The following is a 68,907-nucleotide window of genomic DNA, read 5'->3' on the forward strand; positions in this document are numbered from 1 at the left end:
CCCCCTAAACTCCAGACCTCACCCCTGCCCAGCCGCCTTGGCTTCTGTGGTTTTCTCTTCAGGGAGTCTCTGTCTTGCCCCTTCGTTGCGAGTCATTAAGCCCATCTCGTCTCTTCATTTCCCTGCTGTTCCCGTGTCGCAGTGGAATACAGCCAGCAGGCAGGGATGGAAGAGGGCAGCTCTGAACACTTTGGCTTGATGATTGATTGTGACTGGGTGAGTTACGTGAGTTTGCCTCCAAGTGTGGCCTCCAGACTGGCCACCTTACGGTCACCTGGGCTGCTCTGCCCCTCACACCCTGCATCCGGGCCTGGGAGCCCGAGTCAGTGGGAGCCGTTGGGCGGGGCGGGGGGTAGAGTGTCACCGAGAGGCTGTTGTTTGCCGGTCGGCCCACGACCCGTTGACAACAGGTGGGGAGCTCGGGGACACAGCTTATGATGGCAGGACACCCCAGGGTAATGGCGCCCGAGCCGCTGCCTGAGGCCTGGTGCCACCTGCTCCCTGTGCCTCTGAGGAGTGTGTGCCCAGCACTTCCAGGGTTCCTGTGACACCCCAGCATCCCTCCAGGAGCCCCTCTGCCCTACCCCTCACCCCCAGTCTCAGGGCAAGCACCATTGTTCAAGGACGATGCCTGGGGAAGCTCGGGCCTCGGGCCTCCTGCCAGCCCTGCCAAGCCCTGCCTGCCCGGTAGCTGTGTCCTAACCCCGGACTGTGCCTGGAGGAGGGGACGCCCTCGGGAGAAGGCAGCCTGGCCGGTGGAGGACGGGCCACCCCTGCCGGTGGACAGGTCGCCCCTCCAGCGGGCTGTCTGCCTCTCTGGGCCGCACTGTCCTCAGTGGTTGTTCTAAACCATCATCAAGGTAAGTGGGCGATATCCTAACAGAGTCTGTAAAAACAAAATGTAAGCTGAACATAAGAACTATTAGGCAACGCGTACATTTAGATGTAAGTCACTGTTTCTGCCTTCGGGGGGCTGTATGCAGAGACCCTCCAGCACCACCAGGTGGACGTGGCTCTCAGCACTTTAAACCACCTAGAGTCCTAATGGGAAAATGTCGCTACCTGTCCAACGCCCGCCACCACGGGCACTTGTGATGGCGTGACCAGCCGGTGACGCCGGCCTGTGAGCAGTGCAGGGCCCCTGCAGCCCCGCGTGGTCCCGGGCCAGGCCTTCAGAGCAGGGAGGACGGGAGGCGAAGAAACCAGGGCCTGGAGAGGGTTCAGGGTGGCCAAGCTGGTACAGCCCCAGGGCAGGTCCCAGACGCCTCCGGCTGGTCCACGGCCTGGTGGAAACGCAGGCACACATTCCAGAAAGATGAGAGCATGGTCGGCTGTGCAGACTCGTTAGAATCGCATACATGGATAAGCCCACCTATTTTTGCTTTCTAGAATTCCACTTCTATTTTTGGTGGAATAGAAAAGCTTTGACTGTTTCCCAAAGTGGAAAAACACATTTTTTTTCCTTGACTGTCTTACGGATCACAGTTGCTGGTAAGTAGGTGCCTTCGGTCTGGATGGGCTTGGCGGCCCCCCAATCCCCTGAGCCGGAGCCGGCTGTGTGCACCCCGCCTTTACTTTATTTAGCTCCGTTTTTAATGCTTCGGGGTTCTGTTTTTTTGGGTTTTTTTTGCGATACGCGGGCCTCTCACTGATGTGGCCTCTCCCGTTGCGGAGCACAGGCTCCAGACGCGCAGGTTCAGCAGGCATGGCTCACGGGCCCAGACGCTCCGCGGCACGTGGGATCTTCCCGGACCGGGGCACGAACCCGCGTCCCCTGCATCGGCAGGCGGACTCTCAACCACTGCGCCACCGGGGAAGCCCTATGCTTCGGTTTTTAACACGAACCCCAGGAGGTGGGTTTGGATGAGGGCATTAGCCGTGCCCACCATTCTGTAACTGAGGACTGCAGAGAAGCCCCTTCACAGGGATTCCAGGCCTCGGATCCCAGGCCTGCCCCCCACCTGCCCCGGGAAGGGAAGGGAGGAAGAGGAGGGAGAAGGGGGCAGTGAGAGGGCGGCAGTCTGCCCTCTCATTGCCCTGCCCCAAGGATGCGCTCTTGCTATGAACCGGCTACTTCAGGAAACCCGCAGCCCCCGTCGTGCTGGTGTGAAGAGAACGTGCCCAGCTTGGCGCACTCCCGCTCACCGTCAGCCTCCATCACGACCGGCTAATTGGCAGGAGGATTTCAGCGTCATTATCAGACATTTCTAGAAAGTAACAGAAACTTCTTAACACATTCATTAAAACAGCAATCACTCCACTCTCCCCACCCCCACCCCGCCCGAAAAAGAGCCTGTAGTGGGTTTACCGGAAAAAACGAGCCCCTCTGTCCCTCCCAGTGATGCCTGGCAGGGCTCCTGCCCCGGCACCAGCACTGAGCCCCTGAACGGAGACACGGTTCACACGGGAAGGGTCAGCCTCACAGCAGGACGACCTTCGACGGAGCCCCAGTCACATCAGAGCAACTGTCCCCCGGAAAGTCCCTTTCAAGTCAAGCCGTCCTTTCCTCTCTGACCCTGAGCGGGTCTGTTTCTGGACTCTGTCCTATTCCGCCGATCTGAGTGTTGTCACCGCCACCAGCTGCCATGATTCCTGTAGCTTTGCCCCAGATGCAGCTGCATCCGCCGCCCCCCAGACCCCATCAGGACTGTGGGGCCACTCGGGTCCTCGGCACCTCCACTCGCGCTGGTGGGATTCACTAGCTCGTCAGTTTCTACAGAGAAGCCTGCTGGGGTTTGGTGAGGATGGTGTAGACCGGTCCTTCCGGGGAGCGTGGACCTGAGTGCTGCGTCTTCCATCTGTGCTCATGCTCAGTACCCTGTTCATTTAGCTGCTCTCTCTGCGCACTGTTGTGGAGTTTTCAGGGTAAAGGTCCCACACATCTGTTTGTTAAATTCATTACTAAGCTCTTTACGGTTTTTTGCTGCTTCTGTAAAAGGTACAGAAAATCCAACTTTCCTGTTCTCTCTTGCCAGCACATAGAAATGCACCTGATTTGCTGTGCTACTTCGTATCCTTCAGCCTTGCCGTGTTCACTAATTCCAAGGTTTTTAGTAGGTTCTTTAGGATTTTCTACATCGACATCTAAGTAATGTGGCCTAGAAGCAGACACATTTACTCTATTTCTTTTTCTTGCCTTGTTGCACTGGACAGAGCTGAGATGCCGTGATGCTGGCAGCGCTCGCTGGGCCCACAACTGAGCTACTGAGGGACACAGGCGTCTCAGGTCCCAGGAAACCACAAGAGGAGGAAACCCTGGCAGGACGGCTTATATTTTCTGATGCCTGATAGCCAGGCCGACTATGTAACTTGCAGCGCCCAGTGAAGAATGGGAATGTGGGGCCCTTGTTCAAGAAGCAGGGAGAGAGCTTTCCTTTCTTTCAAAGTCTGTGTCTGTGTCTCTTTGTGCCTGTCGCTCTCCCTCTCCTCCCCCTCTCTCTGCTTCTCCTCTGTCTCTCTCTATCTCTGTCTGTCTCTCTGTCTCTGTCTCTCTCTGTCGCTCTCCTGGTCATGGTGTTCATTATTTGCTACTGAATGTCACGCCCCCTCAGGCGTGGGAAGAGTTGCAGGACAAACACAGACCATCACAGGCACCAGGGGCCTCGCCCGACAGCTCGGTACTCTGGGCACATGTGCCCATCTGCACCCCTTCCCACACCAGCGCCCAGGTCCCCAACAGAGCAAAGGTGGCAGTGGCACTGGGTGGGGGCGGGCAGGTGGTGGGAGGGGTGCCTTCAGGTGAACCCAGGCTCCAGCCCTGCACATGCGTCATTTTCAAAACACAAATTCAACAATACAATGATCAAAATTCAAGATGGCAGCAACAAAACATTAAAACTGCAAACAGGGTCCTCCTGGTGGGACACCCCAAGCACGGCCCCCCGGCATGGAGCACCGAGCACGGAGCCCCTGAGCTGGGTGCTGCGCGACGTCAGGCACTGAGAGCCCTTTGAGATTCACCCACTTGATGGTGGGCTCTGGGCATCATGTAAAGGGGTCCTTTTTAAATTTCTAGTGCGTTTCCCTCTTCAGTGGCAGGAATCTAGGGCTGTGAAATTCATTTTGGGGAATATTCATCGAGGGACACCATATGAGGGACTTCCCTGGCAACAGAGATGAATCCAATACCTACCCACCTCCCGCACACGGATGACACAGGCCACCGTGGCCAGGCGTGTGCTCAGGGATATAGACCCCGCCTGCTCTCCAGGGCCTGGCCTCTCACACTGCTGAGCACTTGCTATGGGCCAGCCGTTCTGCTCGTGAGACAGAGCCCCAGGGGGCCCGTGTAACGTGTCCTGATCACACACCTGGCGGGGAGGGGACAGCCCTGCAGTTGGAACACAGCTGTCTGGGCTAGCCCCATCTCCTCCCCCCATGCCCCCACCCTCTCCCTAATCAGCCTCGACGGACTGGCTGCCCCTCTGCCCCCTTCTGCCCTCCCAGTGCCCCCTGCTCCCCACACCGCTACCTTGCCCCCTGCCCTCCCTCTGCCGTCTCACACAGAGAGCAGTGCACCGTACCACTCTTCTGCACTTTGCTCTGGTCCCATCGCCATGCCCTAGAGTCACGCAGACCAGGGACCGTCCATGGTCCTTTTGACGCTCTCCCGTGTGTGTACATTCAGGTTTTCTCCAGGGTTTTGCAGTTACAAACAAGGCTGTGGTAGAACAACCTTGTGCACAGGTATTTTCTTTTTGCTGGAGGCATCTTCAGGGCAGCTCCCTAGAAGTGGAATAGGCGAGTCTGAACACAAGTGGGTGTGCGTAGTTCGGTGTCGCCAAACTTCCCTGGAAGGGCCTGCAAGTTGCACTCCCACCAGCAGTGTATGAGAGGCTGCGTCCCACAGCTGTGCTCACAGAATGTGTTCTCACACTCGTAAGGTTTGCCCGTCTGACACCTGAGAATCGGCATCCCCCTGCTGCTCTAATTCGTGTTCGTTAATCATGGCTGAGGGAGCAGTTTTCAGCTGATGAAGGTCCATCGTCATGAATTGTCTCTTTATGTCTTAACCTATTTTTTCTATCTGGTTTTCGGTCCTTTGTCCCTCGATTTGTAAGAGATCTTTATATATTAGGGTTATTGGTCCTTCATGAGAACTTTATGGTACAAATATTTTCTCTTAGTTTTTTAGTTGTGTTTTGATTTTTGTTCATGGTGGGTTTTCTTGCTCTGCAAAAATATTATATTTTATTCTCGTACTTATCAATCTTTTGTTTGTGTCTTGGTTAGAAAGCCCTTCCCTACATCCAAGTGAGAGAGAACTTCACCACCACGTCGTCGTGCGGTATTCGTGCGGCTTCCTGTTTCACACCAGGTCCCCCTCCACCAGAAGTCCATTCCTGGGTCTGGTGTTTGTGGGGGAGGGTATATTTGCTATATGAGGAATGACGGGGAAAGCCATTGTGTCCTTATAATCACTGGGTTTCTCTATCCTTATTGTTCTTCCTTTGTTTCCCCAAAGGGGTAGGGTTGGCTGCATCTGCGTAAGTGAAACGTGCATGTGCACCGTGCTACCTGCGTTCAGAGGACTCCCCCGTCTCCATCTCCCTGTACTGGAGACCCCCTTGTAGGCCGATCACCTCTTCCTCATAAGCCTCCCCAGACCGAACTCCTCATTTCTTCCCATCCTTCCCTACCTCCCCCAGCCCCTGCCCTTCTCCTGTCCTGCCTGGACCAATGGTAGCTTTGTTCGACCACCCAAGCCAAACACCTGAGAACAGTCCCCAGATCGACCCTTTCCCTCAGCACCCACATTCCGTCAGTAGCCGAGTCATATTCATTCTACTTTTGTAAAACTGCTAAGACCCCTCCCCTTCTCAAGCCCCCATCCCAGTGCTATTGCCTTAGTTCACACTCTCAGCATCTTTCACGGTTCCCTAGAATCTTCACACGGGCTTGTCTTCCCTCCTCCTGCCCTGTCCCCTCCTCACTCCCAGCTGCACCCAACATTTTTTTTCTAAGTACTGTTTTACCTTTTCCCCCCTCTAATATGATTGGTTATTTTCTCCCTATGTATTGTCTCCCTGGGAGTCTGCATACAGAAATGCTATTTTAAATTAATTTTTATATATATACACACACACATATATATATACATATATACACATATATGTATGTGTGTGTGTGTGTGTGTGTGTGTGTGTGTGTATATATATATATATAAGTATATTTAAGGCTCTATTTGATAGTCACTTTACATCAGATGTGGTCCTGGAGCTGGAGTGTGACAAGTGACCCTTAGGTTGTCTCTAAATACCTCTTGTTACACGCTTGTCCTTGTCTTCCCTTACATGGAAGAAAATTGGACCGTACGACTTCCAAAGAAGTTTCCCGAGAAAGACTGTTCTTTCTTCTGGGAAGCTTGGCTGTACTTCTTTCTTTCTTCATTTTTTTTCCATTACCTTTTAACCTCCCTCACCCGTTTCTTCCACCACTCGCGCCCGCCCCGGGGGTGGACTTACTTTACTCTCTCCCAAAGCCCATCCCACGCTCCACACCGTTTATTAAAATCCACTTTGACCCAGGGATGTGAGAGGTCTCCTTTGCCATATACTAACTCGTTGATGTACATGGGCCTTTTTCCGATTTCTCCTCCATCCTAGGTCTGGCTGTCTACTCACACACCTGACAGGGGTGCTGTGTGGTAGGGAAAGCTGGTCCCAACCTGGAGTCTTTTTATTTGGGGCTTTTCTGGTTCTCTTTGGAGGATCTTTCAGAGATAATCTCTTGTGACAAAGATTCATTTACGTGAAGCTTAGCAGTCTTCGATTTCGCTCGATTTCTCTTTCTTCTGTTAAAACCAGCGAAGGTCCTTGCGCTCTATCCCTCTGCCTATCCACCTGTGTAACCCAGCGGCCAGTCTGTCGGTGGTCTGCACGGGACCTGCTTCCCCCGACGAGAACAAGGGGTATTTCTGGCCGTGGGGTTGGCAGTGAATTTTTTGTTTGTTTTTGCTCTCTCTCGTAACCTTTGGAATTGTTTGACTCTTTACAATGTGCATGCATCCCTCCTATAAAAAACAACCAAGTCACTATTCTCAAAAAGAATTTTAAAAGGTCACCCAGATGACCTTGGGTGGAGGAGGGGGAAGAAGGAAGTGGCTGTCTGCAAACGAGTGCTTGGTACACTGATCTTTCCTAAAACTGCCTCTCATTTGCCTCTCTGACAAGCAGATGTTTCATGGGAAACCATTTTTCCTTCAGGATTTCTGGAGCAGCTGCCGTCCCCGCTCTGCCGAGAACGCCTGCCGTCCCGCGTTTCCTTTCATTCTGCTGCAGCTCAGTCCTGGCCTTCCACGAATAGAGGAGGCCAGAAGGTGCAGGAAGAGAGATAACCGTCGACAAGCGGAGCCGTCTCTGCCCCCCAGGTCAGCTCTGGGGTTTTGTCTTCACGTCGACAGTAAAGAAATGGCTTTTTGTTTTGTTCTTCTCATGGCTCATTTGAGATTCAAGGAGCCCAGAGGTGGAAGCGGGTGACTCAAGTCTGGGTTGGAGAGGGCTTTCCGTAGCAGACCTCTCAGTACGTGGGAGCGTGGCACCAGCCTTACTGTTTGCAGGGCGGGCTTCCCGTGCTGGGTGTGCCACCCAGCTCAGGGCACTCGGCAGAAAGGAGTTGAATGTGACTGTTCTTGTCCCAGCAGCTCAGCAGAGCCTTCGGCTCACAGCGTCTGACTGAGGCAGGCTGGGCGCTGCCACCGCCGTGAGGTGCAGGCACTGGGCCCGTGGCACAGGATGCGGGACACGCCTCGCCTGTGCAGCGGGGCAGCGGCTGCTCCTGCCCTGCCCTTGCAGCTTGTGCCTGGAAGTCGCCCTTGCACTGCCCTCTGTCCCTGGGATTCTTCTTCAGTGTCGTCTCAGCTCTGCAGCCACCTCCTTTTCCGGAGCCACAGCACTGCCACCCTGGGCTGTCTCCACGCCGTGCCCCCCTGCATCTCCAGGGGGCTCAGGGCGCCCACAGGGATGAGAAGAACGCTCTGGGCAGTCCCGACAGGTGCACTTTCCTGCCCAACCTGATGGCAGACTTGGGCTCACATGTCTCGCCCTGGCCATGACCCACCGGCAGGGTGGAGGAGGAAGAGAGCAGCGTGGCCCTTCCGTTCCTGCACCGCTGCTCTGGCCTCCCTGGCAACCCCTCCCTTTAGAGCTGGCCCTCCTCCCCGCCCCCACCCCACCCAAGGCCGCCGGCACCATATGCAGGCTCTGCTGGCCGCATTCCCTGGGCTCACCCGGAGCGGTGGTCTGCTCCTGGGAGGGGAGGACCCCTGCACAAAACACAAGGCGGGGGGGGGGGGGGGGGATGGTGGAATGAAAGGGGCTTCCAGCCCCTCCCCTTGGCCCAGCCCCTCCCTGAGGACCACCCTGAGCTCAAACAGTCCAGGGCCCCCACCCTGGGCTCCACATCAGCATAGCTCTCAAGGGCTCTGTTTGAGGATGCCGTAGGTTTTGGTCACAAAGGTTTGCAGAGACGGCTCAGGTCAACCTGTCCTTGGGCCTCTCCCCTCCCCTCACCGCAGCCCGGGGCATCGCAGGGTCTCCCGTCTCTCGGGGATGGCTGTCCTTCCTTGTCTGACCCTTGTCTGACCCCAACCTTGAGAACCATTGTTTCATGTATTTTGTCTCTCCTGGGTTTTTCAGTTGTTCCAAGCAAGGGGGCAAATTTGGTCCCTATTCCTCCATCATGGCTGGAAGTGAATTCCCTTGTTTGAATTGTCGTACCTTCCCATTCTTTATTATGGAGAGATCTCAAACCCAGGAGCTCGCGAGAGCTGGGTCCGTGGGTGTCCGTGGCTCCCCCTGTGTCCACGTGGATCCTGCTGGGATGTCCTTCTCTGACTTAAAGCAGGGGTGGCCTGGCCTGGCCTGCTCCCCGCGGAGCCCAACCTCTCCTGGACCACGTGAGCCCGGCCTGGCCCCGCCCCCTGCCTTTCGGACTCTGTGCCCGTGGAGGCTACGTGCTCTGAAGATTCTGAAGATTTAACGCTCTGATGGGTGTTGCTTTTTTTTTTTAAAGATTTTTTTTGATGTGGACCATTTTTAAAGTCTTTATTGAATTTGTTACAATATTGCTTCTGTTTTATGCTTTGAGTTTTTTGTCCCCAAGGCATGTGGGATCTTAGCTCCCCGACCAGGGATCGAACCCACACCCCCTTCATTGGAAGGTGAAGTCTTAGCCACTGGACCGCCAGGGAAGCCCCTCTGATGGCTTTTGGTTTAGATGGCTTCTTGCTAACAGCTTCCCCCCAGGCCAGGAGGACCCTCCCCTCTGCCCTCCCAAACCACCAGGCAGGGATGCATTACCATCCTACCCAGGAGCTGTTCCTCCCCCGCCCCACTCACCCCCGGCTCCCTGCCTGGCACCGCCTTGGGCCTCCAGGGTGGTCCTGGTCACGATTTGCTGTGCTGAAACTTCTCACCTTGCTTTCTCACCCAGTAATACACTCCCGAGCTCATGGGGGGCGGGGATGGGGGTGGCTGGAGGTTCGGTCCTTTCCTCAAGGAGAGACAGACACAAACACAGAGCCCACACACCGGCTCTCACTGGTGAGGGCGCAGCACAGATGCTTGAAGCAGAGAAGCGAAGCAAGGAGCTGGGGGAGGGCTTCTGAGTTAATGTGTGACCAACGCTGCAGGGAGGACTTCAAGATCAGACTGTGATGCTGATGCGGAGGGTGGGGGGCGGAGGGTGTGGGGACGACTGACGACCTGCTCGCTCAGGTGGCTCCGGCTGCAGTAGACACACTCGGGCTCGGACGGCGAGCACTCCACGCAGCCATTCGGGATCCCAGGCTGCTGGGGTCTGCAGTGCCAGGACTCCCCTGGGTGCCTCCACTGTCCGATGGGGACGGATGGGCCAGGCCAGGAGTGGGCACCCCCCTGCTGCCCACTTCCCATGGGGCCAGCGGGTGCAGGGGCCTGGGAGGAGGGGCTCTGGCGGGGGCAGCTGCAGTGCACTCTAGCAGAGGCTGGGAACGTGGCTCTCAGCGCAGAGCTCACCATCTGTGCCACGAGGCGAGGGGGCGGGGCAGGGGGACGCCAAGAAGAGGCCAGATTCTGGGTGTTTCGGGGGTAGAACCAACATGTGCTGACAGCTTGGACGCTGGGCGAGCAAGAAACAAGCGTGGAGAGTGGGTCCCAGGCTCCCGCATGAGTGAGGGGCCAGTGGGACAGCTGCTCCCTGCGGTGGGCTTGGGGAGCGGGGCAGACGCTCATCGTGGACTTGTTGGCTTGGAGGTGCCTGGTAGCATCTAGATGCAGAGGACTCGATGGTAGTTGGGTGCTGTGACGGTTAATTTTATGTGTCAACTTGACTGGGTCATGGGGTGCCCAGGTCTTTGGTCCGACGTTATTCTGGGTGTTTCTGGATGAGATTAACATTTAAATCTGTGAACTGAGACTGTCCTCCTCGTCCCATCAGACTGACCTCCCCCGAGTTAGAAAGAATTCTCCTGCCGGACGTCCTCTGAAACAGGATATCGACCCTTCTCCACCCTTGGCGTGAACTAAAGCACCCACTCTCGTGAGTCCCAGCCCGCCGACCCACCCCACAGGTCTTGGGACTTCTCGGCCTCCCCGTTCACGTGGACCCATCCTTGTAATACCTCTTTCTCTGTATACACACCCTGTTGTTTCTGAGGAGCCCTGACCAACACAGGTGCGCCTGCAGGAGTCCAGGGAGAGGTGTAGGCAGCAAACCTCGAGTTGCTTAATCACCCCCAACAAGGTGGGTCCCCGGGAGGCACTGCAGGCAAGTGAAGAGAGGAGAGCTCGGCCAAGGCCGGCAGACCAGGGACAGGAGCGCGGCCAGCTGGGCAAGCTGTGCTGGGAGATGCTGGCCTTGCGGCGGCCACCCAGCAGTGCTGTTCCCATCCTGGTCACGGCCCGGCCACTGTTTCCCGTCCTCCTTCTGCAGACAGCACGACAGTTGCCCAGGACCTCATGCCATTTCCTCCGTCTCGGCCCGAAGCAGGTCTGTGGGATGGAAGGACTCGCCTGTTCGTCGTCCGGCGGTGCATGGACTCGCTCCAGCCGGCTCCGTGTGAGAGTTCAGCTCATCGTCTTAAGATGATAAACTGAGCAGAGTCTTATGACCCAGTAGCTCCTAGAACCTCCGGTGTCCACCCCGGTCGATGAGCTGAGGCTGCATTAGAGTTCCTGGACGCCCGCCCGTTTGGTTACTAGGCTTTTGTCTGTTACCATCCAGGCTGCGGAGCCAAGTTGGCGTCGGAAGGATGTTTTTCTGTTTAATGGACAGTCTCTGGAGGGCTCCAATCTTCCTTCGAGGTTTCCCCTCCCTGGGGCACTTTCTTTGCCAGTTGTTTTCCTGCCATGAGGTCCTTGGGGTCCCCAGGCACCTGCAGCTCAGAACATCTTGTCTTTTGTTTTGGTTTGGGGTTTTTTTGCACAGGTGGAAAATGCTTTATACTTCCCCTGAGCTGATGAAATTCCACGTATGGAGGAAATTATTTTGGAATATGAACAAAAAATACCAAAAAACAGGACCGCCACCCAGCAGGACGGCTGCAAAATACATCACTATGTTATTAAGAAGGGTGTCAGAACAGCCAAGTTGGATCATCTGACTGAGTTCACAGAAAAAGTGGGGGATTTCAAAGTTTGTGCAGAAGGACAGTCGTAATGTCGTTAAGCTTTGTAACAAGGAATTCAGGACACTCATGATCCAGGACATCAGTACCAGCGGTCCACAGTACCAGCGGTTCATGACGACTGTGCAGTGCAGGGGGTGGCAGATGGCCACAGAGTGGTCACAGGCCATAGTGTCAGGCGAAAGATGTCCAACACTGCAAAGAATGTGAGAAAATAAATCTGTGTGACGCATCCTTCGTAGCTAATAACTTTGCTCTATGTCTGGATAAAGCATCCTCTCTTAAACGACCCACAGCCGGGGTCCAGGGTCTCGCCCTTGGAGGAATGGAATTAATTTGAGATTGTATGTAATGAAACAGTTCTATATCTACATAAAGTTAAGGCTAAGCTCCGCAACAACATTTCTAATACAATCCCCACTTAAGGGTGGGTGGATTTACCTACCGAGAGGGAGGTGCAGCCCAGGGAGACACGAGCAGGCTCTGGTCCCGTCACCACAGCACCAGCGTGCGCGCCTGCCTTGTGGGCAGGAGGGGTGGGGTCTCCCTGAAGTCTACCAGCTTCTGAGGGTCCCTCATGTATTCCATGGGCAGGGAATTCACCTTGCACCGTGAACCAGAAAAGTGTCCAAGATTTAAAGAGCTGAACGTAAAAATCAAACACAGACGTAAACACAGAGTACCTGACACCGTTATGGTAACTACTGAGGATAAAGGCATAAATCAGGGCGGGAAGAAAGACTGACAGATTGAAACAAACAACGACAAAAACCCAAACAAAGTGAAAAGGCATATGACAAACTGGGAGAAATATTTGCGGCAAGTAGAACAAACAAAGGGTTAACGTCTTGCTGTTTAAAGGACGTCTATATATCAATTTAAAAAAGACTAAGAAAAAACAGATGATAAGGCAACAGGCAATTAACAAGAAGAACAGCAAGTGGTCAATTATGTGAAAATAGCTCAACGCCATAGATAAAACGGTAAATAGACCGCGTTTCAGTGATCAGATTAGCAGGCGTTAAAAAGGATGTCATTCCCGGTGTGGAGGGAACATGGTGGACATCGGAGCTTTTGCCCCTTGTTTCTGTGGGATACATTGATAAAATCCACCAAAAAATCTCTCTGACTTCTTAGAATTAATCCTGAGGATATAATGAGAGACGTGCCCCAAATATACGCCCGACAGTGTTTGCACAGCATTCTTATTAGAGCTAAAATCAGAGCAAATAAGTGCTCAACAATACAGGATCAATCTATAAATTTTATGTATTCAAAACAATGTCATTCTCAACACTATTACAATGACGCAGTAGATCTACATCATTGATCTTGAAAACTGCTAGTGATATAGTTATTCCATGAAAAATTGTATAGGAGAGACCACACATGGCATCCCCGGACTCTACAGGACAGTGTGCATAGTTCTGTGTGTTCGTGCAGATACAGACATGTCAGTCGTTTTTCTGTGTGATGGAGCTGTGTCTTTTTCTACTTTTTGTTTATTAATTGTATGTTTTTATGCAATTAATAGGTAGAGCTTGTATAGCAAAAGTGACAATGTTTCCCGTATTCCACGCCCTAGGTCTCAATTCTCTGGAAGCGTGGTTTGGACAGCCAGCCTCTGCAGTCTGCTGTCCCATCACCTGCTCCGAGTGGAGCCTCCTGGAGGGACAGGCCTGGCAAGCTCCCTGGGCTGGAGGACGTACAGCTGAGTAAAGGCTCCGCCCCGAGCACATCCAAATGGAGTCTGAGCACCTGCTGTGAGCTCAGACGCCCCCGCGACGGAATGTTCTGGAGCGGCCATAGCAGGTCAGAGCGGGAGCTCTGGCAGACACCCACCGTCAGATCCCAGGATGGAGAGGGACGTGGCGAGTGTGACAGAGCCTCCGCGAAGCAGAGTTAATCATCGCTGCCGGGAAACCACCACAAGGACAGGGTGTTCGGAACAAAAGCTCGGTGTCCGGGAAGAACGCTTCTAAACCAGCTCCCATTACGGAACAGAAGCTAACATCAGGAGGTGAACAGAAACCAGGGACGCTGAGCGATATTTCAGGATGAAGGTGTGAGACGAAACCTAACCGCTCGCTGGGTGCACTGGGGTAGGCTGACCGCAGAAACAAACAGACCCCGAACTGTTCAAAGGCACAAACACAGAGAAGCGTATTTACTGCCTGAGTATAAAGTGGAAAGAGGCTCTAGCTGATGGGCGGGCAGGGCGCGGGGTGGATGTCTGAGTAGAGGGACAGAGGATCCCTCCTCCACGCAGGCGTTCAGGGACCAGCTACTAGAGGCTCCTCTGTCTCCCCAGGGCCACCGGGCTGCCGCAGGGAAGCGGGGCGGGAGCAGCCTCTGCAGGTGCTGCGTCCCTGCTGCTCGGCTGTCAGCTGGAACTCAGTCAGAGCCCACCGGCCACAAGGAGGCTGAGTGATGTCCCCAGACGGTGGACCAGGAGAAGGGCGGCTGGGTCTGTGAAGCAGCGCCTGCATGCATTGTTGACAGATGACTATTTATACACTTGAGAAGTTCCAGTGCTTTCTAGAATAAAAATGATTAAGACGAGTTTGGATTTGGCAATGACGCAGGTACAGATTCATACAGACGCAGTGGGTCACTTTAACTCTGCCACTGACAGCAAGAAACCAGGGAATTTCTAGACGCACATTTGGCACTTACGAACTATTTTTTTCCTTTAAATCAGCAAATACAGGTAGTATTGTTATTTTATGAGCATACAGAGAAGCATAATTATTTTAGACTCAAAAATTACTGAAAGTATTATCTATGTGGTTCTTTTCAACCAAAATTAATGTAAATACCATAAAAACGTTGAACTGAAGATGTGGTTTCTAAAAAGAACTTCTGTGGCCAACATTGCATTTCTTTGAACGGCTTTTAGTTTTTTTAAACAAATTTTCCTGTTTTTCTTCCAACGTGCTCTCCTGGTATTTTTATTATTATTATTTTTATTTTGATCCCTGCACAGCTTTGCTCTAATCACACTTATTTTTCTAAATTCTTTTGTAATCGAACACTGCATTTTCAGTTTGTACAAAAACTATGTGAAAATCACCTCAACCAGCGAGTCTAGCTGTTCACCAGATGGGCCGATGTCTGGCGTTCTCTGCAGAGAGCGTCCGAATCCTGCCCAGATGGTCGTGATATTTCCTGACAACAGGCTGCATGGGGGCAAGGTGGGCGGATCGTCTGTCTCATAGTTGCCAACATCGAGAATTGAAGAGAATTTCAAAGCAAGGAGGAGAAACCAGCACTCTTATCTAAGTTGCTCTCAATTTGAAGGACCTTCGGTGGGAAAGCCTGATCAGAAGAAGATAAATTTAGTTTGTAAGCATAATAATTACCTTATTATTAATCGGTGACAATTTCCACTCAACATGCTTTTAATATGGAGAACCCAAAATAAAATTTAAAACTGCAGCCATCGAATATGGAATTTTCCTTGCAAGTTATTTCTTACCAAAGGAATATATCATCTAGTGATGGGAACTTATTTTAGGGGTTTGCTTTCTTTTCACAGTGGAGTGCTTGGGGTCCACAACCAGCTTGAGAAAGCCATCTCGTGGTTTTAGTGTAGCAGACAGCCAGTTCTTCAGTCTTAGGGATTTTTAGATGTTGAGAGGTATTCTGCAGAAAAACCTTGAAAGTTAACCATCCAACCTCATGTTGGCCTAAGAAACGTAATTTTTAGTGAAAAGATAAAACAACTCTGAAATCCTATTTTATCGAGCTCCTCTGATTGTAAAACTATATAATCACAAAATGGAAGTGTCTTTTTTGCTATTGCTTCTGGCTCTCCAGCCTTTACCACCATCGGGTTTGGATACGAAATAAAAAAGATCAGCCTGAAAGGGGTGACACACGCAGACAATATTTCTTACTCTCATCACGTTTTGGGTAAAATAAACACCTAATATTTTGAGAACAATTTTGGAGGTATTAATTTTATTTCTAAATTTGGAGTAATTAGCTTCTGTGTTTGCTGCTAGTGTATTCTCCTATCTCTAAGCAATATGTACCAAGCGCCACCGTGAGCAGAGCACTGAGTGACGCAGCGGTTCCTTGCTCGCCCCGCCCCTCCATAACCCATCGTCTCGCTTAGTGCTTACCACTCGCTGTCAAACACACCTGCGCCTCTATCATTTGCTCTATCAATTGTAAATAATGTCTTTTAGCCCCTGGCTGTAAAGATGAGGAAATCAGCACACTTTTCCGATTTCCCAGCTCCTTGCTCCTTTTCACTCCACACCATTGTTAGCATCACAGTTTCTCTGTGGTCAGAAATTTATGACCTTACATTCTTACAAACTTGTCCTAGCCATATTTGGCAATGTTTTAAAGTTCGTTTCCTAGTTGGCTGCAGTTTACATTCTAGCTTGTAGGAATAACATCTCCTGAGCTTTTGCACCGAGAAGTGGTTAGTTGGCTCTCACTGACGACAATTTAGCTGGATATAAAACTGCGTTCACGCTGGCTTTCCCTGAGGATCTCAGGGGTGTCACTCTGGTACCATTTGGTGTCAGTTACTGTTGTGAAGAAGTCTGAGGGCAGACTGATTTTTTTTCTCTTTATAACTAACTCCATATTCTTACTGGGCTGCTGAGCAAAGATTTGTTTTTTAATTATTTTAAGTCTAGTAAATTCCCAGGTATCTTAGTATTGACAGTGCCGTGGGGTGTTCATTTTTCTTGAGATCTAATGTGACATCTTTAAAAGTCTTCTTTTATTATGAAGAGTATTCTTGAATGATATGCCTCAACATTTGTTCTGTCCCACTGGTGTAATTTTCCTCCTCCGGGGCTCCAATTGTGCACACGTTGAATAGCCTTTGACTGTCTTCACATTGAGCATTTTCTCTTTAATTGCTTTTTTGAAGAATACATTATGTTATGGAATAGTTCCAGCATGTTACACAGAATTATATAAAACACTTCTGTGTAGCCGACACTGCAGTACTCATGAACCTCCTCCCATTCCTGATAATCTATTCTTCCACTTACGTCTCACTCTCACTCAGTTATTATTACTATTTTAGCCTTTTATGTATGTTTATGTGCATTGAAATGCACAAATCTTAGCTGTACAAATTTTAATGGACATCTTTAGAGCAGTTTTAGTTTCACAGCAAAATTGAGTGAAAAATGCAGATAGTTCATATACTCCCTGCCCCCGCACGTGCACAGCCTCCACCATCATCAATATCTCCCACCAGATGGTACATTTGTTGTTACTGATGACCCTACATTGACACGTCATTATCACCCAAAGTCCCTAGTTTACACTAGGGTTCAGTCTTGCTGTCGTCCAGTCTATTGGTTTTGACAGGGGCGTACTGACGTGTAGCCACCACTGCAACGTCATACAGAGTAGTTTCTGTGCTCCACCTATACAGCCCTCCCCACCCCAACCCCTGGCAACCACTGACCTTTTTACTGTCTTCATAGTTTTTCCCTTTCTAGGATGTCATATGGTTGGAATTACACAGTATGCAGCCTTCTCAGATGGGCTTCTTTTACTTAGTAATATGCAGTTAGGGTTCCCTCGTGTCTTTTCATGGTTTGATAGCTCATTTCTTTTTAGTGCTGAATAATATTCCATTGTCTGGATGGACCAGTTTATTTATCCATTAACTTACTGAAGGACATCTTGATTGTTTCCAAGTTTGGGCAATTATGAATAAAGCTGCTATAAACATCCATGTACGTGCAGGTTTTTTAGGGACATAAGTTGCTAATTTCTTTGTGTAAATATCAAGGAGCATGATTGCTGGATTGTATGGTAAGAGTATATTTAGTTTTATAAGAAACCACCAAACTGTCTTCCAAAGTGGCTGCTCCATTCTGCGTTCCCACCAGCAGTGATGAGGGTTCCTGTTGCTCCACAGCCTCGCCAGCATTTGATGCTGTCAGTGTTCTGGATTTTGGCCATTCTGATAGGTGTGTAGTGATATTTCGTTGTTGTTTCCATTTGCATTTCCCTTATGACATAAGATGTGGGACATCTTTAAATATGTTTATTTACCACGTGTATATCTTATATGGTGAAGTGTCAGTTAAGGTCTGTGGCTTATTTTTAAATCAGGTTGTTCATTTTCTTATTTTTAAATCTTAAGGGTTCTTTGTATATTGTAGATAACAGTCCTTTATCAGACATGTGTTTTGCAAATATTCTCTCCCAGTCTTTGGGTTGTCTTTCTATTCTTGACAGTGTCTTTTGCAGAGCAGAAAATTTTAATTTTAATGAAGTCCACCAATTCTTTCTTTTGTGGATCATGTCTTTGGTGTTTATCTAAAAAGTCATTGCCGAACCCAAGGCCATCCAGGTTTTCTCCCATGTTATCTTCTAGGAGTTTTATAGTTTTGCATTTTATATTTAGGTCTGTCCTCCATTGTAAGTTAATTTTTGTGAAGGGTGTAAGGTCTGTGTCTAGATTCATTTTTGTGTGTGTGATATCCATTTGTTCCAGCGTCGTTTGTTGAAAAGACTATCTTTGCCCCATTTCATTGCATTTGCTTCTTTATTAAAGGGGAGTTGACTGTATTTATGTGGGTCTATTTCTGGGCTCTCTATTCTGCTCCATTGATCTGTTTGTCTATTCTTTCGCTGTAGCTTAGGAAGTCTTGAAGTACAGTAAGTCTTGAAGTTGGATAGTGTCAGTCCTCTGAATTTGTCCTTCTACTTCAATATTGTATTGGCTGTTCTGGGTCTTTTTTCCTCTCTTATGTAAACTTTAGAAGCAGTTTGTTGACAGTGCCAAAATAATTGCTGGGATTTTTATTGGGATTGCACTGAGTCTATAGATCAAGTTGGGAAGAACTGATATCTTGACAATATTGAATCTTCCTATCCATGAACATGGACTATATTGGCATTTCTTTAATTCTTTGATTTCTTTCATCAGAACTTTGTAGTTTTCTTCATATAGGTCTTTGTATATATTTTGTTAGATTTATACCTAAATATTTTGTTTGGGGGGGTGTTAATGTAAATGGTGTTTTTAATTTCAAACTTCACTTGTTCATTGCTGGTATATAGGAAAACAGTTGACATTTGTACATTAATCTTGTAAGCTGCAAACTTCCTATAATCACTTATTAGTTCCAGGGTGCTTTTTTTGGTCAATTCTTTTTCATTTTCTACCTAGACACTCAGGTCATCTGGTAATAGCTTTATGTCTTCTTTCCCAATCCCTATACCTTTTATTTCCTTTTCTTATCTTACACATTAGGTGAGACTTCTGGTCTGATGTTGAAAGGAGGTGAGACGTCCACCCTTGCCTGTACCTGATCGTAGTACGAAAGCTTCAAGTTTCCCACCATGCAGTATGATGTTGGCTGTAGGATTTTTGTAGATGTACTTTATCCTGTTGAGGAAGTTCTCCTCTACTGACAGTTTACTGAGTGTTTTTCATGAATAGATGTTGGATTTTGTCAAATATTTTTTCTGCATCTGTTGACATGCTCCTGGGATTTTTCTTCCTGTTGGTGTGACAGATTACATTAATTGATTTTAGAATACTGAACCAGCGCACTCTGGGTCACTACCTAGCACCTTCATGGACTTGCTTTCATGTATCATTCAGAGTTTATAGTTGTCATCTGTGAAAGGACAGTCTGATTAGGAGCTACCTGGCCATGACTGGAAGCAGAACAAGTTATATCTCATTCTTTTGTTCACAAGGAGAGAAATGTTTTAAAATATTAAGGCAAGGGGCTTCCCTGGTGGCACGGTGGTTAAGAATCTTCCTGCCAATGCAGGGGACACGGGTTCGATCCCTGGTCTGGGAAGATCCCACATGCCGCGGAGCAACTAAGCCCGTGCGCCACAACTACTGAGCCTGTTCTCTAGAGCCCGCAAGCCACAACTACCGAGCCCATGTGCTGCAACTACCGAAGCCCACGCTCCTAGAGCCTGAGCTCTGCAACAAGAGAAGCCACCACAATGAGAAGCCCGTGCACCGCAACGAAGAGCAGCCCCCGCTCGCTGCAGCTAGAGAAAGCCCGCGCGCAGCAACGAAGACCCAACACTGCCAAAAATAAAATTAATTAATTAATTTTTTAAAATATATTAAGGCAAAAACAGCAGGGGAATAATCAGACGTACCCTGAAATCCCCGAGAAGAATCATATTCCCTGATCAAATTTTTATAAGTCTACATTAAAATTTCTTCAGACGCAAACAAGCAGCGCACATTTTATTTTTAATGTTGAAAACAGCTCGCTGATTTATATTTAGACTGGCAACTAGATCATCTTCTTGCAAACAACAGGAAAGACCTTCCTGTAGCTGCAGTGCGGGCGTGAGCAATTTCCCTCGGGCTCTGTCACATCCACTCAGGGCTTGGCCTTCCCTGGGAGGCCGCGGCTGTGAGGGGAACGAGCATTTGGTGGTGACCTGACTCTGTGGTCGCTGGTGGGCTGCATGGAGTTAGTCACGTTATTTCCCACTTTCCTTTGGCGGAGCATTAAATCCACTGAAAAAAGAGAAAAGAGTCCGCCGTCGACTGTCTTCCCTTGCAGCATCTCGTGCTTACCCCACAGCCGTGGCTCTGTCGCTCACAACCTGGGCCCTGCCGGCCCCACCACGGCAGCACCCCACTGTCTCTCCTCCGTCCTCTGCTGAGTCTCACCTCCTCTCTAAGCCAAAGAGATGGTACCTCCTTCAGACGACCACAGCCTTACTTCACGTCTGGGCATGCAGAGAAGGATTTCGGACCCGGCTTTGGGTTTCAAGGCGGGGTCCCTGACGTCTAAACCGGGAGAGAAGCATTTAAATAGACGATTTGACATTAACTGCTACGTCAGCTTCACACGCGTTACACAGCTGTGCGGTCACACCAACAAAGGACCTCCCGGCTACTCACGGAGTGGTGAAACGTGAAAGGCCACGAGCCGCTAATGGTTTAGGGCCAGATGGTACCAAGGCACGTTACCCGCCCTCGGGCCACCCATTAAATTGCTCAGACGGGACTTCTGGGGTTGGCAGGAGCGGAGCCTGGAGGAGGAGGTGGTACAGAAGGAGAAGCACAGCCCTGTGGTTGTGAACGAGGTGTCCTGGCCAACCCGGATCCCGCAGTGCCTTAAACTCAACGCACGCGCAGCAGGGGTGGGCGCTGGCGGGGCCAGTGGGGAGAAGTGGGTGGGGCTGCGTATGAGTGGGAGGGGGACATCTGGAGGGGGTGCTGGGCCGCGGCTACTCTGCGGGAATCCTTGCTCTCAGAAGAAGCACTTCGGAGGGGAGCGTCACAAGGTCTGCATCTTACCTTGAAACGGTTTACCAAAAAGTAAAAAGGTGTGTGTGTATGTAGAGAGAGAAAGAGAAAGCAGGATACGCAGAAATGTTTAAAATGGGTGAACCTACAGGCGCAGAGTATACAGTTGTTTATTGTATGTACTACTTTTCAACTTCTCTGTGAGTTTGAAGTTTTTTGAAGTAAAGATTGAATAAAAAGAGAAACAATTCAACTAAATTAAACCATATTTTTACTTAAGTAATTCTAATATTTGCTAATGAAAAAAGAAAGGAAGTTTCCCATCCCTGACTTAGGAATCCCCGTGGCCCACCCATGAGCTTCTCCACGCACGGCCAAGTGTAACCTGCTCTCGGTGGAAGGCCCTTCTCTCACTTGGTGACATCAGAACTGCCCTGCCTCTCGGACCCGGGACACCAAGGCAGCACAGTCCAGTGGCTTTGAGCGTCGTATTTTCCCACAGGTCACCTGCTGACTCTGGGATCGGGGACAAGTGATCCTCCTTCCTGACCACTCATTTTCTCACCTGGTTTTTGAAAGTGGGAACATTATTACTTGCTTTGCCTATGTCACAGGTATTTTGTGGAACCACCAAAATTATATAATATATATAATGTTTTTATATACAGTGCTGAACAAATGTATGGTCAAATTTTATGATTATCATTATCTTATGTAGTTAGCATATGTCTATTATTCTGAAGTGTTGAGCGTTAAAAAAAAAAGATGATTTGTTTTTAAAAGGAAATAGAGTCAATAATAAACACCTACTTTGTGTGTTAATGCCTGAAAATAGACGTAGTTGGCATTTTCACTTTTATTCAGTGTTATTACGATTTGAAAGTGTTTCTGTTCATACCATAGTGGTCTGGAGCAATAAACAAACGGAGTAACCCCCCAGCCCTCCTGGGCCTTCTCCATCACTCATCCCTAGGTGACAAGATGTTCCCAAGACAGTCCCTGGGGTCTGCTCGGGACGGGGGTCCAGAATCCTGGCAGGGCCCAGGGCCTGGCGGAATTCTCCTCATTTCTCTCTCCTGAGTGGATTTGGGGAGAAAGGCAAGAGAAGGGTGTGGGGTGGAGCTGCAGGGTCATCACCCCAGGAGACCCGTCCACATGGGTGGGGGGCCACCCAGAAGGAGAGAGACCAAGCAGCTACCCCAGAACCTCCGGGCACAACCAGCGCTGAACGTTGGTGAGGTTCCGGACTCACCAAGGCCAAGCGATTCTTCACTCACTTAAGTTTGTTAGTTTTTCTTTTTCTTCCCAGAATCGCCCAGACACCAGGGGCTACTCTCAGAGGGCAGACAAAGGAAACACTTCAGCTCCTACATCTCCACTGCTTTTGATTTATCTGTGGGCGACATAACAAAGCCTGGAAGATGCTTTTAAAGCGGCAAGGAAGGAATTCATCACTGTACGTAAATTCAAAAATGAATGAAAGCAATTCAGTTAAACTGTAAGCTGTGAATTTACACAGAAAATTTCAGGCTGAAAAATAAACATCTGTAGAGCCTTAAACTAACAGCCACTGTGGTGAGGGCTGATTTCCACCTTAATCACCACTTTCACATCCGTAAATAGAGAGACTTTTGTGCTGGGCGCAGAGCATGAAGCCCAGCTCCCACTCTCAGTGGCTTCTCCATAAAAACAGAGATCGAGGAACTCTCCAGACTCCACCGCCGGCCACTTGTGCCAACGTCGGCAGCGACCTGAGCACCGGTATGTGCGCCTTGCACATGGGGGTCTTTCACCCTTGTTACATTTAGTGGCAGAAACTTTTTCCCAAATAAAGTCTAACCCCATCATGTAAATCAGATAAAAGGGAGCTTCTTGGGCCAGCCCCCCCCCCACCTGCAGGGCCCCTGGGTCACCTGTTCCCTCTGGGCACCCCCTGGTGAAGGCCGTGGGCCCCCGGTTAAACAGCAGTGTATCTCAGATACTGGTCCTAAACCTCTGTTTTCTGATGAAACTTGATTTCCACTTCATTTAGTTCTCCCCATTTACTCTTTGAAATCACAAACATAAGAGCCAAAATGGCATTTTAAAACAAATGATAAAAGTAATCGTAAATACTCAGACCATGAAATCAAAGCACACAAGCGGGAAAGCCATCCTCTGCCTCGTCCTGCGTCCCCGGCTGCCCTTCCCAGGGAGACGCACGTGGCTGGCTCTGCTCCCTTCCTCGGGGGGTGGCCACCTAACCCAAAACAAGAGCTTTACACTCTGGGTTCTTTGAAAGAAAAATAACAGTAATTCCACTTTAGTGTAGATAATACATGTACAGGGTTCAAAATATAGGAGCATGGGTGTCCCCTCCCCACCCCCAGCCCACGTCCAGCCGGCAATGTCAGGATCAGGGCCATCACACCCTGGTCCCTCTGCCCATGGCCTTGCCCGTGCTCTGCCTGAACCAGGAACCGGGACATCCGGGCGACCCCCTTGGACAGAAAGAGTGTCCCCCGGCTCCATGTCTCTGCACCATCCTCCGTGTGAACCACGCAGGCCCCAGCTGGCTGACAGAGGGTGGTTTCTTTGGGTCTGAGCGATGGTGCACGCACATGCAGTGCATCTGCAAGAAAACTCCTAGGCGTGGACACGTGAGGTCCACGGGTCTGTGTGCGGAACGATGCTCGTGTGACAGGCCCCCTGTCAAGGCCACGGCACAGCGTCAGCAAAGTGGAGCCCTGCCCAGTCCAGTCAGTGAAACAGGGCCCCAGGTAAGGCTAAGGGCACTTTTCTCATGGGTTTAGAACGCTTACTTTCTCTTTATGTGGGCCAATTCTCTGACGTTTTCTTTCTCACTTTTTATATTATTAGTCTTTTTCTTCTTGATTCCTAGGAGCTCTTTATATATTAGAGCCCTTTGTCTGTGGGATGAGACGAGGTGCACAACCCACTGTGTCTTTTGACTTTGGTTACAACAGCTTAGGATGTGCAGAAATTGTTTTATTTTTTTATAGACAAATTTATCAGCTGTTCATAGTTTCTGGGTTTTGTGTCACAATTTAAAAAGCCTTTTCCCTTCTGAATTTTTAAAGAATTCTCCCATTTAAAAAAAAAACACTTTTAAGATTTTATTTTTTAACTATTAAATATTTGAACCAATTGGAATTTATCCTGCTGCACTGGGTAATGTATAAATGCAACTAACTTTTTCTCTAGGTAGCTACCAGGTGTCCCCACCAAGCTACTAATTTCCCCGAGGATGTGAGTTTTTGTCTCAGTGCAGACCACACCCCTGTGTGCATGGGGGTCTACTTCCTCTATTCAATTACACCCACGGGCGCTACCATACACACTGAGGCTTTATAACTTGTGTTTGTTTGTTTTTTTGGCCGCACCGCACAGCATGAGGGATCCTAGTTCCCTAACCGGGGATTGAACCCCTGCAGTGAAAGTGCCAAGTCCTAACCACTGGGCCGCCAGGGAAGTCCCTAGAACTCGCCTTAAATACTCTGCTTTGTAGAAAGCGTCCCGGCTGCTCCGGCACGTTGGTTTCTCCCGATGCGGCAGGAATGCAGCTTCTTTCCTCCTCCCCGCCTTGCTCGGTGCAGGCCGTCTCCTGCACACTGGTCCTCTTTGCAGCCGCCTTCCCCTTCCAGCCTGATGCTTCAGCCTCCAGGTGTGCTGCGAGGCCCCCTCTGTCCCCTCCAGCTCCTCAGTTTTCTCTCCCTCCTGCCCATCACAGGACTCTGGGAGCCCTCACTTCACCTGTCGGAAGGTCTGGGCAATCCCCTGTTCCTTGGTTTCCAGAAAACGGAGCTTGCACCTTTATTTCTCCTCTGTGCTGCTTTTGGGTGATTTCTAGGAAAAGGGACATGCTGGCTTTACCAGCCCTGTGGGACCTGGGTCTCTAGGTCTGGGCCACCTATGGACATCCTCTCGGCTCCTTGGCACACTGCACTGCCTTCCTCCTCCCCTCCCCCTCTCCCCCACCTCTCTTCTCTCCCTCCCTGTCTCTCCCTCTTCCCTCCCCCTCCTCCCTCCTTTTTTCTCTCCCTTCCCCTTTCCCTCCCCCCTCCCCTCCTCTTCTCCCCCCTCCCCCTCATCTCTCCTCTCCCTTCCTCCTCTCCCCCTCCCCCTCCCCTCCCCCTCCCCTCCCCCTCTTCTCTCCCCCTCCCCCTCTTCTCTCCCCCTCCCCTCCTCTTCTCCCCCCTCCCCCTCCTCTCCCCCTCCCTTCCTCCTCTCCCCTCCCCCTCCTCTCCCCTCCCCCTCCCCTCCCTTCCTCTCCCCCCTCCTCTCCCCCTCCCCCCTTCTCTCTCCCTCCCCTCTCCATCAGCTACAGCACTACTTATACATTTTCAAGGTTCACGCTACGTACACTCCCTTTTATGTCAAGGAGCACAAACCTCTGCTTTGCGTTTCAGGCTTTGGCTCCGTCAGCAGCACCCTCGGTGTTCTAAGCTTGGTGCAAACACCTGCGGCACCGAGGAGACACGAAGCAGCCCCGTCCTGGGCCGCAGATGTGCTGGTGCTCGATAGCAAGTGTAGCCTCAAGGCCAGGAGGGAGGGCGGGCGGAAGGAGGTGCAGACGGTCCCTTCCTATCTTTCCCCCTGAGTGGCTCTGTGTGACCCTGTGGCCCCAGTCTCCCGCACACACGGAGGCCTCTGCAGCGGAGCGTGGGCTGGGGTGGGGTCTGACGCTGACCCCAGGGAATGAGAGCAGAGCATGCGTCACATTTATTTCACACCCTGTTTAGAGCCTCACCCAGCCCGACCACCTCCCTGGACCAAAGGTGATACTTAACCTCCAGCTTTGCTCATCAGCATAGAAAAGGGATTTACAACTTAATAATGAAATAAAGTACCATCAGGCCAAATGTCCATTCAAAGTTTTTCTTTAATTTTATTTTTTCTTCAGTTAAAGCGTCTGTCTTCTGCAAGTGGGTTTCTGGCGTCCTGTTTCCCGTGTCAGAGAGATGCCTTGCTCCATGCTTCCTGCCGACCATGGCCAGGAGCAGCACACTCCCTTCGTGCCATGGTTGGGTCTGCAGAGAAGGAATGGGGTCCCGTGGACAAGCAGTGCCACCAGGGCGATGGGACAGGTGGGAGGCCTCCCCCCACACATCCTCTGCTGCCCTCGCCCCTGCCCCGTCGGCTTCCCGCACAGCCAGACGTCCGTTCTCTCGTGCACATTGTGTTGAGCTGGGAGTTTCCAATTGCCTTCCTCCTTCTTGATGATGGAAATATGTGTCTTCACCCCAGCTCATCCGCTCCTTAATGATTCTGTGGCCGAAAGGACTCCACCCCTCGGAGACCTCGCTCCGAGGGGCTCTGACCCTGCCTGACTAGGACGGTACCATCTGGACCTGGGCCAGTTGTCAGACACTCTCTCTGTGCTCCTGGGTGGGGGAAGCAGGGGAGCACTTTCCCTCAGTCACATGTCTTCCTCTTCCTTCCAAGCCTCGTTGCAGGTCAGATGGGAAATGCATGTTTGGAGCTCTTGCAGGCCCTAAGGTGACTCTGCTTCTCCATCAGCCTTGATGGACCGTTTGGCTGGGTATAGAATTCCAGGTTCCAAGCCATCGCTTACTGGAAGTCCCAAGGCCCTACATGGAAATCTAACACCCGCAACGCTGATTGCACATGATTCTGTTCCCCTGCAAGGAGCTCCGTCTTCCTCTTGCTGAGCTCGTAGGACCTTCTCTCTGCGCCAACGTTCCCAGATCTCAGCAGGCACCTCAGGGGCCGATGTTCTGTCCTTCCTCCTGTTCAGGACACTGTGGCCTTTAAGTCTGATTGACTTTCTTCAACCCCGGAAACTTTTCTTCTATTAATTCTTTTAGTATTTCCCCTCACAGTTCTCTGCTTTCTCATTCTGGAAATCCTAACAGGTGGTTTTAGGAGCACCCAGATTAAACCTCCATACTTACTTTGTCCTGAACTCATCCACATCTTTGTCTACATTTCTCTACCTTTTAGAAAATTTTCTAAATTTTCATTCTTCCTCTTTCTCCTCCAGCCCTCCACTGAATTTTTATTTTGAAAATCACATTTCAAATTCTAAGAACTCTGGCTTATTCTCCAGTTGTTTCTTTTTTTGTTTTCTTCAAAGAACCCTGTTCTTGGTATGGGTGTGGTGTCACCATGGACCCTTTCCAATAGTAACTATGGTTTCCAAAGGTTCTTCCAGCTCTGAAACATTAAGTATCTATGAGAACCTGGGCCCCATTCCCAACTGCGGTGCCTGAGGGGCAATTTGGAACAGCTGAGAAGAAAGAGCTTGTTTTAACCCCGACTCTGCCAGTAAGTAGCCTCAAGCACTCTCTGTGCCCAGCTCTGGGTGTCAGTTTATCCTGTAAACCTCAAGGGGCTATAATAGGTTGATTTTTAAAAATTCAGTTCCAAAGATAATGTACTGAGGCCCCTCGTGTGCCCATCTCTGTGCTGGGTGCTGGGGACACAAAAAGATGACACCTCACAGAGGAGAAGGCCCGGGAGCTGTTGTCAGGACAGTTGCTAGAGAAGCTGAGCTCCCTGATCAGTCCATCCTCCCTGAGTCGCTTCTCCCCCGTGTTCCTGGCTCAGCTCTGGGCCGCTCGACCATTCCTGTAACTCAGGCCCCAATCCTTGGGGTCCTTCTCGGCCCCCTCTTCCCCTCACACTGCATCTAATCTCCGCAAACCTTCCCACTTCTACCTTCAAAGCACCTCCAGGACCCACGTCTGTCTCACCACCTGCTCCACGGCCACCTGGGTGGGGTCGTCTCCCACCTGGACCCCTGCCCCACGCCTCTCCCGGGGCCTGTGCTCCTCACAGCAGGAGACACGGGGCCCCATGCATTCCCCTCGGCCCACCCTCTGCAGCTGTTGGACCGCTGTCCCCTGTGTCCCCCGGGCGAGCCCTGTGGTGCTCTCCTGGCCAGGCACACCTACTCACCTCCCTCGGGCTTCTGCCAGGGCCACAGCCCCCTCACGTCTCTCCTGGCTCCATCCCCGGCCAGCCTGCTTCATGTACACAATTGGCTATGTTGTCCCCTGTCCCTGACTCCGGGCCCCATGGTTTCCCTGATGTTTCCCCGGCACCTAGATCTTCACCCCGCCCAGCTGAACTTCTACAGACAGTCATCAGATGGCCCAAAGGCAATGAAGGGTGCAGCCTGAGAAGCAGGGTCTGCTGGGCTGGACCACAAGGCGTGTTCACGGAGAAAATGCAAAAGTTCACCTTTTATAGACGGTGTTGGAGGGCGAGAGAGGCCCAGGGGGCACCAACGAGTGAGTGAACAGACAAAGGGATGGGGTGCTCTTCATCCCCCAAGAATCAGGTCACAAGTTATCAAAGAATCTCCTGAGTTGCCTGGTGTGGAGGCACCCAGCATACCCAGTGGCTGGGAGGAGATCCAGCCTCCATGATACCCCAGTCGAGGTCACGGGCCCACCCAGGCCTGGCTCAGAGGTACCTCTTGGGTGTTCTGTCCAGTTACCAAGGCCAACGCCAGTGACCCTCTGGGTCCCTCTGAGCCAGGGTTGGCACCCGCTTTGCCTTCTGCAGCTCCAGCAGCTGCTTCAGGTCCAAGTTGATCAGACAAATTCCGTTCTCCACAGGGAGACCCTGGCTCACACGTGCGTCTGGACTGGGCAGTCAGCTGAAGGCCACCTTCCCAAATACTGCAGGGGCCTTGGGCCCAGAGCCTGGGCCTCCCTGCCGAGGAGGAGGATTCCTGGTGGGCGTGGAGTGTACATCAAACACTTCAAAATTGGGATAAATTTCAGAGGTCGCATGAAGTTGGGCCTGCAGACATTAGAGCCCCAACCGCTGGGAGGCAAGGTAAGTCGCTGTTCGCAGGGTCTGGGCAGCTGTGGGGCAGACCCAAAGGGCAGCAGCTCTGCAGTCGCAGTGGACAGCAGGAGAGACCCCGGAAACTGTTGGAAAGGAGCATAGGACCTCCCTGTGCCTAGCTGGAAGGGTCCCCAGGATGGGTTTTTATGTGGAAGAATAAGACAGCTACCTTTGGTGTAAGAAAAGGGCAATTCTGAAAGTTTTTTCTGCTTGCATCTTCAAAAAGAAACAATGGAAGGTAAACCAAAAGCCATCAGGTAAACGTTTGCCTGGTGGGTGAGGAAGGGGAGGGATGAAAGTGAAGCTTCTAGAATGTGCTTGGTCATAGAGTTTTGACTGGGGAACCATATGATTGTGTTTTATAACTTTTTAAAGAAAATCAATCCCTAAAGAATATTTTAAAACTAGAAACAAATTTGTGGTTAGTAAATGACTTCAACATATATTATTTCAAGAGATTTTAAAATACAGCATTGTGACTGTGCATCCCCAGTGGGACATATTCTAAGAGCTCAGAGAATCGCACAGAAGCCTTAACGTGCATCTGGTACTCATAAGGTTCGTCTTATCAGTGCTGTTGTTTTGAAACTATTCAGATAGACTGTAGGAGTGAATAAACGAGGAATTAAGTTACTGCGGTAACAACCAAAATTTTTACGTAAGAGAAGAGAGATTCTCAGAGATCCCCGTGTAGAGTCAATGAAGCAAAGTAGAAGCTCGTTAGCAATAAATCTGAACAAATAGTAGTCAGAGCTCCTGCCTTTTCTCCTCTTAAAAATACGTATATTTCCTAAATCTGTCCACTGGAAACAATGGCGCTGTACCAGCACTGAGCACACCTAGCACCAAACTGTGGTTTCTAAAGACCATTTCTCACTCTGAGAAGCCAGGGCTTCTTGGAGAAACAGCCATTTCAGGTTTGGGACAGAAAATGCCCAGATGAGCCTGGCAGAGAGCAGGGGAAGGACTCGGTAGGCTTGAAGGGGAGCACAGGGCCACAGTGGGGCATCCATCCCACGACAGGCAGGTGCGCTGCTGCTTAGACCAAGCGCATCCCACAGTGATCCTGGGAGTGAAGGGATTGCATCGTAGACCCTTCAGGAGCGCGGCTGGAAACGAGGATACATAGAAACGCTGTTTCCAAAATTAGTGCAGACATTGAAAAATTAGCTTTCTAAATTATGAAAATGTTGTGGAAAATGTGGGCAACTCAGGGAAGTAGGAAGAAGAAGGTGGACCCTCCCAAACCCAAACCTGGTCTCACCCCCAAAAGCACCAGCTGGCTTTTGAAGCACCATGAGACTGAGATGGGCTGCTGACCCCGGAGCCGAGGGACAGACACACACACACCGCCCCCCGCAACCAGCGCTGGATCGAACACATTCTGCCAGTGAGGAGAAGCACGTCTGAGGCCCTCAAAACCGTCCTGTCCCGAGGCATCGGGCCCCGCTGCTCCCGCCTCCACAGCAGTCAGCCGAGGAATCCAGAGACTCTGAGGACCCTCCTCAGCGTGTTCAGAGCCCACGGGGCTGCGTCCTGCCTCCCAGAGCGCTCAGGGTCCTTAGCCCGTCGCATACGTGATGTATCAGCACTTATGAGACTGTGCCAGGCGTGGGCACTCGGGGACGAGCGAGTGACATCCTGGCAGGGATGGTGGTCCCTGAACAAGAAGCTGGAGTCACAGAGAGGCCGTTGCCTCTGCAGGCCGGGCGGGCGGTGTCCGTGCTGCGCTCCAGGGGCTGGGCCAGGTCAGCTGCTCTCTGTGAGCCCCGCGTGACACACGTTTCACTTAATATTGGAAAAGCCTTTGCCTCCCGTTAAAAAAATCCCTGCAAAATGGAAAGAATGAAGTTGTTTAGAGAAAAGTGCTCAGCGACTCGGGGAATCGATTCAGGATGTGAAGGAGATGCACCGGCTCCAGCTTCATGGGGGACCATCCCCCCCACCCCACCCCAAGGAGGCACCCAGCCCGGCCCGAGGAAAGACGCCAGCCATCTCCAACCGCCTCTTCATCTGGGAGACAAGAGTATCTGCATGCAGGCCTGGTCGTGTCCAGCTGTCCAGGCAGGCGTGAGGGGCGACATCGGTCGTGGGGGCAGAGCATTTCCACCATCTCATCCTCACGGGGCTATTCCTGTCTCAGAGGGGCTGGGCACCGGGCATGTGCATGGCTCACTCAGGACAGTCGTTGGTGCGGAACCAAGACTCAAACCAAGGTCTTCACATCCAGGCCCGTGTCTCCCCGACAGGCTCTGCTCTGAAGGGCAAAGGCTGAAGTGCAGACCTCGAGGCTGGGGTGAATGGAGACCACCTGGGCCCCTTAGACGGAGGTGTGTGGGCAGCTGAGGACAGGGGTTTGGGCGTGACTCCCTGACACCCCGGTCCCAGCCTAAAGGCCATCACTACAGTGGGACGCCCGGCACAGCTATGGAAGGTACTGAGGCCAAGGCCCCCTCCAGGGCTATAACTCCGTCCTCAGGCACTCTGTACACCTGGGCATCCCGGGGAAGACCCAAGGGCTGCCAGGAGCTCGTGGGCTGCGTGCTCAGCCGGCTCAAGGGAAAGGCAGCTTCCTGGGTCTGCAACGCATCATCCTGGGGGGGGGCGTCATGACTCACAGAGAGGCCCCCCCATGGGGGTATCTGTCCCCTGGCCTGAGAACCCAGCTCCCACACCAGCTTGGAGAACAGTTTGCTTTCTGACCCGCCAGAGCCCAGTTCCTCCCGGCTGGTGGCGTGGACTCGGGGCACACGGGGGGAACTCGGGCAGAAGCCTCCCCAGAAACAGAGCACAGGACAGCTAGCTTTCTCCAGTGCAGAACTGAGACCCTCCCTTTCAGACGGGAAGGTTCCAGGATTGGCGTGGGGTTAAGGGACATAGTTCTCATCTTAAAGTTGGCCCATCTTAAACAACCCAAATAATATCAAGTGTCACATTCCTGAAGCTAAAAATAAAAGTGCAACCCAACATTTCCTAAGACACAAATGTCCTGGCCAAGAACTTTCGTGGCTGCAAATCCCACTGCAAAGCAAGGCTCAGACAGGAAAATAAATCACTGCTCTCCCAAACAGACATGCGCGGATGGCTCTCCGCCACCGGTGACCCCTGGTAAACTCTGCCTCTCCCCTTCACAAACGTTTCTGCCGGCAAACAGAGACCTCTCCGGCTTGGGCCTCAGGCGGCCCAGGTCCAGCCTGGCCTGGTCCCGAGTCCCCCCCGTCATCCACAGGGGCCTCGGCAGCCACCCTGAGCCCTAGAACACAGATGTCCCTACACACGGGGTGATGGCGTCTGCCAGCCTCATGGTGGAGGCATGAAAATAGCCGGGGCCCCCAGCTCACGGCGGGGATGCGAGCACAGCCTCCACCCCGACACCGGCTCTTATTGAAATCACCCGAAGGAGCGGACCGGGTCCCTGGAGGGAGCAGGCAGTGCCTGCCCATGGGAGAAATTACTCGGCATTTCCAGGATATACACAGAGCCCAGAGTGACGGAGGGAGCGTGCCCACCCCATAGTTCTCACACGCGGGGATGCAGAGGGGTTCACCGTCTGGTGAGGGGCTCCCAGGGGGAGGTCACCCCACAGAAGGGCCAGTGTCGACCCTGACCACCGCCTTCAGACACAGAATCTTCTGGGAAGCTCCCACCCTGCCCCTGGGATCGGGTTGACTGGGAGCTGGGTCCCCCCGTGCGGCAGGGCCATCTGACAACCAGGCTGAAGGATCTGATACCCCAACTCCCGAGCCGGGCACGGACTCCGCTCAAGCCAGGCCAGCCCCTCCAGAAAGGGAGGAGGGCAAGGGACACTCCGCCACCCCTTCCCCCCGTGGAAGAGCCTGAGGGGGCAGGACCCGATCCTTTGGCCCAGGGGGACTGAGCTCCGAAAGCCCACCTGTGCGCCCAACTCGTCTCAGAGGGACCTGGTGCCTATGGGCATGAGCGGGAATCGTTCTGGGAAGAGGACAGGGTCTTGAGAGAAATGTGGGCTTGTTGACTCTGAAAGCAAAGGGCAACTCGCGCCCCGCCCCCCCCCCCCCGAAAAACAAGCCCAGGAATCCGAAGGGAAGTTCAGAAATCCTCCCAGGACTGAAAAGACAGAGGTAGAGGCGAACGTGGCCAGAGCGGCTGAGAGACAGAGCTAGGACGGGGACACACACCCGACGTGTGCAAAGGGGACAGAGGAAAAGCAGACACAGAGAAAGACCTTGCCTCTGAGTCAGACAGAGACACGTCTTCAGATACGAAGGGCTTGTGAGACAGAAAACTGATTATTGAAAAACAAGAGAGAGAGAGAGAAGGACAAGGATGAATCCCAAGATGAACTTGTGGGAGGTGGGAGCGGGAGGGACGGCTAAGACCCCCCCAGCGAGACGGAGCGAGGTGCCCCGGGAGAGGAGCCTCCCCAAACCTGCCAGCAGCTCCTTAGTAGGACTGGGGTGAACCCCATCTCCCCAGCCTGACATTACATTCCAGCTGTGTTCGTTAAATCTTGCTCTAGAGAAATTTCAGATTCTTAGAAAATCAGGTCCCACTAGCTTTACAGTTTGGGCCTTGGGTCATGCTAAAATTCCTCACCGCTGCTCGACCCTCAGACCTTTATCCTAGTTTTCTAATGCTTCAGCGGTTTCAGCAGTGCATACAGACATTTAGGTATAAAGTTCACTTGGGTGACCATGAGTTGTTCTAACCTTGTGAGGGGTGCACATGAAACTGCGAGAACGTTTCTCCATAGGTCAGGACCCTTTGCAGCCCCCAGGTGAGAGCTCCACGGAGGGGGCTCTCCTGAAATGCACGTGGGAGGAGGGGGCACCACCAGGACGCAGGACCCACGGGCCAGAGTGAGTCAGCGCTGGAGGGAGACAGTTGGCCCCGGGCAGGGACCCAGAGCCTGCAGCCAGGCCACCCCCAGGACTGCAGGCCGGGCACACTCAGGGGCACTGGAAGCCCCCAACGCACAAAGAGGGGTGGGCACGGGGACCCTGTGGGCGAAGGAAAGTGTCACGAGGGGACGGGCAGTGGGGGCTCTCCCCCAGGTAAGGCCGGGGGGCCGGAGCCATCGCCAGCCTCTTGGTGGGCCCCGGACCTGGACACGTAGCAGGACAGGCTGGCGGGGTGCTGGTGAGGCCAGGCCTGAGATGATGTCCACGCTTCCCCCTCTCAGACCCCTTGGGCCACTGCAGGGGTCCCTGCGCCCCGAGTTCAGGCTTCTGTGGACACGTTCCCACCCAACGACGGCGGGGTGGCCTGTGTGAGTCTAGGGTCGTCTCCTGGCCTCACTAACTGACCCCGACCGTGCCAAGCCACTGTCCTGAGACAGGACTCAGCTCTCTTGAGCCTGGACGCAAATTCCCCAAGAACGGGCACTTTAACCCTTTCTTTCAGACTTTAGGGTTTTTAACTCCCTCCCCATGGGACTTCCAGAGGGGGGTTCAGAGACACGTGAGAGGCATGTGGGCGGGGTCTCAGGCATCATCTCTCACCACAGCACCGCCCCCTCCCAGAGAGGCCGCGCGGAGCCCGCGCAGGACGGAAGGATGATGGTACAAGGCGGCCTTGGAGGAGTGGGCAAGGAGGGGGCCTCAGGGCCATCCCGACTGGAGGCAGGGGCCTGGCTGACCCCAGGCTTAATGGGGTGACGGCCAGCAGCTGGGGGGCCAGCGCCTCTCCGGAAGCTCCTTCTCAGTGGCAGGACATAGGCCGGTGGGCCCTGGCCTCTCTGGAGGGGACACAGAGCCAAGGCCTCTGGGACAGGAAACCCTTCCTGCTCCCACCCCCACTGCCCTGTGCTACGAGGCCGGGCCGTCCTGGGCCTTCCTCTCTTCTGCCGTCTCTTTGCTCCTTGTCTGCAACTGGCCAGAGCCCAGGGGTGGGAGAGAAGCCGGGGCCTCGCTGCCCCGACAGCCTGGGTGACACCTGGCACCCGTGTCACACCTGTGCCTGACCCCTGGGGACACCAGCCATTCCCTCCACTGGCTGTTTCATTGGCAATAACCCTGCACGTTTAGGGCCCAAGCCCAGAAGAACCCTTCCCAGGGGTGCCCAGGCCAGCGCTCCCCAGGACAGGTGCAGCCTCTGTCACCGAGTCCCCCGGGCCCACTGGACACAAGGTGACCGGCACAAGAGGGGCTGCAGCTCCCGCCCCGGGGGCTCTGCGGGGGGAGCGCTGATGCAGACGTGCGGCCTCCCTGGTGTCTCCACCGCGTCCAGGCTGCGGTGTCTGGGCACGGATCTGCCCCTTTGGGGTTGGCATCTTCTCGCTACCGCGATGGGCAAATGTGCCGCGTCCGGGACGGGCGGCGGGAAACCGCAGTAGTTGCCCTTCATCGGTGGCCGCCAGACGCCGCGCGGCCGAGGGCGCAGACGGGTTGAGGCCTGCGCGGAGATTTAATCTCTCCGGACTCCCGTCTCAGGAGCCTGGCCTTGGAGCGTCTCTCTTCTGCTATAAATACTCATGTGAGTCAGAAGAGAAACCGCGTCCAGGCGGGCAGCCGGCCTCCCCCAGCGGTGGCTCCACGCGGCCCGATGAGGGTCCAGGCTCCCCCCATCCCCTGCCCCGCTGGCCCGGCCGCGACCCACTTTCCAGGCCAGCACAGCACGAAGTTTGCCGGAGCGTGATTAACAAAGGGAGACTTTCTGCTTCTCGGCAGCTGCGCCCCCTGGCGGGCAGCCGCGTGTGAACCGGTGCTGCGGGCACCGTCTGGCGGGGGAGGGGCCAGGTGTCCGCCTTCCTCCAGACGCAAGTCCTTCAAGGAAAACCGACGGAGTCCTCATGTGTCTCAGAATAACATGGAAGTGCGGGACGCCCATTTCAGGGCAGGCCTGGGGCCAAGACCCCAACAGGGCCCTGGTGAGCTGGCCCTGGCACCCACCCCCGCCCACCAGGGCGCTTCCTTCCTCCCAGCTCCGGAAAACACGGAGCACCCAGGTGTCCAGGAACAAGGATTGGGTCCAGTGAGACCCTCATGACCGACCTCTGACCCCTGACATCCGAGGCAGCTGATAAATGAGAGGTGGGTGGAGCCTGGTTTTCAGGTCCCACAACCTTCAGGGTGTCAGGGCAGCACGGACCCCAGATTCCATATGAGCTTCTTAGAGCCTGGAGGAGCCCCACCTGTGGGCCCGTGTCGAGCGGGTTCAGAGAAACAGCTGTTTTCCCGTCTACCCCTCTCCCGGGGTCCCCTCAGGGGACGCTCAGCCCCACCCCAGCCCCTGCAGGTGCACCAACCTACGTGGGACCCCGACTCCTAGACAGGGTTTTAAATAAAGTGGGGATGTGTTTGCAACATCATAAGTACACGCTGTGGGCTTGCCATGGGAGAAGCAGCAGACCAAAATAACATAAAGATAAAAAAAGGCTACCGAGGGCACTCGTGACTTCTCCTGCTGAGATTTTCGTGGATTTCCCGTATCTTCTACATCGAGCAGCGTTATTTACAATCTGAAAAGGAGCACACCGTCTCCCACGGTGCCCCGTCACCTCGGCCAGGTCCTCACCTCCAGATGCGGCCACCTGCCCCTCAGGCAGCGTAGGGCTCCCCCAGCACCCCCAGAGCCTGTGGGGGCGGAAGCTGCCCCCAGATCCCTGGACAGGGCCCCCCGCTGCTCCCAGGAAGCTGCTCAGAAATGCAGCCCCCGACCCCCCGGCTCAGACAGGACTCATATGCGAATGCTCACTCGTGCATGAGAACTGTTAGCAAATCAAGTCTCAAGACTCCAGAAACCGTTAACTTTTTTTTTTTTTTTTTTACATCGCCATTGGAGCATAATTGCTCTACAATGGTGTGTTAGTTCCCGCTCCATAACAAAGTGAACCAGCTACACACATACACAAGTCCCCATATCTCCTCCCTCTTGCGTCCCCCGCCCTCCCACCCTCCCCATCCCACCCCTCCAGGCGGCCACAAAGCACCGAGTCGACCTCCCTGTGCTACGCGGCTGCCCCCCACTCGCCATCCACTCCACGTTTGTTAGTGTATATATGTCCATGCCACTCTCTCACTTTGTCACAGCTTACCCTTCCCCCTCCCCATATCCTCAAGTCCATTCTCTAGTAGGTCTGTGTCTTTATTCCCGTCTTACCCCTAGGTTCTTCATGACATTTTTTTTTCTTAAATTCCATATATATGTGTCAGCATACGGTATTTGTCTTTCTCTTTCTGACTTACTTCACTCTGTATGATAGACTCTAGGTCCATCCACCTCACTACAAATAACTCAATTTCGTTTCTTTTTATGGCTGAGTAATATTCCATTGTATATATGTGCCACATCTTCTTTATCCACTCATCCGATGATGGACACTTAGGTTGTTTCCATCTCCTGGCTATTGTAAATAGAGCTGCAATGAACACTTTGGTACATGACTCTTTTTGAATTATGGTTTTCTCAGGGTATATGCCCAGTAGTGGGATTGCTGGGTCGTATGGTAGTTCTATTTTTAGTTTTTTAAGGAACCTCCATACTGTTCTCCATAGTGGCTGTACCAATTCCCATTCCCACCAGCAGTGCAAGAGTGTTCCCTTTTCTCCACACCCTCTCCAGCACTTATTGTTTCTAGATTTTTTGATGATGGCCATTCTGACTGGTGTGAGATGATATCTCATTGTAGTTTTGATTTGCATTTCTCTAATGATTCGTGATGTTGAGCATCCTTTCGTGTGTTTGTTGGCACTCTGTATATCTTCTTTGGAGAAATGTCTATTTAGGTCTTCTGCCCATTTTTGGATTGGGTTGTTTGTTTTTTTGTTATTGAGCTGCATGAGCTGCTTGTAAATTTTGGAGATTAATCCTTTGTCAGTTGCTTCATTTGCAAATATTTTCTCCCATTCTGAGGGTTGTCTTTGAGTCTTGTTTATGGTTTCCTTCGCTGTGCAAAAGCTTTGAAGTTTCATTAGGTCCCATTTGTTTATTTTTGTTTTTATTTCCATTTCTCTAGGAGGTGGGTCAGAAAGGATCTTGTGTGATTTATGTCATAGAGTGTTCTGCCTATGTTTTCCTCTAAGAGTTTGATAGTTTCTGGCCTTACATTTAGGTCTTTAATCCATTTTGAGCTTATTTTTGTGTATGGTGTTAGGGAGTGTTCTAATCTCAAACTTTTACATGTAGCTGTCCAGTTTTCCCAGCACCACTTATTGAAGAGGCTGTCCTTTCTCCACTGTACATTCCTGCCTCCTTTATCAAACATAAGGTGACCATATGTGCGTGGGTTTATCTCTGGGCTGTCTATCCTGTTCCATTGATCTATATTTCTGTTTTTGTGCCAGTACCATACTGCCTTGATTACTGTAGCTTTGTAGTATAGTCTGAAGTCAGGGAGCCTGATTCCTCCAGCTCCTTTTTCGTTCTCAAGATTGCTTTGGCTATTCGAGGTCTTTTGTGTTTCCATACAAATTGTGAAATATTTTGTTCTAGTTCTGTGAAAAATGCCAGTGGTAGTTTGATAGGGATTGCATTGAATCTGTAGATTGCTTTGGGTGGTAGAGTCATTTTCACAATGTTGATTCTTCCTATCCAAGAACATGGTATATCTCTCCATCTATTTGTGTCATCTTTAATTTCTTTCATCAGTGTCTTATAATTTTCTGCATACAGGTCTTCTGTCTCCTTAGGTCAGTTTATTCCTAGATATTTTATTGTTTTTGTTGCAGTGGTAAATGGGAGTGTTTTCTTGATTTCACGTTCAGATTTTTCATCATTAGTGTATAGGAATGCCAGAGATTTCTGTGCATTAATTTTGTATCCTGCTACTTTACCAAATTCATTGATTAGCTCTAGTAGTTTTCTGGTGGCATCTTTAGGATTCTCTATGTATAGTATCATGTCATCTGCAAACAGTGACAGCTTTACTCTTCTTTTCCGATTTGGATTCCTTTTATTTCCTTTTCTTCTCTGATTGCTGTGGCTAAAACTTCCAAAACCATGTTGAATAAGAGTGGTGAGAGTGGGCAACCTTGTCTTGTTCCTGATCTTAGTGGAAATGCTTTCAGTTTTTCACCATTGGGGACGATGTTGGCTGTGGGTTTGTCATATATGGCCTTTATTATGTTGAGGAAAGTTCCCTCTATGCCTACTTTCTGGAGAGTTTTTATCATAAATGGGTGTTGAATTTTGTCAAAAGCTTTCTCTGCATCTATTGAGATGATCATATGGTTTTTCTCCTTCAGTTTGTTAATATGGTGTATCACGTTGATTGATTTGCGTATATTGAAGAATCCTTGCATTCCTGGAATAAACCCCACTTGATCATGGTGTATGATTCTCTTAATGTGCTGTTGGATTCTGTTTGCTAGTATTTTATTAAAGATTTTTGCATCTATGTTCATCAGTGATATTGGCCTGTAGTTTTCTTTCTTTGTGACATCCTTGTCTGGTTTTGGTATCAAGGTGATGGTGGCCTCGTAGAATGAGTTTGGGAGTGTTCCTCTCTCTGCTATATTTTGGAAGAGTTTGAGAAGGATAGGTGTTAGCTCTTCTCTAAATGTTTTATAGAATTCGCCTGTGAAGCCATCTGGTCCTGGGCTTTTGTTTGTTGGAAGATTTTTAATCACAGTTTCAATTTCAGTGCTTGTGATTGGTCTGTTTATATTTTCTATTTCTTCCTGGTTCAGTCTTGGAAGGCTGTGCTTTTCTAAGAATTTGTCCATTTCTTCCAGGTTGTCCATTTTATTGGCATAGAGTTGCTTGTAGTAATCTCTCATGTTCCTTTGTATTTCTGCAGTGTCATTTGTTACTTCTCCTTTTTCATTTCTAATTCTAATGATTTGAGTCTTCTCCCTTTTTTTCTTGATGAGTCTGGCTAATGGTTTATCAATTTTGTTTATCTTCTCAAAGAACCAGCTTTTAGTTTTATTGATCTTTGCTATCGTTTCCTTCATTTCTTTTTCATTTATTTCTGGTCTGATCTTTATGATTTCTTTCTTTCTGCTAACTCTTATAGGAAGTGGGTGAACGTTAGGGAGAAGCAGAGATGCCTTCAGTGTTTCGGGACACCCTGTGTAATTCCAAAGTAGCTTTGCTAGTTTCTGAACCTAAAGTTTTATCACGCACACTCTGGTTTACTCAAGTACTAAACCGGAAAGTGTATTTTATTTGTACACTGATTGCAATTTTACCCCCTTTCGCTCTTTGCTCATTTAAACTGTTTCAAATGGGGCCACAGCTGCCAAACCCGCAGAAACCCACCATTGGTGAGTTTTTGCCAGTTTACAAGGAAGACCGGACGAAGAGGCAGAACTGCTTTCAGACAGGAAGCCCTGTGGGTGAAGTCAGGCTGGGGCTCCGGCAGCCCCACGGGAACAGGGAACTCCAGCCAAGATGGGGTCTGGAGGTGGCCACACAGGGGAGCCGCTCGTTAAACTCAGGCTTGTGGGGTGGGGGGGCGCCCTCAGAAAGCTGGCGATCCAGGACCGCCTGCTGCCAACAGGCCGGGAGGGACCCGCTGTCCCAGGACGCGCTGAATGCCACCTTTGTCCCGCAGCCCCTCTCATTAGAACCATTATCTGAGCTGTCACACGCCACACTTCCTGCCTGTCTGGGCCTCATTACACTTGTGGGGACAGGGGGAGGCTGACGGAGAGCTCCCGTCCCTGGCACACCCTCCATTCAGGGAAGAGGGGGCTGGGACAGGAACCTCATGGCTGGTGACACTTGACAACACCTGTTCTTGGGGGTGAGAACTGTGTCCCCCAGCGGGGACCAGACGCAGGCTGGTGTCAGCCAGGCTGGGGGCAGTCAGGGTGTCGTGATCTTGTGCCGGTCGGTCGTGGACCCTGTTTGCGATATTAAGTCCTGATGCCCCCAGCAACACTCGGCAGTGCCCCCGAGCTGTCCCTGGGTGATGCCAGGGCCACTTTCTCCAGATTCTGCACTGGCCACGGGACCAAGCTCTCTGAGGTCGAAGGTCAGAGACAAGGTCCCCCTTGGTGGGCTCTGATGGAAGGCGGGGGTGGGATGTCCAGGGGCCACAGGGCCTCCCCGAAGGAGGCAGCGTCCCGAGGGCTACAGGGGGGCAGAACGTCCTGTCCCAGGTGGCGGTGGGGCAGCCAGCCGTGGCCCCCCATGGAAGCCCCTGCAGCCCTCCCCTCCCCTCTCCAGGACGCTCCCCACCCCACAAGGCCCCCCAATCCACGGCGGTCTGCAGCCACTGCTCCAGGACATTCGGTGTCCAGGGGTGAACTCCACCTTGCTTAGGGGGTGCACCCGCAGAGAGGGCTGGAGCGGGGCGCCCCGGGGAGAGGGTCCGACCCAGACAGCGTGCGGAGACTGAAGGAGGCTCGACCTAGATCGTGGGAAGGAGAGCACCGGCCTTCCCCTCCCCCTCAGGGAACCCCACAATGCAGACCAAGGCGGGGACTCTGCACCAGGATGACACAATGTATTGGCCTGTCCTCAGGGACACGTTTCTTAAACGATAAGGACTCCAGGAAAGCTTGTAGACTAGGAGCTCTCATCCATGAGTAACTCTTAACCTGGGGCTTGGACAAAGCCCCGCCCCTCCTCCCATACGCCCTGCTGACAGGGGGACCCTCGAGTTGAAGGGGTGCCCAGGGGTGCCCAGCAAACCTGTGGCCCTTGCTGCTGCGCCATCCTGCTGGTGGTACCCAGTGGACTCTGGTCTCGTTGACCAATGTGTTGGGATTGACCCGGGCCCACTGGGAGGCCGAGGGCCGGGGTACCGGGCAGATGCCAGGGACGAGGGTCCTGCTCTGGGCGGGGCCGGCCCAGCCCTCTTGCCTCCCCACAGCCTCACATGAGCCCCGAGTGGCCGGACTGCCTTTCTGCTTATCGTCGCACCCTGGGTTCAGACTTTACGTGTGCACCCTACTCACTGGTCAGGCTGGGGGTGCCCAGGGCCCCTTCCAGAAAGACCAGGAGGGGCAGCGTAGCCCTTGAGGGCTTCACCGCCCAATTCCTCACCACTGGACCTAGGCTAGAGGAGCGTTCACACCCCGCTCAGACCCGACCTGCAGAAAAGATTTAAACCCAGTCGCTTTGAGGCCTTGCTGACGCAGCCCACCTCTCCTCTAGGGCACAGTGCCTGGTTATCACGCCGGCTCCATCTTTGACAAATGCCCTGCCCGTCCTCCCGGCTATTGCGTTCTGAGAATAACCTCGATGGGAATTTGCAAGGCTGCACCTCTGGGCTCCCCCGTCCCCTGTCACAGAAGCCCTTCCTGCTGGCCCTGCGGAGGGGACAGAGGATTCCACGACAAGGTGATGGAAGCTGGGGCCCTGCAGCTCCTAGACCCCACCCCTCCGCATGCACCGTGGGGTCCCCACTGTGCATCCAGGGTCCTCTCTGCTCGGCGGAGGCCCCCACGGCCCCCATGTCCTCACTGCTAAATGCAGCACCGGCACTGCAGCTGGTCCCTTGTCTGGCAGGTGTTTTAAACATTCTGGAGTGTGTGACCCACAAGACCTTTGCTTTGGTCCTCCCGACAGGGCACTGTCTGGACTGGGTGGTGGGGGGGGGACCAGCTGCCTCCGCCTGGCTCTGATGGCAGCTTTAGGCTCTGGGGCTGCATAGTCAGGTCGCGCCGGGGTCTTTAAGCTAAAAATACGCGTTGCTGAAATTATGGCAAAGGTCGCCGCGCCCCGCACATTTGCTGAAAGCCCTCCTGCCAGTACATGGACCCCGGCAGCAAAACAGCTGCTCGACGCGGCTTCCCGCGCATGGCACTGAAACGAGCAAGGTCATGCGGTGTCTCGCAAGCCAGGCCAGAGTCCGGCCCACATGGCTCCAGCTGCCACAGAAGACCAACGGCCATCCCACTGCCTCCTCCCCTCATCCCCCAAAGGGGCTGGAGGCTGGGTGGGCGCAGCTGGGGGATGTCAGTGGCATGTCACCACTCCCAGCAGGGGATGACCTCCGGTCGTGGCTTGGACCTTCGGTCTGCCCACTGCCTGAGCTGTCCTCTCAGTTCTGACTGCTTGTCCCTGCGTCCCTGCCCCATTCTCCATTTGTTCTCCACTTGTGGCCACCCAGAATCAAGGTGACAGCTGAGTCCAATAACGTCCTCCGGCCAGTGGGGTAGAAGTAGAAGAGGTAGATAGGCCTCTCAAGTAACGTCCAAGCAGAGAGCAGTCATACTTCCTTCTCGTTTACTTTCTCCACTTGGCTGGAATACAAACATGATGGCCAGCACTTGGGCAGCCATCTTGGACGCTGAGTTAACAGCCAAATGTTGAGGATGACTGTGCGGCTTTTCTTGTCTTCCCTATGAACCTTTCCTAGGACTTATATACAGCGTTGACTAGAATGGTGACAGTGGTCACCTCTGCCTTGTTCCTGACCTTAAAGGGAACACTTTCAAGAGTTCACCATTAAGATATGATATATGACATAGACTTTTAGAAAAAGTTCCTTTTCATATGCTCTGAAATAACTTTTTTTAGATTAGAATCCTTTCTTTCTTAAATGCTGGTAAAACTTGCCGGTTAAAACTATCTAGGCCTGCTTTGCTTTGAAAGGTTTTATCCACTGGTTCAATTTTACTAATGTTTACAGGACTATTCAGGTCAGTTATTTCTTCTTGGCTTGCTTTTATTAAGTTATATTTTTCCAGAGTTCTATCCACTTCATCCAAGAGGATAGAGTTATTCATAACAACCCCCACGTAATTGGTGGAGCGTCTGTGGTTATGTCTTCTGTTCTCATCCCTAACACTAGTCATCTGTGCCTCCTCCTTCGTGGTCAGGATGGCCAGGGGTTTGTCCGTCTCACCAGCCATCTTCAAAGAATCGACTTTTGGCATTGTTGACGTCTCACCACATGTTTGTCTTAACCTTGATATTTGTCTCCCTTTCCCTATGTTTCTTGTTCTCTCCTTTCTTGCTCTGCTGCCCCTTCCCCTTAAAAGTCAAGAAGCTGTGTGCTCTGCATCCGGCATCTCATCCGTCACGTAAGTTGCCTGCCTGAGCTCCCACAGCCTGAAGTTAGCCCACACTGCTCTTCGTGCCCTTGTCTATTTTATCTAGGTGGGTAGACAACACGTGGTGTCTTAGATCATCTACTTATTACATTTAACTGTGCATACTTGCCATTTTCTTTGCTCTTAACCACGTACTCTTCACGTTTTCCGTGGTTGTGTGTCTGCCGAATTAGAGAAAATTTCTTCAGCTCTATCTTCCATTTCACTAGTTCTTTCTTTAACCTCATTTAACTGCAATTAAATCAATCCCTTGACTACTGAATCTTTATTTTTAATTTTATTTACTTCTTAATCCACTGAGTTTTATCTCCATTTATTATACTTTTCATTTCTAGAAATTCTATTTGGTCATTTTCAGTTTAGCTTGCTACATTTTTGTTGGTCACGTGCCCTTTATTCACATGTGAAGTCCCGTTGTATTGACCCAGGCACACCTAACTCACCGGGTATTCTGCCCTGACAGCCCCCCAGTCGGAGCACCTGTGACCTGTTTTGCTGCCTCTGGTTTCTTAGCTCACTTGTGGCGGCTTCTGGCCTGTGTGCTTTGTGGTTTTTACTATGATTTCCTGTGTCTTGGACTTTTACCTGTGGGAGCTCCTTGAGGTCAGGTTGAGGTTGGGTTCTCCCAGAGGCACTGCCAGACTGAAACCACTTCAGCTGAAATTCTGGGCCTTGGGGTCCTCAGGTGGTGTGAATTTGGTATGCCAGCCTCCTGAGGGTCCGTGAGCAGTCGCACATCCCAACGGAGAGGTTTCCTCCTCCTCTCAATGCCAAAGTTAGGGGCTGGCAGTCCCCTGGGTGGTGGGGTTGAGGAGTTATCCGGGTTCACCCTTGTGAGGAGAGGGCGGGCCCCCGTGTGGGGAGGGCTTCCCCACTGGACTGCACTGGTCTGGCCGGCCCTGAGCCTCCCCGACCTGGGCCTCCCCTGGGCTCCCACACGCCCCAGCTCCAGCCTCTGCGTATTCGCTCCTCCCCTCCAGCTCCCTCGGGTGTCTGAGGACGACTGCTCGTGGTTTATTTGGCACCTTTGCTTCCAGTGGGAGTGACAGGCAGGGAACCAAGTCCCTGGATCTGCCAGAACCAGAAGTCCTGTGTGTGTGTGTGTGAGATCCTGGTGTGAGGGCTCCCCTGCCAGGACCTGGGGTGTGGGTGCAGGAAGGCAGGGGGCGGCCCTGGCTGCCCGCAAGTGACCTCTGCACCGCTGCCCAGGGTGGAGCATCAAGGCTGCTCTGGGAGAAACACTGTTACCTCCGTGACTGCTGCAGGGGTCACATGGCGCGTGCGTGGCACAAAGCCGGCTTTGCTCTAAAAGGTGCACGAACTGTAGCCGTGTCTCTGCTTTTGCCGTGTGGAAAGGTTCTTGCCATTGTGACACTTCACAGCACTGGGGTGGCCTGGATCTGGGCCCCTGCACGCCCGCTGCTAGGATCCCACATGGCCAGGACAGATGCTCACCCGGTCCTGGCCACTCTGTTCCCAAGACAGCCCAGTGAGTAATGAAATGGCTTCGTGTCATCAGCAAGGACACCGAGACCAAGGGGCCGGCCATACTGGGCCGGGGGGGGGTGAGGCCATTGTTAGCTGAGCAGTCAGTGGGTGAGCAGGGGGTCTAGTGATCCAGGGAGGGGCCTCCCTACCTGAGAGGGGTGTGAGAAGTGCAGGCACAGAACGCAGAGGAGTGCGGCCAGCACAGCAGGACGTGCCGCTGGCTGCTCACAGGGCACTTCCACGGGCATCGTTGGCTCACCCTTCATCACCTTCTGCAGTGACAATACACATCCTGCCCCCGTTGCAGTCTCCCCACAGCCCCACTCTCCCAGGGTCATGTACCCCAGGTAGGCAGTCCCAGAGGAGAGCCTCTTTCCTCCTGTGCTCCCAGGGGGGGTGCTCCTTGGCCGGTCTGGACCCAAAGAGGTGGCATGAGTCTGGGCCGTCCTGGAGTTGGGCTGCCTGCCAGGTCCAGTCCGCATTCTCAGTGTCCTGTGTGTCCCGGGTCACCGTGTCCAGGGTGGTGCAGGCTGTTGGCCATGGCTTTGTAATTTTCAGACACTCTTCTGCTGCCCCCAGTGGAGCTGGCTGGGTTCAGGTGGGAGCAGGAGATCCCTGGGCTGGCTGGCCTGGGGAGGGGTGTGGGGAGTGGGGGTTCTGGGGCTCCCCTGGTACCGACCTCCCAATGTCCCCTTGTCTCTTCTCCTGTGTCGGCGGGAAATCCATCCCATCCCTGTCCCGGCGCTACCACTTGACCTTGGTGCTCCAGGGGCATCAGCCAGGCTCCTTGGGTCCTGGGCCAAGGGTCCTCACCTTCCCCTCAGCCCGCTCCCCAACCAAGCCTGACCATGGCCGAGGGGTTCCCAGACACTGCTGCCCAGAGCCTCCCTCTCCTGCCTTTGGCCTGGCCCAGGGTCCAGGTCCAGGGCCCATCACCCAGCCAGGGCTCAGCTCTGCCCCTCCTGGGTGTCACCTCCCCTCCCAGGGCTGGGAGTGGCAGCAGCCCCTCCCAGTGGGCTGCGTGAGGACAAAGGATCTCTGCACACTTGGCGGGGTCAGCACGGAGCAGCGCCACCCAGCAAGGGTGGTGGGAACATCCATGCCCCTCCTGTGAGCCCCTCAGTCACCCCAGTCTCTCCTTAGGTGGTTCTCTTGGGCTGAACCTGCCTCCTCCACTCCAGGGATGGGCAGGGTCTTGGCTGGCCGGTCAGTGCATGCCACCCCTGGCCCCACCATCGTGATTGGCTCAGGATGAACATGTGACTCCATCCTGGCCAATGAGCATCTTCCCTGGGACTTTAGCTGGAACTAGGAGGAAAGAGGCACTGTTGGCTGTGCCCACCTGGAAGACACAACCCAGGGGCTGGCCAAGGCCACGGACAGTGGGACCCACAGGGAGCCACCAGGGCCAAGGGGAGAAGCAGATGACCCCTCCCCAAGCTGAAGGCACAGTTATCCCTGGGGAGAGTAGCCCCCCGCATGGGTCTAGCTGGTTAGAGCAGGGCCGGCCCCAGGTGTGAGCATCTGGGGATCTCGTGCTCCTGCCTTGACGGGTCTGAGTGGTGGTGTGGAGACAACGCCTCTGGACTGGGGGCACACACCAAACATCGGGCAGTGCAGGTGCGAACAGCACTCTGTACTCAGAGCATTCGGCAACCCGCGACTGTTCTCTGGCAGGAGCAGGGGCCAGCTTTTTTCAAACCACATAACTAATGCATATTTATTATGGAAAAGTGAGAAAACAGATAGGCAAAAACAGAATGATCTACGCCACCCACCATTCCAAAGTAACAGCAGTTGGAATGGTAGCTGCTCTCCCCTTTCCTAGACATTCTCCAGTGCAGAAATTACACCTGTCGGCGTCTGCATATAAAGTGGGCGCCACTCTACACACTGTTTCATTATCCCACCGTCTGCACCTCGTGTATCACGAGTATTTTTCTATGACAACCAATAGATAATGCAGTCATCTTTTTTGGTGGTTACGTGGTATTTCACTGTGGAAATCAATGGTACTTGCAGTAAGCTGTCCATTGTTACTGGCCATTTAAGTGTGCTGCCTTTCCTTGTCTTTGCTTTAAACATCTCGTGCATACCTGGGGCTCTTTGCACACTTATCCAATTAGTTTCTTCGAGTAAACGACAGAGTGGAATTGCGCCGTGTGTGTTTAACGATCGCGTGAATGTGGCCCAAAATACGTCTTGAAGGCTGTGGGGACGACAGGTCCCAGGCTCTGACGCTCTGGTTCTGCTTAATCACCCTCTGGAGGCTGCACGTCTCCCATTAGAATCTGTAATTCTAGATTCCTAATCATTTTCACATAGTTACTGGCTGTCTGTGTTTCCCTTTTGGTGGCCCTTTTTTCCCACTTTTAATTGGGGGAATATCTTGGTTTGATTCCCTCAGGACTAGATCCCGAGTCCGGGAGTTGCCTCTAAGCAGCTTATCTGGGAGATGGTCCCACCTCGGGAGGGGGAAGGGAGCGGGAGAGAGAAGGCAGTCAGTGAAGGGGTCCTATAAGCCACTGGGCCGGCATCCCCTCCCAAGGGTGAGAAAGCTGAGTGATTGACCCCCGGCCCCGTCAGGCATTGTCGAGGCTGCTGGTGGAGTGGGTGTGGGGGCTAAATTCCCCAGGACTCCAGGCCAGCACCGTGCAGACCCTGAGAAGAGGCACGGGGGGACGCGGGCGGCAAGTGGGCGGGGCCAGGCACCTGCCAGGTCAGCCACGCACCTGCCTTGCTCTTGGCCTCTGCGTATGTCAGAGCGCTGACGACAGCATCACACACTGTGCCATAAAGGCTGAAATTCCTGCCTCCTCCAAAGCCATTTGCCTTTCCATTTTGTTCCTGGGATATTTTCAGTCATGAAGAAAAGTTCAATCCTTAATTTAATTCTGAATCCTTAGAGTTTCTGCCTTTATGATAAGCTTAGAGAGTATTTCTTCACTCTGCGAGAATACAAACATTGTGCTCATTTATTCCTCGTATTTTAATCACTTTGTTTTAAAAATAAGGGTTTTATCCATCTGGAACTGGATTGCTTTGAGTCTTCACTGGTATTTTGGTGAGACGTCGGGAAGGCATGCCTGGAGGGCTGTGAGGCAGGGGGCATTTTGGACCCCGAACAGCCCAATTTTGAGTTTGTATCTGTACCAGAAAATGGCATAAATCTAGATAAAGATGAGCGAAATAAGCGAAGTCCCTTTTGCACATAATCGTAGCAAACATTCACACCGCAGCTCGCTTCCTGACGCGGTCCCTCCCCTACTGGCCACCCATGTGGACATGGGCAGGGGGAGGCCTCCAGGTTCAGGGGAGGCTCGGGGCCCAGCTCTGCCACCCACCCAGCCGGCCGCGGTGAGGAAGGACACGGGTACGGCTGGCGCTGCCCACGCGGTTCCGGCCCTTCTGAGGCAAGACGGGGGCGATGCCTGCAGAGGGGCCCGAAGCCGTCCCCGCCCGGAGCTGCTCTGCAAACAGTGCGGCGCTGTGCTCACTCCTTCCACGCGGGCTTGGAGACTTTCTCTCTAAGAGGCAGAAAGTCAGTCTGTGAGGCTCTGTGGGCCCTGCGGCCTCTTGAAACTTCTCAACTGCACGGTTGCAGCCCAGACCGCACATAAACGATATGCAAATGAACACGCGCTGTGTGTAAACTGCGGACCCCGACATTTGAATCCCACTTGATCTACACGGGATCCTGCCCTGAGTCGGCATCTGTGGGGCCTCATCCCTGCCTTTCCTCTGCTCCTTTCCAGGGACAGAGACCCCCTGAACCGGGGACCCGGGACCATCTGGAAAGGCAGAACAGCAGGAGGGCTACCAGGCTCCAGCTGCGCGGAGAGACCCCTGGGGGCCTGTCCCGTCTCCCCCTCCCCTCTCCTGTCTCCTTCCACCTTCAGGTGGAGGCTTCAGTGCCCGCAGGCTGACCTCGGGGCGGACGCCATGCACAGCCGTGTCCCCTCAGCACACGGACGCAGACGTCACAGGGGTTCAAACACCTGTGTGGATTCTAGTCATTCTCCACGTGCTGCTTCCGGAACCCAGCCTCCCCTCTCTCCAGAGTTCAGATGGCAAACTGTCAGCTCTGCCCCGTGACAGTCACACCTGCGTATGAGAAACACGGCAAGTGTTCGCCCCGCCGGATGCAGCAGAGGCCACGGTGAAGTGGGCTGAGCTGCAGACACTTCCCCTGGGGCCGGGGGTCAGCAGATAGGTCTCAGGGGGCCCCAAGGGCATCTGGCCTTTCTGTGCACAGGTGAGAACAGATCTTCCCACAGGAGAGGGTGGAAGCAGAGGCCTGAGTCCAGGGGGTTCTGCAGATATGGGGGCCCCAGCACAGGCCGGAAGACCCCATGACCCATTACTCCAGTTTGTCTATCTTTGCTTTTATTGCCTGTGCCTTTGGTGTCAGACCCAAGAAATCATTGCCAAGTTCAACATCATGGAGTTTTGCCCTATGTTTTCTTCTAAGAGTTTGATTGCTTTAGGTCTTACGTTTAGGTCTTTGATCCATTTTGAGTCTATTCTTTATGTGGTGTTAGGGGAGGGTCCAACTTCATTCCTTCACATGTGGAGGTCCAGTTTTTTCAGCGCCATTTGTTGGAAAGACTGTCTTCCCGGCTGAAGGGTCTTAGTGCCCTTGTCGAAACCATTTGGCCACACGTGTGACGGTTGATCTCTGGGCTCCCAGTCTGGTCAACTGGTCTACGCGTCTGTCCTTGGCCGGCACCCCACTGTTTTGGCCCCTGCAGCTTTGTAGTAAGTTCTGAGATCAGTAACAGTGAGTCCTCCGTGAACCTTCTAAGTCTGCCCCCGAAAGTCTGCACCCGCGTGGCACACGGCATGTGGGCCTGGTGCACAGGGCGCTCGGCCGTCCAGGCCAGTCCCCGAGTCTGACCTCTCGCCACGGGAGCCGAGTTGCACCACAGCGGCCGCCCACGTGACCCGTCACATGCTGCCATCCACCCATCCCTCCTCCCAGGACACGGCTGCGTGTCCGGTGCCCAGCCAGCCCCTCGCTGCTCCCTCTGCATACACGTGTGCCCGCGAGCCCCCTGTCTGTGCGGGGTGGGCGTCTGGGCGGATGTCACAGCCCACCAGAGCCTCCTCTTGTCATCTGTCCCAGCTGCGTGAGGCGCTCCAGCCAGGGCTTTGGCTCCTGGACACTCCCTCTCCGGAGGTGTTTTCCACGGCTCTTCACTCACTTGTCCGTCAGGCGTTTGTCGCTTACCAGGCACCTTCCGCGTGCCAGGATGGAGCAGGGAGCCCAACTGCCAGAGACAGGGGACGAGCAGCAGACAGGTCACTGGGGGAAAGTATTCGGAGAAAGCTGGAGCGCCTGGGAGGACAGGTGATGCTGGTGGGGGGGGCGGTGCATGTTACACATGGGTCAGGGAGAACCCCCCCTTAAGTTACATTCGGGCAGACAGCTGAAGGAAGACCGGGCTGCCGGGCCGTGACCAGGTGCTGCAGGGGTGTGGTGGGGTGGACGTGTGAGGTCAGAGGGGTGGCCAGAGCCGTGGGGCTGGGTTCTCTGGGGACGTGGGAGCCCCAGGAACGGGCCCTCCAGCTGTTGTATCCAGGATGGGGGTGGGGGCCAGGGCAGAGCAGGGAGCGGCTTGGCCTTGGACGGGTGCCGGGGGCAGGGTTCCGACTTGTTTCTGAAGGTAGCGCCATGGTCTGATTGATCTGCTGTTAGGTTGTCCCAAGGCCCTGCCAGCGCCGCTGTGGACAGCACCCTGGTCCAGCTCTGGAGTGGCAGCCAGCGGGGAGCTGCTGGCGTGTGACGTGCAGCTCGGGGCCTCCTCGTCTCCCCAGGCCCGTCCCCTTGCTGTGGCCTGCTGTGCCGGCCAGGCTGGGCCAAGCGTCCAGTGTGCCCTCGAGGCAGACCTTGGTTCTGGCCGTCCTAACCTCCATCCCCTGATACTCACAGGGAGGTTTCCGGGCAGCACTGCCCGCATCCGGCCATGCCAACCCGCTGCCCCAGACCCACACAGTCCCGGGAGACCGGGAATTACCCTGGAGAAGCCCCGCTCCACACCGCTGCCCTCCTGACGCTAAGAATCACCATCGTGGTGGACCGGGACCCTGGAGACTGACCCAGGTGAGGACCCCCCGGAGGAACAGGTGCAGCCCTGAGGACTCTTGTTAAGCCGCTCCCCTTACCCACCACCCAGGAGCCCACAGGCGAGGTCCCAGCCTCTCCTGACGGCCAGAGTCCTTTGCCAGGTCCCAAGGCGGACCCCTCCGTCCCGGTGCAGCTCCAGAGCCCCAGTGACGGTGGTCAGCAGAATAGTGGTTCCAGGGACACCACGTCCGAAACCCTGGAGCCAATGACCCTGTCAGCCTACGTGGCGAGGGTTGCCATCCGCTGAACTTGGAGGGCGGATTCTCCTGGCTGAGGGGGGCACCCCATGCAACCGCCGGGGTCCTTGACACGGAGGAGGCAGCAAGGAGAGAGGCACAGAGTGGGGGGCGAAGAGGACTGGCCCCCAGGCGGCCTGGGGATGGAGGAGGGGCCGCACGTCAGGGAACGCTCAGCCTCTCGGAGCAGGAAAAGGCAGGACGCGGCTCTGCCCTGGAGCCGCCCACACCGTCTGGATGCCCGGCATGGTTTGCTCATTACGGCGGCAACAGGCAACCAGAGGGTCAGGTCTGTGCTCCCCTGTGGGGAGGCCGGGGCTCCCTTCTCTCCCGGGACCCCGCCCTCTGCCGGGGCCACTGTCCGCATCTCCCCGTGTGCTCCCCATCCTGCCCGGAGCCGAGGCCCAGGGCGAAAGCAGGCTGCCCCAGTACCGGGCCTGGACTCCCTAGGTTTTCGGTCAGTGACCCACAGATGGGTCCGCAGGAACGACCTGCTCTGAAGACAGGGACTGGTGGGGACAGGGGCATCTTAAGCCATGGGTGTCCCTCCCCCAGCAACCGGCAGGCTTCAGGAAAGGCTACACCCAGTGCAGGACCCACTGAAAACCCTCGGTGGCCTCACAAACTACGCCGCCATGTCCCTCCCACAGGGGGCCCGGCCCCAGACCTGACGGCGGACTACCAAGACCCCCCGTGCCCCGCCAGCTCCACAGCCCCACGCAGGCGTCGCAGGCCCAGTGTCCATCGCCTGGCTGGCCCGGTGGTCACCGCCGGCTGTGTAGACGTGAGGCTGGAAGCTGGGGTCCCTGCCTGGAGGCCCCACAGGGAGCGCCTGCCGCTGATGCCCTGGGCTCGTCCGGTAGAGCAGGACACAGGCCCGCCCAGGGGAGTGGCCGAACTGCTCACCGCTGGGGCTAAGACTCTGGTTTGCTAAGTGTTCTCGGCCAGAGCACATGCGTGGCCTGTTTGTTCCGACGTCGTCCTGGGACCTCAGACCACTGGTCGTACGGGCACCTCAGGGCACAGGCGGCCACTGGCCGCTACTCCACGCCGGCGCCCGGAAGCCTCGGTCTTCCTCTGTGGGGTGGGGGCCTTGTGGGAACGGGTTACCACCGCAGCCCGTCTGTCCACAGCACAGTGGCTGGAACGGGCGGCCCGGGGGGCGGCGTGGGAACCGAGCCCCTGGGTGTCCTGCCCACAAAAACAGCGCGGTGACCACGGCCTCTCCAGAGCCCCAGCCGCGACAGAGCCGGCGTGTGGGAGCCGGAGCCAGGTCACTTCCCAGCGCCGCCCGCCAGGATGCCAGGGGCCCGGGGCCCCGAAGAATGTCTGGGAATGTTGGACGGCAGGCGGGGGCGAGAGTGTGCAGCCAGCGGGGTGCGGCCGGCCTCGAGGGAAACAGTGCGGCAGATAAGGCTGCTCTCCCTTCCGGGCCGGCTGCTGACTTTGGCTCCAGCGGTACCCACACGGGGACCCGGCGCCAGGGGACAGGAGGGGCCGGCAGGGGACGGGAGGGGACGGGCTGGGGGGCTTGAACTTTCCACAACCAGATCCGGCTTCCAGGGAGGACGTGGGGCCGGCAGGGCCGGAGCAACTCCACGTCCCTCTGCCCCCCGCATCCTGTCACTGGAGCTTATCTGGCAATAAAGGGTTTCTGAAGGGCGCTGGGCTGAGCAGTGGCAGAAGGACAGGCCCGGGGGCTCGTCTGGACCTGGGGACCCTCGGCAGGTTTGGGATGAGCGTGAGCTCGACCGCCTCAGCTTTTCCTTTTGTTTCATCTTTTTCTTGCTGAGCCGCACCTGCGCCAGGGGTGAAGGTCGAGCGACGCTAACAGAAAGCCCAGTCGGCCGGCCGGCCCAGCCAGGCTGCAGCCACGGCCCTCCCAGGCCATCACCGTCACCCCGGTGGCCCTCGGCCCCTGCCTGTCCCCCCGGCAGTCAGCCTGACACGGGGCCGTGCGAGGGGCCCTCAGCCCAGCACCCCGGCTGTTTTCCTTCTTTTCTGTGCACTTCCTCCCCACCACGGGAAGAGCTGTCCGTGTTAACTTTCCCACGGCTGTCTTTGTACCATCTCCCCATCTCTCCCCACGCCTGGCCTGAGGCTCTGGGACCATCGCAGCTTGCCACAGCGCCACATTCCCTCGGTCGCATTCCCTCCACCTCTCCCTGGGCCCCTCTGCCTTCCCCTGGCTGGATCCCTGTCCCTAATCCAGGTCATTCTCGCGGCTCACACGTGGGCTGTAGGGAACATCCTTCGAGGTTTCACCTGGATCACAGGTGCGCTGACCGCGGAGGGCGGCCCCGTCCCATCACGCAAAGGAAGGTCCCCACCCAGCCATGCACAGGCCACCACATGCAGTCCCCGCTGACCTGCGCCCCCGCAGGTGGTCAGGACGGAGCAACTCAGGCCCCGTGTGAACAGCTGGGCCACGAAAACAGCGGACCAGGCAATGCTGAGAAGGGGGCGGAAGCAGGCCCCAGGCCACAGCCTGGACAGCCCAGCCGGATGGTGGAGGAGGGGCCGTGTCCAGTCGATCTGGGTCCCCCAACATTTCCCCTGCCTTTCCCCGGTGGGCACACGCCGGGCGGGACAGAGGAGCTGCGGGAGATGGGAGGCAGCAGGTACCCACATAGGGCAGGGAGGCCCAAGGCCGCCCAGGTTGGAGCAACCATGACCTTGTCTGCAGAACCTGGGATTTCTGTGGGTTCATTGCTTTCACTCACTTATGGGGCGTGGGATGAGGGTGCAGCAACAAAAGGAGGAAACAGCGTTTGACCGAGACCTGGCCTGGGGTGTCTACCTCCAGCACCCACCCTGAAGCCCTGCCCACGCCAGTGGCCCGGAAGGGAGGGGGTCACATGCTGGGAGGAGGGGCCCACACCCCACTCCCCAGGCTGCCACCAGAGGACGCTCAAGACAGCAACCCGAGGAGTGGAAGGCAGGGGCGCCAGGAGCGGGCCTCACAGCAGCACCGTTCTGGGCCAGGGCTCCCGCCACCACCGCCCCCCGCCTCTGTCTGGGGAAGAGCCTCTGCTCTCCCACCTCGAGGGGCACACGGCGCTCCCGCCTCCCGACGAGCCCTCCACCCGCCCCAACCTGCGCCCGCCCGACCCCCCGCCCCTGGCACTGCCACGTGCAACACCCAGGCCTGCTACCACTTCTGCATCCGTCCAGATGCTCTGGTCGCAGACCCAGGTCTGTCCTCTGGTGTGTCTCGCGCTCAGACAAGCAGATACACCCACGGCTGATGCAACGGACACAGGTAAGGGGACCATGATTTGGGCCCAGCTGAGCCAGGAGCCCAGATGGGTCTCCGGGCCACTGTCCCTCCCACACCTGTTTCTCTCTGCAGGGGCTCTCCCTCCAGAGTGGCCCAGAGATGACCCCCATGGCTGGCAAGCTCCAGGAGCAGAGGGGGCCCTCTCCCCAGGGGTTCTGCTGGCTCAGCCCAGGCCACGCGACATCCCCGACCCAGTCTCTGGCCAGGGCGATGGGTCAAGCCTGCCTCACCCATGTCTGGAGCCGGAAGAGCGGGCAGCTCCACCCAGACCACGTGGTCCGAGAACGGGGCTTCCCGCTGGGTGTTAGGCGGATACAAGGCATAAAGCCGGCTACAGGTGTTCACCGCTGTGTTATTCAAGAGAGAAAATCCGGAAATAACCGAGCGTCTGACCACGGGGCTGGGTTAAACCAGCTCAGGTCCACACACTTGGCGGGACGTGAAACAGCCTGTACGTGGGGAGGCTCGTAGTCTCCCAGACAGACACAGCGTGACAGGGAGAAACAGGCTGCCAGGAGACGTAAATAGTGGGGTCCCTCACATATCCGGAAGGCCACACGAGGAAGTAAATACCAACGTGGATCTTATCAGAGTGGGTGGGATGCCAGCAAGTTTTACTGCCCTCCTTTTGCCAATCTGCCTTTTCTCAAGTTTCTCAAAGGAACACACATTAATTTTGTAATAAAAGGAAAAGCTATTAATAGCACGTCAGAAGGTGTCCCAGCCCCTGCCCCGGCCCTAGCAGGGGCTGTGGGAACGGGCTTCCTTCCTGGGGAGAAGCCCGGGTCCGCCCTCGGCGGTAACCTGTGGGCTGCGCCGTGTGCCCACTAACAGGTCGCCCTCCAAGAGGAAGGGGGGTGTCTCCAACCAGCCAGGGGTCCGCACAAAGGCCCTCCTCCCCAGCCATAGGCCCAGGGCCTCGTTCAGGCGCCCCCCCCCCCAGCCGGGCCATCGGTCCCACTTGAGCTGAGGTCAGGTCCCCAGTGACGCCCTGCCCCTGTCCCCCACCCGCTGCTGAGCTGTGTCAGCAGGACCCACCACCCCGACCCTGACGCCCCCAACGGTGAGAGGTCTGGTTGTGTCAGCAGAAACACACGCACCCCCTCCACCCGGGGCCCACAACTCAAGGGGCACGTCACCCCGAAAGCTAGCCGGCCGTGGGCTCCCACTCAAAGCCGCTCCCCAAGACCACCGCCCAGTCTCCCTGCTGTATCCCCGCCAGCATTAAGCGATCCTTTTAGAAAACTAAAAACAGGAGCCCAAGCATGGATCTCACGGGATGCTTGTCTGTTTCTAATGAATAATTCACTTTGAAGCAGACCCACTGCTTACGTTTAAGTTTTGAATTCCTCTGCTCAGGCATCCATCCAGCAAATGGACAGAATTAGTTAATTTGACAGAGAGCACGTGCTACCTGCTCGTTCTGCTTCTATCTGGACGGAGAGATTCGTGGAGGGAGGGGCCTCCCCACGGAGCCGCGGGGCTGGGAACGGGCTGGGGCTGAGGAGGGCTGTTGGGTGAATGAGGCCACATCTGCGGGTGGGCGATCCCCTGAACATCCGGCCTGCCGGCCTCGAGGAGGCTGGGGCTTTGCTCAGTCTGGAAGACAGGCTGTCTCTGGCCGGCCGGCAAAGAGGAAAAGGGTGGAGGCTTGTAGCTTTGAGCACCCAGACGAGCGCAGCATCGCTATGCTGCAGGGGGACACGACCCCGGGGCTGGGGACCCCTCGCAGGGGGTTGCGATCTGCTCCCACGGCTTCGCAGGTGGCGGCTCCCAGCCTCCCTCTTCCTTCCCATAGAGGGGGCACAAGAGCAGTTAAATTATCGCGCTGGATCTGCCCACCCCAGCTAGAACCTTCCGGGGGCCTCTGGTCACATCCAGAGTCCGACCCAAACCTCCCCAGGGGCCCAGGGACCCAACGGCCTGTTTCCTGCCCCTCCCCTCCGCCTCCCCCTCCCCCTCCCCCTTGCACACGCAGCCCCTCAGCCTGGCCTTTAGTGGTCCCACTGCTCCCACGGGGACATCTTCCCCCCCGGACCCCAGTGGTTCCTCACCGGCCAGGGCTCCGCTCCTGTAGCTCCGGCCGCCATCTCTCCACCCTCCGCGGTGAGGGGGCTCAGGGGACCGGGGGCGGTGGGGTGCGGGGGGGCCCGTCCTCAGAGGACAATGTGGGGCGTTGGGTGGACTCTGCTTCCCCTCGGCCACCGGAGCGCAGCCACTGCTCCCCCACCTGCCGACTGAAAATTTTCAATTCCCATTTTAAGACAAGACGAGAAAAATTTTAACATCAAGATTTTTCTGTCGTTTGGCCTCCAGTTGTGCATCTGTGCCAAGCAGACCTCCCCAAGCTGAAACACCTGCTCAACCACGAAGGTTGAGTTTTCTCCTTCTGACACCAGCCGTGTAACTCCTTAGGAGACAGCGTTCCTGTGAGGGGTCACAATGACCCGCCACTCGCCTTGTACGTACAGACGTCTTTGGTGAACTTTACATAAAATGCCGATATATCATTTCCCTTAAAGACAGCGATTAGGATAGACTGCTCCGACGACCTGGGGAGATATGGGCCGCACTTCATGGAAGTTCTTAGCTTAAATACCTATGATCTTATTAATGTTACTGGCTGTATTACTTGTATCCTATTTTACAAGATTTTCGTTTCTGGCATTACCAAATGTGTGACCGAGCCTCAGATAAAAATTACGGTGACTAAGGGTCCTGAAACAATTGACCAAACATATAGTCCTATAAGATCAGTGATTGTGATAGGGTAGCTCTAGGCATGGGAAGAAGCAGCAACAGGGAAACGTTTCCTGGACTGTAACAGACCAGTAGGACCAGAGACCCAGAGGCGCTGGGCCACCGTTAACAGGGCCCAGTCCAGTAACAGCGACTTGACGGGCCGATCAAGGATGTCCTCGCCTGACCTGGGAACGAGCATTCCTAGCACCGTGGGATAAATTGGTCATGAAATGCCTCCCACACTTGGGTTGAAATTAAGACCGAAAGGGAGGGAATTATAAAATAAAGAACGCTGCCCACCCTCCGGTTCTACAAGAATCAAGCCCTCAGCCACTGCAGTCGCTGACCTCCAAGGAATTCGGGGTGGAGATCAGGAATGAGGCCCTCTGGGCTCTGGGAAAACTGCAGAACCGGCCCTCAGATGATATCTTCAGGAGACAATTTTTATGATGCTGGATTCTTGCCTCTTCCCGCACTTAGAAAAGCACCCAAACCATTAACCGAGATGTCTGTTCCTGGTGACCAGCGGCAGCCTTCTACCCACATGCGTGCTGGGTTGCACGGACCCCTTCCCCCAAATCACAGATATGCTGACCACCCCCATCTCCTCGGAACAGATCTCAGAACTACTGAAAGACTGTTTCGCAGCTGCAGTCCTCAGTTTCTCTCAAATACAATTCTCCACTTCTTCCTTAGACTGAATATTGATTAAGGTTTTTCTGGACAGGATGAAGCCGCTGAAAGCACCCCCTCCACGAAGATGGCGTCAGGACAAACTGACCTTCCAGAGCTTGGGGCCCTGTGCCCCCCGGGCCCCAGGCCTCTCCCGTCCACGTGGTCCATCAGGGAGGCTGCTTCCTGCTGAGTCACGCCCCCGGCCAACTTCAGCCCATCCAGCCCATGCCTGAGCCCGGGGCGGGGGGGGATGGTGTTGGGGGGCCCTGGGCTCCAGGTAAGTGCGGCATCAATGTCCGTGTCAGGGCTGGGGCTGGGACAAAGTGTCCTTCCTGGGAGAGCCCGTGACACGCCCACCCTCGTGATCCCAGCTATACCACGGGACCCTCCCCTGGAATCCCTGGCACCCCCCACCAGGTCCTCCCCGACAGCTGTGGGCACAGAGGGGGGCTGGCCGGGGGGGGGCGGGGCCCAAGGGAGGAGGGAGGGTTTCCAGCTTCACCCTGACCCGGAGGGTGTTCCCGAGGACGGCGGCCCCCGCGACAGGAAACGGTGCCCACCAGCCCGCAGGGGACCAGACAACACCCGGAGTGCCATCTTCGGGCCTGACAGGCTTCGGACGGCCAGAAAACTGCGTGGCCTCTGGGTGCCTGTGCCTGCACTGTTGTCTCGGTTTAAATAGTCTCTCGGTGAACGGGACCACCACCCTGCAGAGAGCTTCGGCCGGATGTCAGAGCCCGCTCTGCTCACACACCTTGACCCAGAAACTCCATTTTTGGGATCCGCTCTAAGGAAATGCCACACCAAGACCCTTCTACACACAAGGGAAGGGGCCTAACGCCTACTCATCTGAGATTCAAGACACTGCCCCGCAGATTCTGCAGACCCGGTGGGGGAGCCATCCCAGCCTTTCTGCGGGGTTTCCCACACCGCTGGGGCTGCTTCCCGGGTGCCAAGCACCAGGGCCTGGGCAGGGCCAAGGTCTTTGACAGTTGCTGGGACTCCGGAGCTGGAGGGGCAGTAGGCAGCAGTGGGTTGCACCTCGGCCTTACAGCCCAGGACATACCTGGCTTCTCTGAGTCCAGCACTGGCCTGGCAGTGCCAAGAGGCTGGAGGTGGGGCACCCCTCTGCTGGGGTGGGCACAGCAGACTAGGACACACTATACCATTAAGTCAAACGTGTTAGCTGCCAGTGATATTAGCTGTGATTCCTACTTTTTTCTTCCTACATCTCTGCATTTTCTAGATTTCCTACAATAAACATATTACTTTCTTTTTTTTAATATATAAATTTATTTATTTATTTTTGGCTGCATTTGTTCTTCGTTGCTGCGCGCGGGCTTCCTCTAGTTGCGGCGAGTGGGGGCTGCTCTTCGTTGCGGTGCACGGGCTTCTCATTGTGGCGGCTTCTCTTGTTGCAGAGCACGGGCTGTAGGCGCACAGGCTTCAGTAGTTGTGGCTCGCAGGCCCCAGAGCACAGCCTCAGTAGTTGTGGCGCACGGGCTCAGTAGTTGTGGCTCGCGGGCTCTAGAGCTCAGGCTCAGTAGTTGTGGCGCATGGACTCAGTTGCTCCATGGCATGTGGGAGCTTCCCGGGCCAGGGCTCGAACCCGTGTCCCTTGCACTGGCAGGCGGATTCCCAACCACTGTGCCACCAGGGAAGTTCCTTACTGTCTTCTTTTTAAATTTTTATTGGAGAATAGTTGATTTACAATGTTGTGTTCCTTTCTGCTGTACAGCAAAGTGATTCAGTTATACATATACATATATCCACGCTTTTTAAGTTTCTTTTCCATATAGGTCATTACAGAGTTCCCTGTGCTCTACAGTTGGTCCAAAGTATTACTTTCCAATAAAAGGAAAAAAGATGGAAAACTTCCACTTCCAGCCAAGACGGAATCAGAGGGATTGGATTACTTTCCTACCTGAAACCACCAAAACACAGACAAAACATATGACACCAGGATTTTCAAGGCACTGGACATCAGGCCACAAAGAGCCGCGAAGCCAGAGAGATGGGAACAGAGGGGGTGAGCCCGATGGGAACCCTGGCCAGCTGCCTGCACAGAGCTTCCAGGCCACAGTGCAGGGGTGACCCAGCAGAGCCTGGTGGGCATCCTGAATGGAGGATCTTAAGAATTCAGGGAGACCAAGGCAGTGACAGTTTGCAGCCAGGTACCAGAGAGGAGAGAGCTGCATCCAGAGAGCCCAGGGAGATGCAGAGTCCCGTGAGTACACGGCAGAGCACAGATTTGCAAAGCGAATTTGTGCTTAGAAACCTTCCCACAAAGAAAAGTCCGGGCCTAGACGGTGGCCCGGAGGATTCTCTCCAACAGTTAAGGCAGAATTCATAGCAATTCTGCACAAACCCTTTCAAAAAATTGAAAAGAATTATTCCCAAGTCATTCTATGAAGCCAGCAGTTACCTGACACAAAAATCAGACAAGAAGTTACCAGAAAAAAATGCAGAAAATATCTCTCACACACATAGATGAAAAATTCTAAACAAGTCTACTCAATTGAATCCAACAATATATAAAAAACGTAATACATTCCAGTTCAGCCCAAGAATTCAGGGTTGATTTAACATTCAAAATTTAATCAATTCAATTCACCAAACCGACAAACTGAAAGAAAAACAAATTACGATTATCTCCATAGACACAGAAAAAACACTTGACAAAATCCAACATCCATTCTGATAAAAACTCTCAGCAAACCAGAAATAGCCGGGAACTTCCTCTACTTGATAAACAGCATTTACAAAAAAAATCTACAGCTGACATCATACTTACGGGTGAGATTGGATGCCTTCCCCCGCCCGATCAGGACCGGGGGGGAGGTCTGCTCTCACACTCCGTCCCAGCCAGGGCAAGAAAAAAGAAACGGAAGGCTGAGGTCATGCCTGGAAAGGAAGAAGTGAAACTGTCTTTTTTTGGCAGATGACGAGCTCATCTATGCAGAAAACCTAATGGAATCTGCAAAAAAGTGACTGGAGCTGAGGGAGTCCACCAGGTCACAGGATCAAGGTCAACATGTATTTCTAGAGTGAGCAATGGGCAATCAACAACTGAAACGAAAAGAACAACCCCATTTATAGTCAAGTGAATAAAAAATACTTAAGGATAAATCTGATGAAAGATGTGAAAGACACGTACACATAAAACAACAAGACGTTGCTGAGAAAAAACTGCAGAAGACCTAAAGAAATGGGAAGTCACTCTGCGTCATAGTTGGAAGACCTGAGGTTCCTAAGCTATCAACCCCCAAATGGATCTATAGATTCAACAGACTCCTAACCAACATCCCAGAAGACTCTTTTCTTTTTCATTAGAATTTGACAAACGTACTCTAAAATCCATAAGGAAATGCAAAGAACCTATAAGAGCCAGAATGATTTTGAAAGAGAAGCATGAAGTTGGAGGACTTCTACCACCTGACTTCAAGACTTTATAAAGATAGCGGCCAAGATAAGATGCTTATATAAAGCCCAGACATAGATCCGCACACACGTGAACGAGTGATTTTTGACAAAAAATGCAAAGGCAGTTCAGTCGAGAAAGGAGAATCTTTTTAACAAATGGTCTAGGAACAATTGGCTGCCATGTGGATAGAACATGAATGTTTATCTATGCCCTGCACCATATACAGAAATTAACTCAAAATGGATCATAGATCTAAATGTGAAACCTAAGACTATAAAACTTCTAGGAGATCACGCAGGAAAAAAGCTTTGTGACTGGCTCGGGCAAAGGTTTCTTAGCTCCAACGCCAAATGCATGGTCCATAAAAGAACAAACTGATAAACTAGATTTCATCAGAATTTTAAATTTCTGCTCTTCAAAAGTTACTATTAAGAGAATGAAAAGACCAGCCACAAAATGAGACAAAATGTTTGCAAACTATAGGTCTGATAAAGCTTGAATCCAGAGTACTCATTAATAAGAAAACTAATAACCCTTTTTAAAAACTGGGCAAAGGATTTGAACAAATGATGATCACAGAACATATACAAAGAGTAAATTAATACCCCAAAATGCTCAATATCATTAGCCATCAGGGAAATTAAAACTGCAGTAAGATGCCACAATCCACCTACTAGAAGGGCTACAAATAAAAGGCCCAGCAGCGTCAAGCGCTGATGAGGTTACGGATCCATCCGCACGCTGCTGGCAGGAATGTAATACGGGTCCATGCGCACGCTGCTGGCGGGAATGTAAAACTGCTTTTGAAAACAGTTGCACAGCTTCTTAAAAAGTTAAACATATTCCTCCCAAGCGATCCAGCCATTTTACTCCCCAAGAGTAATGAGAAGCATACGTCCCCACAAAGACTTGTACATAAGTGTCCATAGCAGTTTTATTTGTAATAGCCCAAAACAAGAAGCAACCCACACGTCCATCAACAAGGGAAGGGATATGCAAACTGTAACGTTTCCAAGCAATGGGATTCTGTTCAGCTTTAAGTAGGAATGAAAGTCTGGTTCACAGAGCAACATAGATGAGTCTCCAAATACTGATGCTGAGTGACAGAATGATTCCACTTACGTAAGACTGTAGGAAATACAAACTGATCTACAGTGACAGGAAGCAGGTCAGCGGTTGCCTGGAGACAAAGGCAGCGCAGAGCGGGGAGGGACCCCAGAGGGCGTGAGGAGTCTGGGGGAGGTGGGTGGCTGGACTGTGGTGATGGTTCACAGGTGCACACGTAGGCCAAAACTTGTCAATCGGGCTTTACGGCTGTGTAGGTTAATATATGTCAACTTTATAAGGCTGTTTTTAAAATTCAGAGTAATGGCATTGGTAAAATGGCAGAATGAGGACATCCAGAAACCTCTGAGCCATAAAAGCGACGGGAACATTGGCAAAAATGATCAGAATCAACTTTCTCAGACCTCTGGAAATCCACCAAAGACTTGCAGTGAGGAATGTTTATTCAAGAAAAACAGCTGAATCTTGGTAAGAACAGTGAGCTCTGTGGCATTTTAACTTGCCCTATTCCCATCTACCCTCCCCTCCGCATCTCCCCAGTAGCCTTGAAAACCAGCAGGCTGGCAGCTGACAGAGGGGGCAGAATGGAGGTGGCGCCCCCTGATGTCCTATCCCCAGAGAAGCGTCACCACCTGGAGCCCACGCTTGCAAGGCTGTCTTCATCTAACTTGACCTGGAGCTCACCGAACAGGAACAGCCATTTCCCCGAGGGCATTTGCTTTGTTAAAAAAAAAAGCAGAAGCAAGTGGTGAGGATTCTGGGCTTTCAGTGCCGTGGCCTGGGTTCAATCCCCGGTCAGGGAACTGAGATCCCAGAAGCCCTGCAGCACGGCCAGAAAAGAAAAAAACACAATCAAAGGCAATCATTCAACATTGCAGCTGCCCAGAGCAGGGCATAACAGCTGGGGCCAAAAAAAAAAAAAAGACAGACAAGCTTAAAAGGAGACGCTGGGGAACGTGATGTCCGTGGGGAGATCTGGGCAACTCCCGCCTATTCCTAGGAGCCTGGAAGGCCACGCACACGCCCAGGGCTGTGCTCCTGCTCGGTAAGGAGCTGAGGAGGCCCTGCACTCTCACCTCTGGCCAACCTTCAGGGAGGAAGGGAAGGCTGAAGCAGAGTTGCCAACTGCCGGGCTGAGGGTTGGAGGCGCCCAGCACACGCTCAGAGCCCCTCGGCAAAGACTGAGATGCACTGGCTCAGGGGCTTAAGGGGGTCTCTGTCCAGTCCTTAGCTGATCACCAAGGTAGCTGAGAAGACACTTGAGTAGCTCCACAAGACAAAGGGTACAGACTCTATACAATTAACTCAGAAAATCACTAGTAACAACCACCAAACTACAAATTCCAACAACAAACCTTGGGGAGGGGAAAGACTCTGATTTTCAGAGTTACCCCATTATGTTATTTTAAATGTCCAGTTTTTAATTTTATTTATTTATTTATTTATTTTTGGCTGCATTGGGTCTTCATCGCTACACACAGGCTTTCTCTAGTTGCGGCGAGCAGGAGTTACTCTTGGCTGCAATGCGCGGGCTTCTCACTGTGGCGGCTTCTCTTGTTGTGGAGCATGGGCTCTAGGCATGTGGGCTTCAGTAGTCGTAGCCGGCTCGCCAGCTCTAGAACACGGGCTTCATTAGTTGTGGCACTTGGGCTCGGTAGCTGTGGCTCAAGGGCTCTAGAGCACAGGCTCAGTAGTTGTGACGCATGGGCTTAGTTGTTCCGTGGCATGTGGGATCTTCCTGGACCAGGGTTCCAACCCATGTACCCTGCATTGGCAGGCAGATTCTCAACCACTGCACCACCAGGGAAGTCCCAAATGTCCAGTTTTTCAAAAAAATAGAGACATGCAAAGAAACAGGAAAGTATGTCCCATACACAGGGGAAAAAGCAGTCAATGGAACGTGTCCCTGGAGCAGCCCAGACACTAAATTTACCAAAGACTTCAAATCAGCTGTTTTAAATATGTTCAAAGAACTGAAGGAAGCCAAGTTAAAAAAACTAAAAGGAAGCATGAGAACAATGTATACAACGTACAATAACACTCCCCCTATTCCTCACCAAATAAGGAATATCAACAAAGAGACATAAAAAGAACCAAATAGGAATGCTGGAGTTGAAAATACGGTAATTGAAACAAATTCCCTGGGGGCTCACTAGCAGATTTGAGCAGCAGAAGAAAGAATCAGAAAACCTGAAGATAGGTCAACCTACCTAGTCTGAGGAACAGAACAACAGAGGGAAAAAGAGAGAAAAGTGAACAGAGACACAGAGACCTGTAGGACACTACTAGGCACCCCAAAATGCACATAATAGGGTCCCAGAAATAGAGGAGAGAAAAGAACAGAGAGAATATTTGGAAAAATAATGGCCTAAAACTTCTCAAATTTGATGAAAAACATTAACTTACATATTGTAGAAGCCCAACGAACTCTAACTAGGATAAACTTAAAGAAATCCACACCTGGACACATCATAATTAAACTGTAAAAGTCAGACAAAGAGAGATTATTTTTTTCTTTTTTTGGCCATCCCGTGGCACGCAGGATCTTAGTTCTCCAACCAGGAATCGAACCCATGCTCCCTGCAGTAGAAGCACAGAGTCTTACCCACTGGACTGCCTGGGAAGTCAAAGAGAGATCTTAAAAGGAGCAATAGAGAAGCAATGTGGCACATACGAGGGATCCTGGGTAAGATGGAAAGCTGATTTCTCATCAGAAACCATGGAGACCATATTCAAAGGGCTGAAAGGTAAAGATGATCAACCGAGAATTCTATGGACAGTAAAACTGCCCTGCAAGATGCAAGAGAAATTAAGACACATAAACAAAATAAATAACAAAATAAAGTGATATAAATACTAAACATTTATAAATATAGATATGTTTTTAACAAAATGAACAACAGTAAATAAAATCTGAGAGAATCCATCCCTAGTAAGCCTGCCCTCCAAAAAACACTAAAGAGAGGGCTTTGGGTGGAGAAGAAAGGGCACTAGACGGTAACTTGAACTGAAATGAAAAAGTAAGGAACATCGGGAAAGGTAAATATAAAAGACAATACAAATGCATTTTTCCATTTGTAACCTCAAACAGCTAAACACAGAGTTTCCATATGACCCAAAAATTCCACTTCTAGGTACATACCTGAGAGAATGGAAACGTACAACCACACAAAACCTTGGACAGGAATGTTCATTGCAATAGTATTCATAATAGTCAGAAGGTGGAAACAACCCAAACGTCCATCAACGATGAAGGGGTAAATACAATGTGGTCCATCCAGACAATGGAATATTACTCAGCCATGAGAAGGAACGCCCCAACATGCTACAACTTGCAGGAGCTTTGACACTTATGCTCAGGGGAGGAAACCAGACTCAGAAGTTCCCACACTGTGTGACTCCACGTGTAGGAAACGTCCAGACCAGGGAAACCCACAGAGACAAATAGCTGAGCGGTGGCGGTGAGGCTGGCAGGAGAGGGGAGAGGGGAGGGATCGCTAGTGGGCACAGCGGTTTGTGTTTGGGGTCGTGGAAAAGTTCTGGAACTAGGGAGAGGTGACAGTGTCCTGCATACAACAGTGTGCACGTACTAAATGGCGCTGAATGACACTTTTAAAGGATGAATTGCAAGGTATGTGAATTACATCTCAATTTTTTTTAATTCTGTAAGAGATGATTCTTCTAAAAGATGGTCACTATGGTTAAAGGGGGCAGCACGCTAGTCCATTTGCACTGTGCTCCTGGGCCTGGGTGGCGCTGTGCCCGCCTTCGGGGGAGTACACACGCAGGGGCGCGAGGGCCCACAGAGCTGCTCTCCCGCCGCGGGTCTAAGGAGCAGCCTGGCCCTGTCCTGACGTGGATGCTCTCGTGCCCAGAGCGCCCTGGCACCCTGCTGCAGCAGCGGCAGTTCCTTCTGGCTTTGGCCGGCCCCCAGCCCCTCCCCTGCCTGTCACTCCGAGGCCTAATCTGGTTGCATCTGCCGTTGATTTCTAATTCGAAGGGTGCTGTGGTTTACTGTGTGGTGAGAGGAGCGTGTTTCTGTGGCAGATTCTAGGAGCCAACCCTCGGGGCCGGGGAGGTGGCTGGTGTGCCCTGGCCCTCGTCTACCGTGCCTATGCCCGGGCAGCCTGAGCTCCGTCCCAGGGCCTGGCATCAGGGGTTGAGGAGGGACAGAGGCGGGAGGAGGGAGCCCAGCCAGGCTCCCGCCACGGGGCAGAGGCGGCCTTGAACTGCCTTGCATCCAGGCTCCCAGCTGCTGCTCACAGGAAACTGGTCAAGAAGACACTGCAGATTCCCGCATTTAAAAATCATCTTTATGACTCGTAAATACTAGGGCCGCACGGCCCCCTGGTGCACCCACCCATCCAGAAGGCGTGTGGCTGGGGAGAACCAAGAGGGTTTGGGTTCTGTGACCCTTACTCTCCTCCTGCGGGAGGCGCTCGGGCAGGCTGGGGTCTGTCCGTAACCCTGCCTGGGCACACAGACATCGGGACGGACAGACACAACTCCTGCTCTCGTTCCAACATCTCCCAGGTCCCCAAGTGCAGCACCTTCCGTGCAGGGCTTGCTGAGACCCACTAGGACTCGCTGATCTGCCTGTCAGGCTCGAAGCCAGAGACCAAGGTCTGGGGTACAGAGCAGCGGCCGTGGGTCCTGACCCCCCAGCTCAGTGCCGGCCAGGACTGCCAGCTCCTGCACGGGCCGCTGCTGGCTTCCGAGGCGTCTGCAGGAGGCCAGCCCTCTAGGCCCCCACCTCTAGGAGCCCCCCTCTGCTGCCAGCTGGATCTGGGGCCTCCCCCTCTGCAGAAGCTGTGGGGCGGGGGTGGGAGCTCAGGAGACCTGGGTTCCGGGCCTGGCTCGGCCACGTGCCAGCTGCATCCAGCAAGTCTTGTCCCCTCTGCCGGGCCACGTGGACAGGATGACCTTAGAGGCACGCCCGGCTCCCAGTGTCCCGGCCCTGACCCACTCGCTCTGGGCTTCCCGCCGCCATCTCCGGTGCCAGCCGCCCGGCAGAGCTACCGAATCAGGCATCACGAGGTCCCCAAGCCCCGGAGCTTGTGCCAGCTTCCCCTCCTTAAGAGGCTGACTCCGAAAGATGGCTTCTAGAAAGAAGAGCCTGGGGCTGGACGGTGAGACCAGGTGCAGAGCCCGCAGGGCTGGCCGCTCATGCGCGAGCCCAGGACGAGGGGACGGCACCCACGGGTTGAACTCGGGCTCCGAGCTGTGGTCACGGGGTCTCTGGTCACAGGAATGTCTGCAGCTCCAGGTTCCAGCTCACTCGGGGTTGGGCTGTCACAGGACCAACCAGCAGAGGTGAGCCCCCACCGCTCCACGGGATGTCACGGAAACGGGGTCTGACGGGAAGAGGCCTCTGGGCTCCGGCTTCTCCCACGTGGAAGAACGCACTTAAGGTTCGTCTGTCTGTGTTGTGTGAAGACCAGCGTGTCCCTTCCCATCCTGCGAACGGTCCCACTGCGTGGACGTGCCGCCACCTGCTTATCCACTCACCTGCCGAACACACCCGAGTTCTGTCCAGGTTTTGGTCCTTGCAAAGCAGAGGTGAGCACAAGCTCTCAGTTCACCTGGGCAGATACAGGGCCCCTCTGGCTGGAGGGGCTGCAGGGGGGCGCAGAGGGAGGGGTAGGGGGCAGCCGTGCCAGGAGCTTCCGAACGGCCCTGAACAAAGACACCCGGCAGCTTTGAAGGGAGTGTCACCAGGACACTCCCCTTCAGCCTGCAAAGACAGCCCACCTTGGAAACCAGGCTCCTCACACACACCTGCTGAACTGAGACCCAGAGGGACAGGGAGGGAGGGGACACAGCCCCCAGCACGTGGCGACAACAGTGGCGGCTCCTTGGGCCTTTCTGGTGCAACGTGGTCACCCTGCTTGTTCTCAGTCCCTGGAAGTCGGGAGATGAAGCCCTGAGCCTCCTCGGCAGAAGGGGGGCCGGCTCTGAGTCCCCCTCCCTGACCTTCCTCCCTTTACTCCTCCTGGGATGGCCTGAGCAGAGCTCCCAAGAATGGGGTGCAGGTGGAACGTCCCATCACCCAACAGAGTGCTCAGGGGAGCCTGGAAGTGTCCCTGCAGACCAGGGAGACAGGGGAGCCCTGGGAAGGGCATGGGGGTTGCTCCGGGCAGAGGGGCTCCCGTTCCTGGCCTGCTGTTCCGTGATGTGAGTACAGGTAAGTACAACCAATGAAGTCAAAATCTTCGTCTGTCCTAGGCACGAGCCCTCACTAAGAAGCCTTTCCGGCAGGAGAAACCTCAGGACAGAGGCTCAGGA

General features: G+C 53.5%; 1 pseudogene; it reads right to left on the minus strand.

Moving 5' to 3' along the window:
• Nucleotides 1-11,360: 11,360 nt before the first annotated feature.
• On the minus strand, nt 11,361-51,033 carry LOC132423908 (olfactory receptor 1571-like; annotated as a pseudogene).
• Between the last annotated feature and the right edge of the window lie 17,874 nt (nt 51,034-68,907).

Source organism: Delphinus delphis, chromosome 4 (genome assembly GCF_949987515.2).
Source record: "Delphinus delphis chromosome 4, mDelDel1.2, whole genome shotgun sequence".
NCBI lineage: Eukaryota > Metazoa > Chordata > Mammalia > Artiodactyla > Delphinidae > Delphinus > Delphinus delphis.